Source organism: Heptranchias perlo, chromosome 42 (genome assembly GCF_035084215.1).
Source record: "Heptranchias perlo isolate sHepPer1 chromosome 42, sHepPer1.hap1, whole genome shotgun sequence".
Classification (NCBI taxonomy): domain Eukaryota; kingdom Metazoa; phylum Chordata; class Chondrichthyes; order Hexanchiformes; family Hexanchidae; genus Heptranchias; species Heptranchias perlo.
The window spans coordinates 10,634,437-10,696,539 of record NC_090366.1 but is presented as its reverse complement, the minus strand read 5'-3'; the positions used below and the strand labels follow the sequence as shown (position 1 = coordinate 10,696,539).

At 44.6% G+C, this 62,103-nt stretch overlaps 1 protein-coding gene across 5 annotated transcripts; it reads right to left on the bottom strand.

Annotated features, from left to right (window-relative positions):
• Nucleotides 1-6,836: 6,836 nt before the first annotated feature.
• Nucleotides 6,837-57,232, bottom strand: LOC137306185 (uncharacterized). 5 transcript variants are annotated; one of them, XM_067975268.1, is made up of 17 exons: nt 56,778-57,232; nt 43,999-44,064; nt 40,965-41,276; nt 34,001-34,279; nt 33,385-33,445; nt 33,142-33,213; nt 30,988-31,062; nt 29,566-29,646; nt 28,708-28,788; nt 19,512-19,577; nt 17,806-17,868; nt 16,692-16,772; nt 14,121-14,201; nt 13,585-13,637; nt 11,893-11,952; nt 10,894-10,931; nt 6,837-9,539 (listed from the first exon to the last, which is right to left on the bottom strand). In XM_067975268.1, exons 2-17 carry the CDS (start codon nt 44,006-44,008, stop codon nt 9,426-9,428), a joined length of 1,527 nt encoding a protein of 508 aa, XP_067831369.1. In that variant the 5' UTR covers nt 44,009-44,064; nt 56,778-57,232; the 3' UTR covers nt 6,837-9,425. The 5 variants fall into 5 exon arrangements, with proteins under 5 accessions (XP_067831369.1, XP_067831371.1, XP_067831372.1 ...); XM_067975270.1 differs by having other exon boundaries at nt 57,135-57,232; XM_067975271.1 differs by lacking the exon at nt 56,778-57,232 and adding an exon at nt 45,287-45,519.
• Nucleotides 57,233-62,103: the final 4,871 nt, after the last annotated feature.

The following is a 62,103-nucleotide window of genomic DNA, read 5'->3' as shown; positions in this document are numbered from 1 at the left end:
CCACCTTAAGTCTTCAACTTGACAGTTGTTGACTGCTCGATCTTCCTCTTGTGTGGGTCGGAAATTAACAGAAGTGCCACAAGGTTACTTTGCTTTGAATAATATGTGATCTGCTTTGCATACCAGGAAGTATTTAACATTAACTGAGTGTAGCAGGGACAGACCCAAGAATTGCTGTTCCTTTGCCAGATGTCTCATGCAGGGTGTGCAGTGAAATGCGAACCAATGATTAAAGCACTCCTTTGGGGTGAGTTCCCTTCAAGTCTGGGTGAAAAGTCATCATGTGACGTGGTGCTGAAAGGTACAGATTGCAATGGTTTGTGGTTCTGCCGCGAGTTTGTGCTGGGTTAGTTGTCCTCACTGTGCCCCACAACTGGACAGACCATAATCAATCACCCATACCTGGCTCTGATCCCAACCAGCGATTCTAGCTGCAGAGTGTACCTGTTGTATAAAGACAGGGTCTGGTTGGAATCTATGTCTTGCCCCCAAGTTGACATAGCCTAAAGAATAGCCACATGATCCATGTACCAGAACTGACCTGGGATCCCATGAAAACAAACTCCAGTCTCACTCATGGTTCATAAAACAGCGCATTTAGGAGAGTAGAAAAAAGAACAATTAATTTTTTTTTCAGCGGCAGGCTAAAATAATTTCTTCATTGATTGATTGATTCATTAATCTGCTTATTTATTCTCTCGGGCACCCGGAGTGCTCCTAAGATAAGAATAGTCCATGTATTTTGTCCCAACATACTCATCAGTTGCTTACTAAACCAATGTGAGTTGTCACACTGTTCACATCCTGAGTGTAAATATCTGTTCAGCGGCAGGTAGTGGTGAATTGGTGTCAGCTGTGGCTCAATGTGTGGCATTCTCACCTCTGGGTCAGAAGGTTGTGGGTTTAAGTCCAACTCCAGACACTTAAACACAAAATCTACGCTTACACTCAAGTGCAGCACTGAGGGAGTGCTGCACTGTTGGCGATGCTATCTTTCAGATCAGATGTTAACTAAGCCCTATTAGCCCTCTCAGGTGGATGTAAAAGACCACATGATACTATTTTGAAGAAGAGCAAGGGAGTTCGCTCTGGCGCTCCTGGCCAATAGCTATCCCTCAACCAACAGCACTAAAACAGATTAACTGATCATTATCTCATTGCTGTTTGTGGGATCTTGCTGTGCAAAAATTGGCTCCTACATTACAAGTGACTACACTGTACAAAAGTACTTCACTGTCTGTAAAGCATTTGGGATATCCTGAGGTTGTGAAAGGCACTGTACAAAATGCAAGACTTCCTTTTCTTTTGAATTGCGGACAGTTTTCTGCTGTAAGCATGCACAGCGACTGTTTTGACTGAGGCCCTTTCAGTCAATGGAGATAGGAGGCTTTTGTCCTCCTCAGGCTGGATGTCAACCCAAAGATTGATGTTCCTGTAGCAGGAAGTGTAATCCACTGATTCGGCATTTGGGTGAGGATTATAAGGTTTCACAGGTGATTACGGATAATAATTTAGACAACATGGTGTGTGTGTGGGGGAGGCGTGAAGACATCATTGAAGTCGTCATTGACTGACTGAGGAAGGATAGAGCCCGAAGGGTCCAATTGACATGTTTTTGGTCTTAGCCTCGTGTTAGTAGGTGACATAACGTGAATCACTCAAGGGGAAATGGCAAGGGAACAAAAAATAATCTTTCTTCATAAACATAAATACAAAATTGGCTAAAGGACAGAAAGCAGAGTGGTGGTGAATGATTGTTTTTCAGACTAGAGGGGAGTATACAGTGGTGTCCACCAGGCGTCAATATTAGGACCACTGCTCGTTTTGATATATATTAATGACGTGGACTTGTGTATAGAGGGTATCATTTCAAAGTTTGCAGATGACCACCAAACTTGGAAAGCAATGTGGAGGATACTAACAGACTTCAGGAGGACATAGACAGACTGGAGAAATGGGCAGGCACATGGCAGATGAAATTTAACGCAAGGACGTGTGACGTGATACATTTTGGTAGGAGTGGCAGTGTTAAACCAAATAGTACAATTTTAAAGTCGGTACAGGAACAGAGAGACTTGGGGTGCACATACACAAATCTTTGAAGGTGGCAGAACAAGTTGAGAAGGCTGTTAAAAGAGCATATGGAATCCTGGGCTTTATTAATAGAGGCATAGAGTACAAAAGCAAGGAGGTTATGTTAAATCTTTATAAATCACTGGTTAGGCCTCAGCTGGAGTATTGTGTTCAATCTGGGCACCTTTGGGAAGGATGTCAAGGCTTTGGAGAGGGTGCAGAAGAGACTTTACTTGAATGGTACCAGGGATGAAGGACTTCAGTTATGTGGAGAGACTGGAGAAGCTGGGGTTGTTCTCCTTAGAACAGAGAAGGTAAAGGGGAGTTTTGATAGAGGTGTTCAAAATCATGAACAGTTTTGATAGAGCAAATAAGGAGAAATGGTTTCCAGTGGCAGAAGGGTTGGTAACCAGAGGACACAGATTTAAGGTAATTGGCAAAAGAACCAGTGGGGAGATGAGGAGAAATATTTTTTATGCAGAGAGTTGTAATGATCTGGAATGCACTGCCTGAAAAGGTGGTGGAAGCAGATTCAATAGTAATTTCCAAAAGGGAATTGGATAACTACTTGAAGAGACAGCATTTACAGGGTTTGGGGAAAGAGCAGGGGAATGGGACTAATTGGATAGCTCTTTCAAAGAGCTGGCACAGGCACAATGGGCTGAATGGCCTCCTCCTGTGCTGTCCTAGTATGACACTATGATAACAGTTATATACTCGCAAATCAGGGGGAATTGGAGTATTTTATTCCATTGTAACTTTGAAAAAAAAACATATGTTTAGTTCCAGTTTGTGTGTGCAGCAGTCATTTTTATGGCTTTCTGTTCGATGCGAACCCTGAAATCCATGGGGACACTGATTACTTGTGTCAGTATTTGCAGTAGACGAAAAGGATAGCATGCCAGACACTCCAAGTAAACTAATTTTGAATCAGGGATGAGGACTCACCATAATTAACGTAAGGAAATTAACGGTAATGAAGAAAATAATGGCACTAAAAAGTGACAAATCCCCAGGTCCAGATGGTTTCCACCCCAGGGTTTTAATGGTAGTAGGTGAGAACGTTACAGATGCCCTAACTATAGTCTTCCAAGGTTCTCTCAATTCAGGAACTGCTCCTTTAGATTGGAAAATTGCCTATGCCACTCCGTTATTTTAGGAAGGTGAAAGAGGGAAATCAGGGAATTATAGATCAGTTAACCTAATATCTGTTGTCGGCAAATTACGAGAGTTTATAATTAAGAATAGAATGACTGAACACTGAAAATTTTCAGCTGATTAGAGAGAGCCAGCATGGATTTTTAAAGGGTAGGTTATACCTGACGAACCTGATTGAATTTTTTGAAGAGGTGATTAAAGTAGTGGACAGGGGAATGTCTATGGATGTTATTTATCTGGACTTCCAGAAGGCATTCAATAAAGTCCCTCATAAGAGACTGTTAGCTAAAGTTGAAGCTCATGGAATTGAGCGCCAATCATTGACCTGGTTAGGAAATTGGCTGAGCGGCAGGCGATAGAGAGTAGGGATAATGGGCAGGTACTCAAATTGGCAGGATGTGACTAGTGGAGTCCCACAGGGATCTGTGTTTATTAATGACTTAGATAACGGGATAGAGAGCCATATATCCAAGTTTGCCGACGACACAAAGATATGCACCATTGTAAGCAATGTAGATGGAAGAATAAAATTTCAGAGCCATATTATTAGATTAAGTGAAAAGGCAAAACTGGGGCAAATGGATTTCAATTTAGGCAAGTGTGAGGTCATCCACTTTGGACCTAAAAAGGATAGTACAGAGTACTTTCTAAATGGTGAAAAGCTCGAAAAAATGGAGGTCCAAAGAGACTTAGGGGTCCATGCATATAGATCATTAAAATGTCACAGACAGGTACAGGAAATAATCAAAAAGGCTAATGGAATGCTGGCCTTTAGATCCAGATGACTATACCACAAGGGGGTAGAAGTTATGCTACAGCTATACAAAGCCCTGGTTAGACCACAACTGGAGTACTTGGCAAGGATATATTGGCATTGGAGGGAGTGCAGCGTAGATTTACTAGAATGATACCTGGACTTCAAGGGTTAAATTACGAGAAGATTCCACAAACTAAGGTTGCATTCCATGTAATTTAGATGATTAAGGGGTGATCTGATCGAAGTTTTCAAGATATTAAGGGGAACTGATAGGTGAGATAGACAGAAACTATTTCCGCTGGTTGGGGAGTCTAGGACTAGGGGACATAGCCTAAAACGTTAGGCCAGGACTTTCAGGAATGAAGTTAGGAACACTTCTACACGCAAAGGGTGGCAGAGTTTGGAACTCTCTTCTGCAAACAGCAGTTGATGCTCGTTCAATTGTTAATTTTAAATCTGAGATTGATAGATTTTTGTTAACCAAAGGTATTAAGGGACATGGGGCTAAGGCGGGTATATGGAGTTAGGTCACAGATCAGCCATAATCTCATTGAGTGGCGGAACATGCTCGAGGGGCGAAATGGTCGACTTCTGTTCCTATGGTTAGAAAGTTGCTGTGCAAGGACAGGGGCCCCATGCTTCCACGGAACAAACTTCGTAACGCAGAAGAAACAAAATCATTAAGAAATAAAACAAGAAAACTGCATCCTGACGCTCCCTCTCTTCACCAGACGTTTACCCGTAGATTTCTGCTTCAAAGTCGCAGCAACTGATCACTAAATTCAAATAGGTCGTTGGATCAAAATCCTGGAATTCCCTCCCTAACAGCACTGTGGGAGAACCTTCACCACACGGACTGCAGTGGTTCAAGAAGATGGCTCACCACCACCTCCTCAAGGGCAATTAGGGATGGGCAATATATGCTGGCCTCGCCAGTGACGCCCACATCCCTAGAATGATAAAAAAAATTCCAAAGGATGGTGCTTAAAATGTAACGATATCACTATCTGTAATTTATTTAAAATTTAACTTTCATTGTATGTGTCTGACTTTTTAAAAAGTTGATTTTCCTATTTTTCCTGCTACTTTTTGAGATGAGGTCAAACCAGCTAGGGAGCAATGCACACACACACACACACACATTGTATATGCAGACTACAGTATGTGTGGTGAACAGTTATGAAGAACATTTGAACATTGCCGTGACCCAGTCCGGCTCAGCTGAGCGCACCGGGTGAGATTTGCCGGTGCCAAACTAAAGTTTTTATAACCAGTGCTCACACTTCAGCGCAGCACTGAGGGGGACATGGCCCTGACGGAGCTGCGCTGCTTCGGATTAAAGGTTAAACTGGGGCCCTTTAGAGATTCCACTGCATTATTGGAAGAAATGCACGGGGTTCGCTTGGTGCCCTGGCCAAGGTTCCTTTCTCTTGGGGCCTCAACCATTCATAATATTTATTAACGACTTAGATGGAGGCATAGAAAGTCTCATATCTAAGTTTGCCGATGACACAAAGATTGGTGGCATTGTAAGCAGTGTAGATGAAAACATAAAATTACAAAGCGATATTGATAGATTAGGTGAATGGGCAAAACTGTGGCAAATGGAATTTAATGTAGGCAAGTATGAGGTTATCCACTTTGGATCAAAAAAGGATAGAACAGGGTACTTTCTAAATGGTAAAAAGTTAAAAACAGTGGATGTCCAAAGGGACTTAGGGGTTCAGGTACATAGATCATTGAAGTGTCATGAACAGGTGCAGAAAATAATCAATAAGGCTAATGGAATGCTGGCCTTTATATCTAGAGGACTGGAGTACAAGGGGGCAGAAGTTATGCTGCAGCTATATAAAACCATGGTTAGACTGCACCTGGAGTACTGTGAGCAGTTCTGGGCACCGCACCTTCGGAAGGACATATTGGCCTTGGAGGGAGTGCAGCGTAGGTTTACTAGAATGATACCTGGACTTCAAAGGTTAAGTTACGAGGAGAGATTACACAAATTGGGGTTGTATTCTCTAGAGTTTAGAAAGTTAAGGGGTGATCTGATCGAAGTTTATAAGATATTAAGGGGAACGGATAGGGTGGATAGAGAGAAACTATTTCCGCTGGTTGGGGATTCTAGGAGTAGGGGGCACAGCCTAAAAATTAGAGCCAGACCTTTCAGGAGCGAGATTAGAAAACATTTCTGCAAACAAAGGGTGGTAGAAGTTTGGAACTCTCTTCCGCAAATGGCAATTGATGCTAGCTCAATTGCTAAATTTAAATCTGAGCTAGATAGCTTTTTGGCAACCAAAGGTATTAAGGGATATGGGCCAAAGGCAGGTATATGGAGTTAGATCACAGATCAGCCATGATCTTATCAAATGGCGGAGCAGGCACAAGGGGCTGAATGGCCTACTCTTGTTCCTATGTTCTCACGGCCAACAAAGCAGATCACATTGCAGAGAGACTTGAGGGGCTATGGAGATCCTAGTTTTTCTTTATACATTGTAAAATTCTTTAATAATACAACTTAAACCAGAATTAAGATATTAGCGGATAATACTCTTATTGTGTAACATGATAACACGCATGTGCAGTTTAACTACATCGCAACTTTATAAATTTCCGTAATACTATAATGCATTGATACATTAAGGGGAAGCTAGATAAGTACATGAGGGAGAAAGGAATAGAAGGATATGCTGATGGGGTTAAGTAAAGACGGGTGGGAGGAGACTTGTGTGGAGCACAAACACTGGCACTGACCAGTTGGGCTGAATGGCCTATTCCTGTACTGTAAATACTGCGTAATTCTATGATACATTTTGCCAATCCGTGATGAGCACAATCACACCCACATGAATGATTTTTACACAAGTTTATGCAAAGCTTTATTCTTGGGTGTTAACGTTTCCTACACTTATAAAATACAGATGAGCACCCTGCTGAGGGACACCGGAACATTCAGCTGTAATTGTTTGACTACGCTCCCGTGAAGCGCTTCGGTACGCTTACTACGTTAAAGGCGCTATATAAATGCAAGTTGTTGTTGAGTAATTGTTCACTTGCTCTCCTCGAGCACAAGTGGCACTGACACTGAAGCTCAGTTTGGTCTTTCATTAGTCGATGGTGCCTGACCTTGTATATTATCCGCAGTTCGGCTCACAATGCTCCTAGTGGGAACCATCCAACTGTGCTACAGTGACCAGTGAGTGTTAATATACTAACAGGTTTGTATAGCACAATAAAATTGAGAGATAAAACATGCACGATTCAATATCGAATGAAACGAGGTCCACGACTAATCATGTATGTAATTGCCATGGCCGGTGTTACTAGGGTGATGGTGCAGGACAATACAGGGAGAAACAAGTCAACCCTCCTTTGAACACGACCGCATAAGATTTCCAGTGCGCAAGGTAAAGCAAAATCGTAAATATTACTTGTAAATAAATTTTCTTACATATAGCGCACATGTAGGAAATATTCCGCCATGTAAAGAAGGGATTGGACAGAATATCATCGTCTTCAATGCGTTATTGCTGAACGCATTTTGTACTCATGAAAAAAGTAATTAATTAAAAAAAAAGATTGATTTCCTTAAAATAATTGAATGCAGTTAACAGCAAGCATAAGCATTAATATTAATTGGCTGTTGCTATGAGTTTACTGAAGACAGGTTAATTTTGAACTTTACATGTAACTGACACTGAGATTGTCCACTGTCATTCTTTTTGAAGCCAGGTTAAGGATTTTCATTCCAACACTGTGAACAAAAAGGAAAATATTGCTGATGCTGGAAATATTCAGCAGGTCAGATGGTGCCTGACCCACTGAGTAGTTCCAGCTTTATCTGGTTTTGTTTTCACATCAGCAATCTGGGCTGGGTTTTCAATTCAAGTCCTGAGGCGACTGGAAGGTGTCCTAACCGCCTGCAGCAGCCAGAGCCTTCCTGCTGCTGTTCACATTCCAATAACAACACCAACTCGCATTTATGTAGCAGCTTTAACGTTGGAAAACGATCCAAGGTTCTTCACAGGAGTGTAATTAGATCAAAACTGACACCGAGTCAAAGGAGGTGACATTAGGAGGGGTGACTAAAAGCTTGGTCATAGAGGTAGGTCTTAAGGAGGATTTTCAAGGAAGAGAGAGAGGTGGTGATATGAAGAGGCTTCGGGAGGTAGAGAGGCAGAAGGGGTTTTCAGCAGATTAGCTGAGGAAGGGGCAGAGATGGGCGATATTACGGAGGTGGAACTAGGCGTTTCTTTGTGAGAGAGAAGATCGGAGTTGGAAGCTCAGCTCAGGGTCAAATTGGACGCCGAGGTTGCGAACAGTCTAGTTCAGCCTCAGACAGTGGCCGGGGAGGGGGATGGAGTCGGTGGCGAGGGAACGGAGTTTGTGACGGGGACCGAAGACAATGGCTTCAGTCTTCCCAATGTTTAATTGGAGGAAATTTCTGCTCATCCAGGACTGGATGTCGGACAAGCAGCGTGACAACAGAGACAGTGGAGGGGTTGAATGAGGTGGTGATGAGGTAGAGCTGGGTGTCGTCAACCTGAAGTCATGTCTTTGGATGGTATCACCAAGGGGTAGCATGTAGATGGGGAATAGGAGGGCACCAAGGAGAGATCCTGGGAGGACTTCAGAGGTAACGGTGTGGAGGTGGGAAGAGAAGCCATTGCAGGAGATTCTCTGGGTACTACTGGATAGGTAAGAGTGGAACCAGGCGAGAGCAGTCCTGCTCAGCTGGACCATGGAGGAGAGGCGTTCCAGGAGGATGGTGTGGTTAACCATGTGAAAGATGGCAGATGGGCCAAGAAGGATGAGGGGAAGATAGTGCACCAGTCACAGAGGATGTCATTTGTGACTTTGTTTAGGGCCATTTCAGTGCTATGGCAGGGATGGAAACCTGATTGGAGAGATTCAAACATAAAGTTGCGGGAAAATTGGGCACGGATTTGGAAGGGGAAAACCAAAGGCTAGAGAGGAAAGAGAGGTGAGAGATTGGCCGTTTTTGTTTTGAGTGGGGGGAGGGGGTCAAGGTTGGGTGTTTTAAGGAGTGGGTGATGACAGCAGATTTGAAAAGGAGGGGGACAGCACCCGAGGAGAAGGAATCGTTCACAATTTCAGCTAGTATGGGGGGCAGGAGGGGAAGTTGGATGGTCAGCAGTTTAGTTGGAATAGGGTCTAAAGAGCAGGAGATGGGTCTCATGGACAAAATGAGCTTGGAGTGGGCATGAGGAGAGATAGGAGGGTAACTAGAGATAGGTGCGGGTTCAGGGCTAGGGCAAGGAGGGAAGGATGTGGCAGAGGCAGCTAAACGGATAGTAGTGACATTCACATCTTAAAAATATAAAACATCTCATTCTTTTGCAGCATTGTGCAAATTCGGAAGTGGAAAGTGTTAACAGACAGAATTCGCAAATAATGACTGGCAAACATGTCCAGATGGTTAGAATTTCACAGCAGAATACTTCACTTCACTGTTGGACGAAGTTACATTCCGGGTGTTGGAAGCAGAGTCTTGATTTTGCAGGTCTGCATAATGGCAGTGGAGTTGGATCGGCTGCAATGCAAAGTGATTAACATGTTATATTTGGATATTATAAAAGGCACAACAATCAAATCCAAAATCTGACTGATAATGTTACATGAAACTATGCAGCATATTATAAATTTTTTAAAAAGCCAGGATGGATTAAACTTCTCAGTTCTGTATTGGCAGTCACGGTAGTCCTCTTAACTCCATTCCTGCAGGACACCAAGCTATTCTGCAACTCCCCCCATAATCTGTCCTATTGCTGGTTAAAGGCCATTAAAAATTGCACAGGGCTTTGGCATAACTGGAGTGATGTCAGACACACAGAATGCCTACACAATAACGTGCCCTATGCTGTAGTAAAACACCATCGGAATTGTTCTTAAATTTATTAGCCCTCTCTACAGCATCTCCTATATTATATAACTGCTGATCGAAGCTAGAGGGTTAGAAATGTCTCAAAGAAAATCTCATTAACAAATTGCAGACGTCATGCCCACTTGATTCTAGAGTGAGGTCAGACCTGGACTCCAGGTTTGCACCGCAATTTTAGTACGTGCATTATGTCTAAATTGCTTTTAGTTTAAGTGCAGCCAAAGGCCATAACGGGCTGGAGTAATTTAAACCCTATAATCATAAAATGCGAGTACATTTTTACTCTATGGCACATGGTCTGAGATTCAGAAATAAGAAATCGTTTAAAAAAAAAACTACAAATGTGGTTGGATTTAGTTCATAGCTTCAGTGATAATATATTATTCATAACAACAACAATTTATATTGCATTTATATAGATCCTTTAACGTAGTAAATCATCCCAAAGTGCATCCCAGGAGCATTATCAAACAAAATTTGACACTGAGCTGCACAAGGAGATATTAGGACAGGTGACCAAAAGCTGGGTCAAAGAGGTAGGTTTAAAGGAGCGTCTTAAAGGAGGAGAGAGAGGCGGAGAGGTTCAGGGAGGGAATTCCAGAGCTTAGGGCCGAGGCAGCTGAAGGCACGGCCGCCAATGATGGAGCGATGGAAATCGGGGATGCGCAAGAGGCCAGAATTGGAGGAGCTCAGAAATCTTGGAGGGTTGTAGGGTGGGTTAAAGAGATAGGGAGGCGCGAGGCCATGTGGAAATTTGAAAACAAGGATGAGTGTATTAAAATTGAGGCGTTCCCGGACCGGGAACCAATGTAGGTCAGCAAGCACAGTGGGTGATGGGTGAATGGAACTTGGTGATTCGGAACAGGGAACTCAGATATACAGAGAACTGGTACAAACATGTAATCTTACTGTAATAATATACCTGAAACTTGTCAACTGTTATGTGCACAGCTCTTGCTGTTTAAAATGTATTCAGTAATACATTTCAAAGTTGATAAGACCCTACCTTTGTGATTGGTGGATTTTGTCCATTGTTAACAGCATCTGCAAAATAAAGATCAAACAATAAGGAGGCAGGCTGGGTCCATTAACCTCAGAACATAACTGTCGGTTACATGGCATTTGGGAAAGGTTAATGCCCACATATATGTCTTTTAGTCTCTCCTACATCTGTATGGAGTGCCAGTATTTGCCATATTTCTAGGGGCAACTGAAATTGTACGCTTGATACTAAATTATCAGTGCAGAACTACTGCCTGAGGTTTGGATGAAAACACTCCCAATCCGGACTGATTAAAATCACACTCAGTGGCATTTCTTCAACTAAAATGAGGAATCTATTATTTTTGTCCTGCAATTTTCACCAACATGCTCTTTTCTCCCTCGCTCAAGTTGCCCTGTGATAAAAAGGCACAATTGGCCGTTCTCCATTTGTGAGCCTGGGTAATTAATTTCGTCAGCTATTCTTTTGGGCGCAGCACCACAGCACAAACTGCTCTGATCTCAGCAGACATTCACGCTTTCCAGGGGGTATCACCTGGTAATAAATCAGGAGTATGAACCTGTGCGTGCTCAGGAGTGTGTGCTCAGCTAACGCAGCGCAGAACAATCAAAAGCTGGGACTTTTAAAAAAAGTATTATGACTCTGTGATACACTTTTGCACTAAATGCACCCACTGGGCCATCAGGAGAACTCGCTGCTAAGGCATTAAGATTACCCTGTGTGAGTACACCACACGCTTAATCTTCTGAGGGAGTGTTGTGTGTAAATACGCCCTGATTCCCAAAAATAATGTGGATGTAATTTCTTTGACCTCTGCTAGAATGTAGGGGCTACGCTGTTATATTCAAACAAATTAATGTCTCCATTAAAATAGCCGTCAAAACACACTATGCATGCCTACATTTGTAGTGGCAGGGTGAAATTTCAAGGCCTGTGTACTTGGTCAGGAACAAACAAGGTTGTAGGTTCTGGATGTTGGAAATGTGTTTCCAATGTACGTACCATTTCCCGTCTGTTTCTTCTTATTAGTTACCGCATACAACGGGGCTTCCTTTGCAATCGCTGCATTGAAAGACAAGAGTTTAAACTGGAACTGAAGACATGAAGGTCCAAAGTGTACTATCACAAAACATAATTTCCAAGGAATGTTTCAGCAATTCCAACAATCAGAATTTCTTTACTGATTTGTCGATCTGGCAGTGTTATCGTCATGGATGTGATTCGCCCATAAAAAAGGAGAGAGAGAATTTCTGGGCGACTGTTCAGCCTTTCACAACCCACCTAACTGGCAGTTTTGACAGTGAGTGTCAGCTTGATCCTGTGGTATTTGATACTCATTCCAGTAGCGATCACTGAAGAATGATCAGTAATAAGGTACAGACTTGTCAGGTTAAATGTAGGGCTCCTACCATCATTAGATTAGCACAGAATCTGGGATGAACTGAATCTCTACAGCCAGTTCTTTACTGGACAACTGTTGAACCATGGGTGTGACTGGTGGGAAACCTTAGGACATGGAAGCACAGCTGTGTAAGAAAGACGCCCTAAAGCACTTCACAGCCTGTGAAGTACTTTTTTTTTAAAACACAGTTGTTTTGTGGGCAAACGCGATAGCAAGGTCGAAGATGCAGCAAATGAGATCGATGACCAGCTTATTTGCAAATATTGGCCAGAACATAAGGAGAATTTCCTTGCCCTTCTTCCAATAGTGCCGTGGAAGATTTAACGTCCACCTAAAATGACAGACTCCATAGTTTAACGTCTCGTCCATAAAAGGGTACCTCCATCAATGCAGCACTCCCTCAGTACTGACTGAAGTGGCAGCCTACATAATGGGCTGGAGTCTCTGGAGTGGGGCTTGATCCCGCTGCCTTCTGAATCAATGGTAGAGTGCTACCACTGAGCCAAGGCTGACACACCAGCAGCAGGCAAGTGCTCGGTGTATGTACAACCCTCAAGACAGTAATTTACTAATGAAAGGCGCATCCAACTAGTGCTTTCCATCAGACAAGTTTCAATCATTATTTGTAAAGTGAAATGAGGCTTGGATTTGAAGATAAAATACGTTTGACCAAAATCAGCTCAATATTATTTTCACTGGCTAATTCTTGAGACTAAAGTTACTATAAAACGCTGCTTGGCAGCACTGTAATTCTAGGAACTCATGGGCTGCTTCTGTTAATTTATAATTAGTAAAATTTTATGCATGATTGATGCAAATTCAGTTAAAATTAAACACGACTGTCAAGTTAAAACATTGTAAATATGTTTAAACTGTACTTATATTTAGTTACTGGACGCTCCTTATTAATTTCTCTTTGCGTTGGCTCTCCTGCTGCAGGGGGTGTGTTAAAAAGGAAAGTGGTTTAACTTTCAGCCAAAAATATACAAACATTAACTACCTGCATTATGTTTTCTACTCAAAATGATACCATTCCCAAGCGTATAAGTGGGTGTTTATCTAATCCTGTTCATTAGTTGGTGCCTTCAGCAACGATCAGGGCACCAGCAATGTACAATGTGAGAAATTAGAATTACCTTCTCATTTTTATGTTATGCTCGAGAGGAGAACAGAATGGATATTGAATCTTCTACATGTGTAAACATCATTTAAATAAACCTTCGAGTACATCACAGTTATTCACTGCAGTTGCCTGATTTTCTGTTGTCTGATTATCAATCATTTTTACCTACCGCTGGCTGATGACGTCCAGGTGAAATTACTCAATTGTTGTTGCCCTGTGGAGCTAAATAAAAGTGAAAATATCAAAACGATTCGTAAGTTTTAAGACTGTATTTTCATCCTGTTATTGGACGGGCATGATGCTCGTCTCTACACCTGACGAGGAACGTTGCGGACTCGGTGTTTTTTTGTTTGACAAAGAAACTTAAATAATAATCAATTGATCGTGACTGAGTCACGAGAATCACTCCTTAAATTAGACAAACACACGGAGTGCATCTAAAAGGAAGATGGTCTCAAAAGCGAAACAAGATGAAGTGATTGTATGCATCCAGCCACATCCTGACAGATCTAAGTAGTTATGTATGAAATATAGTGTCACCATCATGCAGATATGCCTCATACCAAATTCTTAATTCAATTTACATGGATTGATAAACTTACAGAATGCAATAAACTGTCTAACTTAAATATGATAATTTTAATCTAACTTCTTTGCTTACTTAGGTAGACTAACTATGATTGATCCGAAGGTTAAGATTTTTACCTGGTTATTGGATTAACGTATATCTCGATGGACTCCTCCGACCCCTTGTTGCAGCATGCTATCCAGAAATCACAAAGCTCCCTGTGACAAAAAAAATAAAATAATTAATTATTAAATAAATCCACATTACTCCCACTCCCCCTGTCGCATTCAAACAGCCTCATTCAATTTAGGACATTGAAAACTTATTTCTGAAGAGACTGAAACATTAAAATGTACAATATAGACAGAGTATGCTTGCAGGCGGATCTGTAAACAAATCTTATCCAATTCCTTCAACCTCATTCTCGAATTACAGAAAACAGGAGAGAGCTGAAAAAAGCGTGAAAACGAGAGAGAGAAGGAGACAGAGAGAGAGAATGAGCATGATAAGAAAGCAATACGATTGCAGGGCAAGTAAAAAAGCAACAGTTAGTGAAGAGACATACCGAATATGTGATGGGGTTTAAATCGTCAAAACTGTCTTCACAAAGGAGGACAGAAATAACCTCCCGGAAATGTTAGGGAACCAAGGGTCTCGTGAGAGGGAGGAACTGAAGGAAACCAGTATTGGTAAAAGAAGTGCTAGGGAAATTAATGGGGCTAAAAGCTGACAAATCCCCAGGGCCTGATAATCTACATCCCAGAGTACTAAAAGAAGTGGCCCTGGAAATAGTGGATGCATTGGTAATCATCTTCCAAAATTCTATAGACTCTGGAACAGTTCCTACAGATTGGAGGGTGGCAAATGTAACCCCACTATTTAAAAAAGGAGGGAGAGAAAAAACAGGGAATTACTGACCAGTTAGCCTAACATCAGTAGTGGGGAAAATGCTAGACTCTATTATAAAAGATGTGATAACAGAACACTTGGAAGGCATGAACGGGATTGGACAAAGTCAGCATGGGTTTGTGAAAGGGAAATCATGCTTAACAAATCTACTGGTGTTTTTTGAGGATGTAACTAGTAGAATAGATACAGGAGAACCAGTGGATGTGGTGTACTTGGATTTTCAGAAGGCTTTTGAAAAGGTCCCACACAAGAGGTTAGTGTGCAAAATTAAAGCACATGGGATTGGGGGGAATATACTGGCATGGATTGAAAATTGGTTGACAGACAGGATCAGAGAGTAGGGTGGCAGGCAGTGACTAGTGGGGTACCGCAGGGATCAGTGCTTGGGCACCAGCTATTCACAATATGTATCAATGATTTGGATGAGGGAACTAAATGTGACATTTCCAAGTTTGCAGATGACACAAAGCTGGGGTGGAATGTGAGCTGTGAGGAGGATGCAAAGAGGCTCCAATGTGATTTAGACAAGTTGGGTGAGTGGGCAAGAACATGGCAGATGCAATATAACGTGGATAAATGTGAGGTTATCCACTTTGGTTGTAAAAACAGAAAGGCAGATTATTATCTGAATGGTGATAGATTGGGAAAAGGGGAGGTGCAACGAGACCTGGGTGTCCTTGTACACCAGTCGCTGAAAGCGAGCATGCAGGTGCAGCAAGCAGTTAGGAAGGCGAATGGTAGGTTGGCCTTCATTGCAAGAGGATTTGAGTACAGGAGCAGGGATGTCTTACTGCAGTTATACAGGGCCTTGGTGAGACCACATCTGAAGTATTGTGTGCAGTTTTGGTCTCCTTATCTGAGGAAGGATGTCCTTGCCATGGAGGGAGTGCAACGAAGGTTTACCAGACTGATTCCTGGGATGGCAGGACTGACGTATGAGGAGAGATTGGGTCGACTAGGCCTATATTCACTAGAGTTTGGAAGAATGAGAGGTGATCTCATCGAAACATATAAAATTCTAACAGGACTAGACAGACTAGATGCAGGGAGGATGTTCCCGATGGCTGGGGAGTCCAGAACCAGTCTCACAATACGGGGTATGCCATTTAGAACCGAGATGAGGAGAAATTTCTTCACTCAGAGGGTGGTGAACCTGTGGAATTCTCCACCACAGAAGGCAGTGGAGGCCAAGTCATTAGATGTATTCAAGAAGGAGATAGATATATTTCTTAATGCTAAAGGGATCAAGGGATATGGGGAAAAAGCGGGAACAGGGTACTGAGTTCGACAATCAGCCATGATCATTTTGAATGGCGGAGCAGGCCCGAATGGCCTACTCTTGCTCCTATTTTCTCTGTTTCTATGTTTCTAAAAGAGAACAGAAACACTGGCCTGGAAATATTGAAACCAACAACGAGATTAGAAAGATAAAGTCCAAATCCAGCAAAAACAAACAAAATAATTGCAGTAAAGCCCAGATGACAAGGATAAGGCTGATGTTGCACAACTGCATGGAAAAGAAAGCAGCAATTCTCTGCAGACCATTCCTGTCACTTAGCTCGCCCTACTTTTCAGGTACTCAGTACCCCGACTGCCCATCTCTAACCTCTCATATCCCTCCACCAAGCCACTATAAGGGTGAGAAAGAACGATGCAGGCACGAGGATCTACAAAGTGCGTACACGTTTGGCGCAGTGTTCGACATAATCGCATTCAGACAGCACCAAATTTTAAGTCCTGCTATTCATGTTCAGCAGATTGCAATGCTCATTCAGGGGACGGGGGGGCGGAGCTCTCACCTGATTTCATTGTGTTTTTGTGACTCTCCGCCCTTCCTTAATCCACGGTCACAACATGACATCCATACCCCGCGATAATTGCTGCGAGCGAAAAAGAAAATAAGCATCAAATCAACGTCGTTCAACGTTCGGGTTGTTTTCGTGCGAATTATTATTGGGGACGTTACCAGCAAAACAAAGCAATACTTCAGTTAAACTGGCCTTTCGTGCCAATGTTCTCCCTCTTTTTATCCTCCCACCTTATCCTGGAAGTGGTGACCTTTGCTGGGGTATGATTTCACAGGGGCCAGCAGCTCTCTGTTTTGGCAGGTCATTTGCCCATGAAGAGCATCACGACCATGCAGATCTTGCCCTCACCCATCATCTATTGGCTGTACTTTTGAGCAGCAATTGCTGAACAGCAATGTGAAGCGGAAACATTGGCTGTTTTTTCCCTTCCTAGTGCAAGCGCACGGACGCTGCATAAATGGGGGTAATTTTATTACCCTCATTTATAGGTGCTTCAAGAGACACGGCTGCTCCTTAGCAGCAGAATACATCATGGTACAACGCTCTCGTCCTTATACACCAGTGTGTCATCTGACTTACTTGCGCATATGAGAGATCGATTTTAAATGTCTAAAAGGAGACAAAGAAATTTCCAAACAGAACCAAAAACTGGATGCAACCAAGTTGAATATTGAAAAATTAGTAGTAGGGAGAATATATTCCTGAAATAAGTAAAATTTATTGTAAGACAACATGAAATACCCCAAAATAAACATAGGTGAACTGTGATTTATATAGGATCAATGTGGAAATGAATCAAATAGTAAAAATTAAAAAACTGAAGGCTGCAAAGGCTAGAAATAGTCCAGTATCATAATTGAATATAATCAGAGGTTGATGTCTAATGGTTCAATTAACTTAAAGCATATGAAAATCCTCCGCAATTTTAATGGAAGTATTATCCTAATTAAAATGAAGAGTCTTTGCTTGGAAGAATTTCATAGGAAACTCATTCACAATATCACACAGTGGGATTTTAACCCTTCAGTGTAGGCCTATTAACATTATTCTCCAGCATTACTTTCCAGGTCTACATTTTATGTCCTCTGCAGTTATATCCACTCACCTGCTTTCAACATTCTCCTTTAATCCAGTTTTGCAGCATGACATCCAGACACAACAGCAATGCCTTCGGGGCAAATACAGGTTTTAGTGCAGAAATAAAAAGTGTAGCTGCTTTTGAAAAGTAGTCACAGATGTTAAAAACACAACTTGAACAAAGTCAGCCATTTGAAATGAGGGTTATACAATCCATATATGAAATGTTTTTACTTGATTCAATTCCTAAGGTAAATGGGATATTATCAAACTGTGCCAGATAGATTTTGTTCAGGGTGCTTAATGAATTAATTCACCTGTCAAGGCTTCTAATGTCGTTGGTGTAATACGTTTAAAATACTTCCATTGCTGGTCCAATAGACAAGTGTATTCATCCTGTGGGAAGTTGAGCCTACAGAACAGGGAAGGTCCCATGTTTCATACCCCTTCTTCGCTGCGTTCGCTGATCTCAGTTAGGGCAGAAGCAGAGGGAAGACAACTGGCCTAAGTGCCTCTGGGTTAGGGATAGGGTTGGAGAAATTGGCCAGAATTTCCACTCCTGATTGCTGTCCAGTCAACCCTGCTGCAAGTGTATCTGTGCGTTGGGAGGTGAGTACAAGGCAGGGTTCGGCTGTGATACCCACCATCACTACTATCACGCTTTAATAGCTCACCCATATTTACCACTGAGGCTCGTCTGTTAATAATGGCGCTTGGAAATGTTATAGTGGGAAAAAGAAATTGGTGCTAATGGTCGTGTATTCCAACACGGAGCCATTGCCTTCAGGAGTTCTGAAAATTGGCCACAAAATATAATCTTTTTTCCTGTTCCCAGCAATTTTTGGACTCAAATTATTATGCATCATCCTTTGACATATGGGTTCAGCAGTAAAATCTGAATTATTTTCAACAGACTACCAAATATTAGCAGAACCCAGTTTGGGCTTCCTGATCGATTCTGTAGACCCTGTGTTTATTATCTATCAATTATCTATCATGTGTAAAATAATGAACCATTAAAATGGGTTCTACAGCGTGCTATATTGTCCCAGTGCCAGACTCCTAGCTGGGCTCCAGTTTAACACAACAGCACAAGGTATCTGCAGCTGGACTCCCACAAAGACTCCAGAAAACATTCAGATGCTTAATTAGGTGACGGAGGCAGCTAAGGGGCTTAATTTTGAAACAACTTGGAAACCATGCCGCCCATTATAGAAACCACCTAATTTTAATTTCCATTAAAAATGGGTGGCTGATTGATAGCATCAGGTTTATGCCTGGGCGGAAGGTTGAAAATCTACACCAACACCACCTACAATATGGTCAAATTCAACACTCCGGCAGGAATGTAAAATAGGCGGTAGCGGATCAGTCGCCCGTTAAACACCCTGCTCGATTCTCCTTTCCATTCGCTCGACTGGAAAGGAAAAAAGTCGGGTGGGTTGTATAACGGATTGCCCATCTGCTACCGTCCTTTTTGCACCCTAAAGTTGAATTTCATCCCCAATGAACAGAGAGAAAATAGTGTGGAATTGCAAAGTGAAAGTCTCTCAGTACCAAGCAATGAATTGTTTCGACACGTGGCGTACCAAGCACATACCCAGTGTGGATTCAGTGGTGCATTTTCGCCAGCTGTCACTCATCAGCCTCTCCATCGTAAGAATAAATGAATTTAAAAGTTGTACAGAAATTAGCCAACAGGCCTCCACTCCAAAATGAAATTTAAACCCTTACCTCAAGCACCCCTGTTCATTCAGTGATCTCCCGCTACAGCAGGATAGCAAGATGCCACAAAGATTTCTGGAAAGTAAAACCACAGCTGGACATTTCAGAAAAAAGGAGGCTTATGATGAATGTCAGGTTCATAATACAGTAATGAATCGAGCAGAATACAGAAAGTGCAGAGAAGAACTGAAAATTAGCCTTAAAATTAGAGCTAGGCCGTTCAGGGGTGATGTCAGAAAGCACATCTTCACACAAAAGGGAGTGGAAATCTGGAACTCTTCCCCCCCCCCCCAAAAAAAGTTGCTGAGGCTGGGGGTCACTTGAAAATTTCAAAACTGAGATTGATAGATTTTTGTTAGGCAAGGGTATTAAGGGTAACAGAACCAAGGCAGGTGGATGCAGTTAAGATACGGATCAGCCATGATCTAATTGAATGGCGGAACAGGCTTGAGTGACTGTATGGCTTACTCCTGTTCCTATCAAAAAGGAAATAAGAGGAATAAAGAGAGTATAGGAGAAAAGATTTGCAGGTAACATAAAAGAGAACACTAAAGTCTTTTTAAATATATAAAGAGTAAAAGGATAGTCAAAGGAAGGTAGAGCCGATTAGGGGCCAAAAAGGAATCTTCTTGTGGAGGAAGAGGACATGGCTGAGGTACTGAATGAATACCTTGCATATGTCTTCATAAAAGAAGAGGATGCTGCCAGTGTCACAGTAAAGGAGGAGAGGATAGAGACATTGGATAAGATGAAAATAGATAAAGAGGAGGTGCTTCAATTGGCAGCGTTCAAAGTAGAAAAGTCACCCGGTCCGGATGGGATGCAACCTAGGTTGCTGAGGGTTGCAACAGTGGAAATAGCAGCGGCTCTGGCACAAATTTCAATCCTCCTTGGATATGGGAGTGGTGCCAGAGGACTGGAGGGTTGCAAATGTTACACTCCTATTCAAAAAGGAGAGGGGGATAAATCTGGTAACTATATATTTTTATCTCAACCAACATCGCAAACAGATCATCTGGTCACTATCTCATTTCTGTTTGTGGGACCTTGCTGTGCGCAAACTGGCTGCCGCGTTTCCTACATTTCAACTGTGACTACACTTCAAAAGTACTTCATCGTCTGTAAAGCACTTTGGGAAGTCCTGAGATTGTGAAAGGTGCAATATAAATGCAAGTCTTTCTCTCTTTTCTTTTATAGGCCAGTCAGCCTAATATTGGTGGTGGGAAACTTCTAGAGACCATAATCCGGGATAAAATGAATTATCACTTGGAAGACTGAGTTAATAAATGACAGCCAACACAGATTTGTTAAAGGCAAATCATGTCTGACAAACTTGATTGAGGTCGTCAATGAAATAACAGACAGGGTTGATGAAGGTAGTGCAGTACTTATGTACATAGGAACATAGGAACAGGAGTAGGCCATTCAGTCCCTCGTGCCTGCTCCGCCATTTGATAAGATCATGGCTGATCTGTGATCTAACTCCATATACCTGCCTTTGGCCCAAATCCCTTAATACCTTTGGTTGACAAAAAGCTAACTATCTCAGATTTAAATTTGAGCTAGTATCAACTGCCGTTTGCGGAAGAGAGTTCCAAACTTCTACAACCCTTTGTGTGTAGAAATGTTTTCTAATCTCGCTCCTGAAAGGTCTGGCTCTAATTTTTAGGCTGTGCCTCCTACTCCTAAAATCCCCAACCAGCGGAAATAGTTTCTCTCTATCCACCCTATCCGTTCCCCTTAATATCTTATAAACTTCGATCAGATCACCCCTTAACCTTCGAAACTCTAGAGAATACAACCCCAATTTGTGTAATCTCTCCTCGTAACTTAACCCTTGAAGTCCGGGTATCATTCTAGTAAAGCTACGCTGCACTCCCTCCAAGGCCAATATGTCCTTTCGAAGGTGCGGTGCCCAGAACTGCTCACATGGACTTCCAAAAGCATTTGATATAGTGCCACATACAGTGGTATCCCGCACGGGTCAGTATTAGGACCACAACTCATTTTGATGTATATTAATGGCGTGGGCTTGGGTATAGGAGACATAATTTCAAAGTTTGCAGACGACACAAAACTTGGAAACATTGTAAACAGTGAGGAGGATAGTAGCAGACCTCAAGAGGACATAGACAGACTGGTGAAATGGGCAGACACATTGCATTAAATTTCACCTGCTCGGAAGTGTGAAGTGATGTATTATGGAAGGAAGAATGAAGAGAGGCAATATAAACTAAATGGCACAATTTTAAAGGGGGTGCAGGAATGGAGAGAACTGGAGGTTCACATGCATAAATCTTTGAAGGTGGCAAGATAAGTTGATACGGCTGTTAAAAAATCATACCAGATCCCTGGCTTTATAAATAGAGGCAGAGTACAAAAGCAAGGAAGTTATGATAACCCTTTATGAATCACTGGTTAGACCTCAGATGGAGTATTGTGTTCAATTCTGGGCATCACACTTTAGGAAGGATGTCAAGGCCTTGGAGAGGGTACAGAGGAAATTTACTAAAATGGTACCACAATTCAGGGACTTCAGTTTCATAGAGGTGTTCTAAATTATGAGGGGTTTTGATAGAGAGAAACTGTCTCCACTAGCAGGAGGGTCGGTAACCAGAGGACACAGCTTTAAGATAATTGGCAAAAGAACGGTGGCGGGGGGGAAGGAATAAGGAGACTTTTTTTTAAACACAGCGAATTGTTATGATCTGGAATGCACTGCTTGAAAGGGTGGTGGAAGCAGATTCAATAGTAACTTTCAAAAGGGAATTGGATATATATTTGAAAACGATGAAATTGCAGGGCTATGGAGAAACAGCACGAGAAAGGGACTAATTGAATAGCTCCTTCAAAGAGCTGGAACAGGCACGGTGGGCCAAATGGCCTCCTCCTGTGCTGTATGATTCTAAGAAACCATTTATATGTTGCTTTGTAGAGCAGGGTGGGAGATCAAATGCACAATTTATTTTTCGATGAAAACCAAATGAGTACAAGAACACAGTATTAGGGAGGCAAGATTTAGAATGTGGAATAAACCCAGTCATGTTCACAGCAAGTCATGCTGATTTCGAACAGAGCCTCTGAAGTTGCACCAGCACTTAATGCTCATCTGACATTCCTCTCTGCCATTTCAGCCTCAAAATAAATGCACTAAAAAGAGAAAGGGCCGGAGAAGCAAAAGCGAAGGAAAATAGAGGCGAATTAGAGAATATCGTCATCATCATCATGACCAACTTGTATTTATATAGTGCTTTTAATGTATACAGGGGTCCCAAGCCACAACAAATGAGATTAATGGATCAGATAAACAACAGCGACCAAGCAGAATTTAAATCCGGCTGAAAATTACTTTCCGCTGGACCAATATGTTGAGTTGTCATTCCTCTCTCTGCTATTTTAATATGGGTGTTAAGTACTTTGTTCTAAATGGGTTAATGTTCACTTTAATGTAATTAACAATGCCCCACCTAAGTGCCCCACCTAAGATACCCAACAGCAATTTGTAGGTTATTGGTTGTGGACTGTGATTACAGTGCCAGGTTGGCTCAGTCAGCAGTACTCTTGCCTCAGACTTGCCAGGTTGCAGGTTCAAACCCCATTGCAGCACTTCAGCCCATAATCTAGGCTGGCACTTCAGCGCAGTACTAGGGGCAATCTGCATTGGTAGAGGTCTTTTGGAGATGCTAAACCTCTCTGTTCAGCTGCACATAAAAAAATCCCATTTCATTATTTAGTAAGACCAGTAAAGAACCCTTCACCACCTCTAATCCCATTTGCTGTTTGCAGAACTTTGCTGTGCTCAAATTGGTTGCTCTGGTAGAAAGTGGGAAGTGGTGTCCCGCAGGGATCCATGCTGGTATCACTGTTATTCACCGTATACATAAATGATTTGGACTCCGAAATGTTGAAATTTGCAGATACCAAATTGGTGGGTGTTGCTAATAATGTGGAAGGCTGCATCAAAATACAAGAAGAAGGAAAAGAAAGACTTTAAAAACTTGCATTTCTATAGCGCCTTTCACGACCTCAGGATGTCCCAAAGTGCTTTACAGCCAATGAAGTACTTTTGAAGTGTGGTCACTGTTGTAATGTAGGAAACACAGCAGCCAAATAAACAGGCTTACAGAGTGGGGGGATAAATGTCAAATAAAATTCAGTATGGTGCAGTGTGAGGTGGATCATTCACGGGTACGGTAGCATAGTGGTTATGTTACTGGACTAGTAATCTGGAGTCATGAGTTCAAATCACGCCACAGCAGCTGGGGAATTTAAATTCAATTAATTAAATAAAAAGTCTGGAATTAAAAAAAAACTAGTATCAGTAATGGTGGCCATGAAACGACCGGATTGACGTAAAAACCCATCTGGTTCACTAATGCCCTTTAGGGAAGGAAACCTGCCGTCCTTACCCGGTCTGGCCTACATGTGACTCCAGACCCACAGCAATGTGGATGATTCTTAACTGCCCTCTAAAATGGCCGAGCAAGCCACTCAGTTGTAAAATCTCGCTAAAAAAAGTCATAATAAGAATAAAACCGGATGGGTCACCAGGCATTGGACCACTAGGCACCGGACACGACAAAGGCAAACCAAGTCCAATCAACCCTGCAAAGTCCTCCTCACGAACATCTGGGGACTTGTGCCAAAATTGGGATAGCTGTCCCACAGACTAGTCAAGCAACAGCCTGACATAACCATACTCACAGAATCATACCTTTCAGCCAACGTCCCAGACTCTTCCATCACCATCCCTGGGTATGTCCTGTCCCACTGGCAGGACAGACCCATCAGAGGTGGCAGTACAGTAATATACAGCCAGGAGGGAGCGGCCCTGGGATTGACTCCGGACCCCATGAAATCTCATGGCATCAGGTCAAACATGCTCAAGGAAACCTCCTGCTGATTACCATTCCCGTCCTCCCTCAGCTGATGAATCAGTCCTCTTCCATCTTGAGCTCCACTTGGAGGAAGCACTGAGGGTAGCAAGGGCACAGAATGTACTCTAGGTGGGGGACGTCAATGTCCATCACCAAGAGTGGCTCGGTAGCACCACTACTGACCGAGCTGGCCGAGTCCTGAAGGACATAGCTGCCAGACTGGGCATGCGGCAGGCGGTGAGCGAACCAACACGAGGGAAAAACCTACTTGATCTCGTCCTCACCAAACTACCTGTCTCAGATGCATCTGTCCATGACAGTATTGGTAGGAGTGACCACCGCACAGTCCTCGTGGAGATGAAGTCCCGTCTTCGCATTGAGGACACCATCCAACGTGTTGTGTGGCACTATCACCGTGCGAAATGGGATAGATTCAGAACAGATCTAGCAGCTCAAAACTGGGCATCCATGAGGTGCTGTGGGCCATCAGCAGCAGCAGAATTGTATTCCAGCAAAATCTGTAACCTCATGGCCCAGCATATTCCTCACTCCACCATTATCAACAAGCCAGGGGATCAACCCTGGTTCAATGAGGAGTGTAGAAGAGCATGCCAGGAGCAGCACCAGGCGTACCTAAAAATGAGGTGGCAACCTGGTGAAGCTACAACTCAGGACTACATGCATGCTAAACAGCGGAAGCAACATGCTATAGAGAGAGCTAAGCGATTCCACAACCAACGGATCAGATCAAAGCTCTGCAGTCGTGAATGGTGGTGTACAATTAAACAACTAACGGGAGGAGGAGGCTCTGTAAACATCCCCATCCTCAATGATGGCGGAGTCCAGCGCGTGAGTGCAAAAGACAAGGCTGAACCATTTGCAACCATCTTCAGCCAGAAGTGCCGAGTGGATGATCCATCTCGGCCTCCTCCCAATTTCCCTACCATCACAGAAGCCAGTCTTCAGCCAATTCGATTCACTCCACGTGATATCAAGAAACCGCTCAGTGCACTGGATACAGCAAATGCTATGGGTCAATACAGCATCCCGGCTGTAGTGCTGAAGGCTTATGCTCCAGAACCAGCCGCGCCTCTAACCAAACTGTTCCATTAAAGCTACAACAGTGGCATCTACCAGACAATGTGGAAAATTGTCCAGGAATGTCCTGTCCACCAAAAGCAGGACAAATCCAATCCGGCCAATTACCGCCCCATCAGTCTACTCTCAATCATCAGCAAAGTGATGGATGGTGTCGTCAACGGTGCTATCAAGCGGCACTTACTCACCGATGCTCAGTTTGGGTTCCGCCAGGACCACTCGGCTCCAGACCTCATTACAGCCTTGGTTCAAACATGGACAAAAGAGCTGAATTCCAGAGGTGAGGTGAGAGTAACTGCCCTTGACATCAAGGCAGCATTTGACCGAGTGTAGCACCAAGGAGCCCTAGTAAAATTGAAGTCAATGGGAATCAGGGGGAAACTCTCCAGTGGCTGGAGTCATACCTGGCACAAAGGAAGATGGTAGTGGTTGTTGCAGGCCAATCATCTCAGCCCCAGGACATTGCTGCAGGAGTTCCTCAGGTCAGTGTCCTAGGCCCAACCACCTTCAGCTGCTTCATCAATGACCTTCCCTCCATCATAAGGTCAGAAATGGGGATGTTCGCTGATGATTGCGCAGTATTCAGTTCCATTCGCAACCCCTCAGATAAAGAAGCAGTCCGTGCCCGCATGCAGCAAGACCTGGACAACATCCAGGCTTGGGCTGATAAGAAACAAGTAACATTCGCGCCAGACAAGTGCCAGGCAATGACCATCTCCAACAAGAGAGAGTCTAACCACCTCCCCTTGACATTCAACGGCATTACCATCGCCAAATCCCCCACTATCAACATCCTGAGGGTCACCATTGACCAGAAACTTAACTGGACGAGCCACATAAATACTGTGGCTACAAGAGCAGGTCAGAGGCTGGGTATTCTGCAGCGAGTGACTCACCTCCTGACTCCCCAAAGCCTTTCCACCATCTACAAGGCATAAGTCAGGAGTGTGATGGAACACTCTCCACTTGCCTGGATGAGTGCAGCTCTGACAACACTCAAGAAGCTCGACACCATACAGGACAAAGCAGCCCGATTGATTGGTACCCCATCCACCACCCTAAACATTCACTCCCTTCACCACCGGCGCACTGTGACGGCAGTGTGTACCATCCACAGGATGCACTGCAGCAACTCGCCAAGGCTTCTTCGACAGCACCTCCCAAACACGCGAACTCTACCACCGAGAAGGACAAGGGCAGCAGGCACATGGGAACAACACCACCTGCTCGTTCCCCTCCAAGTCACACACCATCCCGACTTGGAAATATATCGCCGTTCCTTCATCGTCGCTGGGTCAAAAACCTGGAACGCCCTATATAACAGCACTGTGGGAGAACCTTCACCACACGGACTGCAGCAGTTCAAGAAGGCGGCTCACTACCACCTTCTCAAGGGCAATTAGGGATGGGCAATAAATGCTGGCCAGGCCAGCGACGCCCACATCCCATGAATGTATAAAACATCATTTTGGTAGGATGCATAAGGAGATCACTTCTTCCTTGGAGGGTGAGAAATTAAATGGGGTAGACTAGTAAAGAAATCTGGGAATACAGATGCATAAATCACGAAAAGCAGCAACACAAGTTGATAAGGGCATACAGAGTGCAAACAAAGGACTGGATTCATTTCTAAAAGATTTGAATACAAAAGCAAGGAGGTAATGTTAAATTTATATGGAACTTGATTAGTCCACACTTGGAATACTGCATGCAGTTCTGGTCTCCATATTATAAAAAGGGTAATGAAGTACTGGAGAAAGTGCAGAAAAAATTTACAAGGATGTCACCAGAAATGAGAGGATGCAACTATCAGGAAAGACTGAGTAGGCTGGGGCTTTTTTCTCTGGGAAAGAGAAGACCTGACAGAGGTCTTTAAAATCATGAAAGGGTTTGATCGGATGGATGAGGAGAAATTATTTCCACTTGTGGGTGAGTGTAGAATTAGCGGGCATCAAAATAAGACAGCCACTAACAGGACAAAGCAGTCCGCTTGATTGGCACCCCATCCACCACCCTAAACATTCACTCCCTTCACCACCGGCGCACAGTGTACACCATCCACAGGATGCACTGCAGCAACTCGCCAAGGCTTCCTCGACAGCACCTCACAAACCTGTGACCTCTACCACCTAGAAGGACAAGAGCAGCAGGCACATGGGAACAACACCACCTGCACGTTGCCCTCCAAGTCACACACCATCCTGACTTGGAAATATATCGCCGTTCCTTCATCGTCGCTGGGTCAAAATCCTGAAACTCCCTCCCTAACAGCACTGTGGGAGAACCGTCACCACACGGACTGCAGCGGTTCAAGAAGGCGGCTCACCACCGCCTTCTCACGGGCAATTAGGGATGGGCAATAAATGCCGGCCTTGCCAGCGACACAGTGAACGAATAAATAAAAATCAAATAAAAATTTTAGAAGGAATCCCTTTACACAGTGTTGAGATTGCGCAATTCGCTGTCACATGCAGTGTTTGAAGCAGATAGCAATAACACATTTAAAGGGAGGCTTGATGCATTTGCGAGGGTGAAAGAAATAAAGGGATACGGGACAGAGTTGGAAGAGGCAATTAGAGTGGGAGGAAGTTTCTATGGAATATAAACAGCGGCATAGACCATTTGGGCCAAATGGCCTGTTTCTGTGCTGTAAATTTTACGTAATTCTATGTGTGCCTGCATAAAATAGCAAATACGCTTCAAATGTAACTAATTGAATAAGGAGTCTCCCTTTTCACATTCGTTCCTGAGATGTGGGCCACACCAGCAAGGCAGCATTACCCATCCCTAATTGTACTTTTATGACAATCTGGCAGACTTCATATTTTTTCTTTCCATGTACCATCCTACAAATTACCAGATTTATTGAATTTATATTTCACAATTTGTGATGGTGGGATTTGAAGTCATGACCTCTACGGTTGCTAGCCCACTACCATAACCACTAGGCTACCATACCCCCAGAAAAACAAACGTGTCACTGCCGTGACCCACAAATGATCCAAGGACTTATATAAATTCAGTTTTCTTCTATGGACAGAGGCTTAAAAGTCCTGTCAGCAGGTGAAAGGAAATTAGTGAAAGACGAAGGAAATTATTGAAAGATGGGGTTTGGACAGGAAAGTAACTTTCTGCAGGCAAATCTACTTGCAAGCAGTTTGATTGAGTTGTTCTTCTTGGGATTCATACCAAATCAAATTATACATTTCTACTCCAAAGTTAAGACTTACCCAGTTTTAGTTTCACCCTGCGATTCACTCTTGTTTCGCAACACATTGCTGCAGCATGATATTGAAAGGCCACTCAGGCTCCTGTGAGGGAAAGGATGGTCAGTGCACAGTGGTAGTTCCCTAAACGTTGCCATACAGCATTCGAAGGAGAATACTTGTAATGTTCTAACATTAGCTCCACCATGTGGCCAGAGGACAAATGTGAGGGAGATAATCAGCATTCGCAAATATCCAGACCAAAAACACAAATTTGTATACAAGGACAGATTTGAATGTGGGAAATGTAAAAGCTACATTTTGGAACAAGAAATAGTAAATGCAAATGTCTGGTAACAAACGTGGGAGAGGATGTGGATGTGATTGCTGATTATACAGTCTATGTAAAGCCATTAACAATGCGAATGAAATGCTAAGATCCATCCCCAAGACATTGATCTAGAAGTTGAAAAAAAACAAACATTCTAATTCCCGAAGGACATATTTGCCTTGTAGAATATTGGGTGTGTGAAAAAGACTCCAAGCAAAATCAAAGTACCAATTAAATTCTTCAAACAGTAGTTGGATAAATGTCTGGTGTCGATATAAACTCTGATGATCAAATACTCCACTAGGCACAATTTTTATTTTGTGCATGACGAGTGTCATCTGTGGAGGGCAATGGTTGTACGTGAAATATAGACAGACATTATATAAATTGAGTTACATGAATGGATAAAAACATTGTAGAGGGGCAAAATATATTAAAGGGTAGGAAAGTTAATAACACTAAATGAATTCTGAAGTAATCTCTGTTTCCACACAGGGAGGTTCAATTCTCCCTTCCCATCATAATAATTATTCCTGTTAATAGGCTGTTACCTTGGTTCTTCCACGTAAGGCGAGTTAGAATTGGTCTTGGATCCATTGGAGCAACACGCTACCCAGGTGCCTGAAAGATTTCTGTAAAATAGAGAAACAAACATCTTGATATTCCACATACTGGAGCTCTGATAAATTGAATAAAAAGGTGAAAGCAATTAACAAAGTATGTTCATATTGCATGGTGTGACAACCAAAAATGAACCTTACATTCCATGCTAGCTGTTATGTCCTCTTGTATCCAAGACAACTTAATTATTTTAAAGTAATACGTACATGAGGTAGGAGCGAACAAGGAAACTCAAGACTTTATTTAATTAACTGTTTGGATGCAGATTGAAACATAAGAAGTGCTATACTGCAGAAAAGAGAGCAGCATAAAAAGAACTGAATGAGAACTTGAAGAAAAAATTCAAGGAGTGGGAAGGAGCGACTGGGATGGATAGAGACAGATTCATAAGTTTACACTTGAGGCCAAAATATAATTGCAGAAATAATGGTGATGGGACAATGGGAGCAAATGCACAGGGAAGCTGGATTAAAGGGAAACATAAGGGGTGGAGGGATCAAACAAACAGAGGCAGTCTATATTATAGGAAATGAGAAATGTAGTAACTTAAAGAACTAGAAATAAAACACCAGCAGGGACTCTAGAGAAGCGTAGTGCTCCAATTATGAGACAGCTTCACTCGAAATCATGGGGCTTGGACCAAAAAGACATAGATTATGCACAATCTTCACATTTAGGATGCACTTACATTGCAGCTGTGAATCCGATTATCAGTTTCTGTTCCAGCCAGCCAGAATACAGTTTACGTTACCGGTTTGCTGCGTGGCTGGGATTTTAACTGTCTTGTAAAGGAGACAGTTGTGCTGCCTGACTGGGAACATGCATCCACAATGCTTTTTCCTCAAGGGTTAAGATCAGGACATGAGAGGAGCTCTGCTCTCTAAACATATATTTCAAGGTCACGTCGTTTTACAAAATGTCCATGGGTCCAACAACAACCCCCCCCCCGCCAACCCTCGGAGCACTTTTTAATAAAACAGTTTGACGCTCTACTAGATTTACACTACATGCGCTGGTAGATTTTTAACTTGCTGCCTGGGCACAAAACTCGTGTTGCAGATCAGTCACCAGTTACATATCACCATGTGCCACCCCCCCGATTTATAATCAGAATAAAAATCCAGCAGTTTCTGAGACGGGCGATCAACCTGCAGCCGCAGTTATGCCCCGAATGTCAAGTTGAAAATCCAACTTATGGTGTCAAACCCAAGTAGTTCAAGGTTATTCACTCCCGAAAGTCTCATTCTGATTGCTCTGGCAGTCATATCATGCCGTAACTCAAGATTTACAGTGTAAACTAACCCTAGTCGCCCAGTCAGAATGCCCTTGTTTCACACAGGGAGAGCCCTTACCCAGTTTCCTCATCGTCACAGATGTTCTCCGAAACTCTGTTGTTGCAGCAGGACACCCAGCAATAAAAGATGTATCTGTTAGAGAAATAATATAAATTATGCCATACTTGTTTTGATAAATCAGATCATCTGCATCAAATGTGAATGGAAAATAGTCTAATTTTAAAATTCAATGGCAAAGTTTCATAGTACAGGAATTACTGTTCTATTTCGAAGGGACTGACTATAACAATAGCTATTTCTATAAGTGTGTATACAGATGTAGATACAATTGACTGTCAATCATCCAATGAGGGAGGGAGGGAGGCAAACCGAGGAGGGAGGAGAAATGTGTTGTGATATCAACCCAGGAAGCAGCTGGGCAGTAATACGACATCAAGAATAGCTTCCCCCAACCATTAAAAAAGACAGTGTAGTTGTAGAACATCTTGGCAGAGAAAAAAGCTAATTCTAGGTCATAGGAACAGGAGTAGGCCATTCTCGAGCCTGCTCTGTCATTCTATTAGATCACTGGCTGATCTGTAGCTCAACTCCATTTACCTGCCTTAGCTCCATATCCCTTGATACCCTTACCTGACAAAAATCTATCGACTTCGGTCTTAAAAGCTCCAATTGTCCCAGCATCCACAACGTTTTGGGGGAACAGTGTTCCAGATTTCTACTACTGTGCGTGAAAAAGTGCTTCCTGATTCTGCTCCTGAATGGCCTGGCTCTAATTTTAAGATAATGTCCCCTTGTTCTCGATTCCTCCACTTGAGGAAATAGTTTCTCCATGTCGAACCTATTAAATCCTTTTAACATTTTAAACACCTCGATCAGATCACCCCTCAATCTTCTATACTCAAGGGAGTACAAGTCAATTTTATGCAACCTGTTTTGATAATTTAACCCTTTTAGCCCCGGTATCATTCTGGTGAATCTGCGTTGCACCCTCTCCAAGGCCAGTATATCCTTCCTGAGCTACAGTGCCCAAAACTAAATGCAGTTCTCCAGATGGAGTTTGACCAAGGCTCTATACCACTGAAGCATGACTTCTTCCCCTTTGTATTCCAGCCCCATTGAGATAAAGGCCAACATTCCATTAGCTGTTTTGATTGCTTTTTGTACCAGTCTACTAGGTTTTAATGATGTGTACTGCAACTCCAAGATCTCTGTTCCTCCACAGTTTCTAGTCTCTCGTCATTAAGAAAATACTCTGATTCATCTTTCTTGGGTCCAAAGTGGCTGACCTCACACTTGATATCAATCGATGACTTCAAGGAGGAACTGAATAATAGGATATTGACACGGGGAATTGAGGGGTAAAGAGTTATTAATGATTTTACATTTACATGAAGATTAGGGAGAGCCTTGGAAAAAAAATTGGGCAATTTGTAAAAAAATATATACTTTCACAGCAATTCTATGATCAAAAACAATGATAGAATAGAGAGGAAGAAATGATAGTCTACAAATTACTTTTGGAGCAACATTTAACACTTGTTTGGACATCCTCGGCTGCTATTTTATGGAAAGCTGCAATCAACATCAAATACGGGCAAACTATAATCCTCCATCTTTTGAAACAGTGAAAGCCTCTGTGTGCTGGATGCAGCGAAATTGTCAATTTATATATAAAGAACAGGGGGTAATTTTAACTTTTGGCGATGGTATAAAATGGGCGATATCGGATCAGCCACACATTATATACCCCACCTGGTTTTCCTTTACATTGACTTCAGTGGTGATGATTGCATTCAATAGAAAGGAAAATTGGCCAAAGTGTATAATGAGCAGCCGTTCCGATATTGCCTACTTCACGCCATCTGTGAAAGTTAAAATGACCCCCCCAGGTATTTTGTTGCACCTAACGCATGGAGGAAATCTTAGGGTACATTTTCAAGTTAAAGTCAATGGACGGGAAAAATCGGGCGGGGCGAATGATGGACGGTTAATTCGGTAGCGCCTATTTTATACTCTCGGCCAAAGTTAAAATTGCCCGTCTCCCCATTGTGGGTCGGTTGCTCCAAAAGTAATTCCTAGGCTATCATTGAAATCAATGGAAATGAAAAATCAGGCTGTTTCTGTGATAGGCGGGCGAACCACAATGCCAGTTTTATGCCCAGGTGGCAAGTTGAAAATCTACCCCAAGTTCTGAACTAGCTTGACACTCACCTGGTGAGGAAGCAGCACGGGCATTGACAGTCACAGCAGTTTATTCTGATCCTGGTAAAGATTATGCAGAATCTGCAAAATCAGAATGATGCATCTTAACTACATTTTCTACTGTAAAAAAAAATTAAACATAATTTGTACACAAGCATTATGTATATATTTGAAATTGCTGCAAGTCTTTCTTTAAGAGGATAATACAGTTAAATCAGACTGGGTAAAATAATTCAGCCTGTGGCCACTTACAAGATTACGGGTACAACCAGAAACAGAAGACACTTGAGCAGGCTATCAATAAATGGAGGATCTGTAAAAAGAAAATGGTTCACTGCATTTCAGATGGAGGTATTATATATCTCCAAGTTGCCTTACAAGAGAAGGAACTCATCCTGCTCTTTGTAGTAACATCATAAATGTGTTCAAGATTTGCTCTCTGATGGAATCATAAATAGGTTCATTTTAAATGGTCTTACATGGCCAAATGATTCCTTCTCTCACTGATGAGACTTTCGACTTCACGGTAATCTGGCCGAGCGGATCGCACACCCTTTAAGGAAGCCACCTGATTTTCTTGGCTCTTGCGTCCGAGTCAGAAGGTTGTGGGTTCAAGTCCCACTCCAGTGACTTGAGTACGTAATCTAGACTGACACTTCAGTGCGTACTGAGGGAGTGCTGCACTGTCAGAGATGTCATCTTCCACGTAAATGGGTGCAAAATATCCCATACATGGGTGCAAAAATGCATACACATAACACATCAACTGACTAAGGGTATTGTCATGGGTAATTTAGCATTATTGCAAAATGATAAATTATAGTATGTAATTGTTCAATACTAATAGATGTAATCACTTTGTACTCACCATAAATGGACAAGTTGTAGGGTTCGCTGTTTCTTTCACTAACAGGGCTGCTTGCAGTGCATTGGTATCCACCGGAATCGGTCTTGTTGAAACCAATTATCGTCAACGTGAGATTTCCAAAGGATAATATTATCCTCTCATTACTATGGAGAATTGTCCTATTGACAGACCAAACTATTCGGGTGAAATCGCCAAGTACATGACAGGTCAGACAAACCGAGTCATTCTGTTGCACTGGGTTTGAAACATTGGATGAAACATATACAAAGGAGATCGGTTCTGTGAATAGAGATGGGAACCAAGAATTAATCACCATTCTTGGATAGAAATATTGCAACAATTTCATTCAAAGAAGAAAAGGAATAAAATAGTTGCAACTGCAGGCAGCCTTTCATGACATCTTTCAGATACAACATTGAATAAAGCATTTTACCGCTTAATGTGCTTTTAAACTTTCCCTTTTATTCAGAGGCATATGTCATTGGGTAGATTTTCAACTTGCCAACAGGTAGAAAACTGGTGTTGTGGATTGACTGCCAGTTGAAAGAAATGGAAACGAAAATGGGGGTGATTGCTATAATGGGGGCTGACGAAACAGTTTTACGCCCAGGTGGTAAGTTGAGATTCTACCCCCCATGTGTTTTTCCAAACTAACTGTGTTCAGAAGTCCCAGTGTCATTGGCAGTATATTTTATTACTTGGTTCTATTAAATCAGTGATGACGGTAGTTTGCTCTTAATCGTGAGGGTGTTGATATCCTTGGGCTGCAGTTCTGTTTTACTTTTGGGAACTCTGAGCTCTTCAAGCCCAGATGTGTGAATTACAACACATTTCATTTTAACTTCTTTCAGCTCATCTGGAAGCTAGTTGAAGTCTATTGAGCATGCTCTCCCCCATTTTGCTTTCAATGGGTAAGGCCTTATCTGTATTGAATTATATCTGCCATAATTCTGCCCATTTGAAAATAGCAGCCCTGATCTTCCTCTTCTGCAAAATTGAGGTGTATCTTCGTAATAACAGAAACTCAGCCCACCAGAGAGATGGACCCTTGACCCCGTCTGATCTTCCAACCTCTCAGTCGTTTTTAGTGAGATCACTGGCTTTTGCTGAAGCAGGGGTGCCAAAATCATTTTCTACGATGGGCCTGATCCGACATCCTGGTATGGGGTGCAGGCCACATTCAGCAAGTTATTTGGTCACAGTGGGGTAGAAATAGGTATTTTTTTTGGGTGTAAACTGGGAACAGTATATACCAATTTCTGAGCGCGAGGTCCTGCACTGCATACGCACCACCATATTGGTCCTCACTGTTTTTGGCATTCTTGGCAGCTGACTGAAATCAGCATTGGATCAATTCAAACATGCAAAGTAGGGTCCTACACCTGTTTCAGGAACCTTCTGCAAATTGCTCGAAAAACTAGGAGCATGTTCTGTCCAAGCTCCAACTAGTTTTTTCAGTTCTACTGTCGCCTAAAAAGCAGTCTAAATCGGTAGGGAAAGATCACCTCCCCTGGCTCCCAGCAATACTGTGGGCTGATGTCAACCCGACATTGGCCCTCCTCCATTTTCCATCACCCAACTCCCAGGGCATACTGGCGATGCAGCAGGCCCAAATTTGATCCTCGACGTTGAGCGAGTTCCCTCTGGAGGTGCGACAGGTGTTGCAGCTCGCCTCTATTATTAAAATGAGGCGTGAGGCCCCATTTTGGAAAAGCTTCTGGCGCACACTTGAATTTCCACCCTACTATTTCTGCAGGTTTTAGCATGCAGTTCTTCAACAATTATCCCTCAGAAAATAGTTTCGATGACACAGCTATTTCATGGGCAATCACGAAGCATCATCAACAGCAGCATCACTTATACTAGCATTAGCAAACACTGATTACTGCTTTTTAAACGATGGTGCTAATTCAGTAAATTTATCTTTACGTAACTTTCCTGTGTGCTCATCATATTTGTCATCATGACTTTGAATGTTGCATTCTTTTACAAAACCTAGCTCTTGCTCACAAATCAAACATTTGGGCTTCACGTCCACAAAGAAGTTGGAAATTCATTTCGTAATTCATGTGGATGTTCTGGTTTAGCTAATTGGTGCCGAATGTGTTCTGGGATACAAACTGCACAGTTTAAGAGGGAGAGTACAGGAGTTACAGTAAGGATTATTGTCGGAGCTTCAAAAGCAATTAATTTTGCTTTTGTAAAAAGTTTGATTTTCTTTTGTAACAAAGGCACAGATGCTGGTAGTAATTGTTTTTCTCAAGTGAAGCATGGGTTTGGCTGAGCCAAAATAACTACTTTAAAAAAAATTAAATCATTGATTTGTTAGATTTATCATCACCATCAGTAAAGTAAATGTTGGGAATAAAAGCATATTAATGGATTTAGGCATGAACAGATCTGCCTCTCCAAGATTTATGGATTTGTATCATTAACATCTCCCCCTCCAACCCCATTTTTCAACTGTTCCCCTTTATCAGACCCTACATGAGGTCATAATAATTGTGTAGTTGTAACAAAATCACCAATAAATTGGCATTTTTCTTAAAACTACATAGTGCAACTCCAGCATTGTGAATATTAATTATTTGTTGAGGTTTCTGTTTCCATCTCTCTCTCTTTGGGTTCTGTTTCAAAGAGTGGGCTTATTGGGCTACTAGGCCCAAGTTATTTTAGCTCAGCCTATTCTGGATATAGAGTTACTTTACAAACTCAACTTTTCCTTTTCTTATTCCTCCTTTAAGAAAGGAAAGTGCCTTGGAATGTAGTGTGCTGCTACTCAGATACTGTACAATACCTTGCTACTTTACTGAATTGTGGGATTCAGAGTTTTATCACCTACTTGAAAAACAATTTACACCTGGACCCAATAAGACAACAATCCAGAACAGTCTAGAGAGAGGAGTTCACTGATGAGACCTGGGTGTCAGGCCCGGGGTTGTTTGTGGGGTTTGTTGCTCCGGGAGAGGAGCCAAGGGAGAGGTTCTGAAACTCATGGGTATGCCATGCGCTGCTCCCCTCCTCTCCAAGCCCAGCGTTTACAGCAGCAGCTGGAGCTTGCGATGTGAAATCAGGGCTTGCAATTCCTGGAGGGCAGTGGGACTCCTCAGTCTCTGTACCCTGGTTCCCCATTCGCCCACCAGTGGAAACAATCGTTCACTATTTACCCACAGTAAAGTCCCCAGATTTCACTCGCCCCTTTACTGGCTGCTCCTCTCTCACTGCCACTCCCACTCACATTGCTGGTGCTACAGCTCCCAGCTCTGCAGGAAATTCTGGGCACTATGCCTACAACTCCACTACATTCTCCAGTCCTCTTTCCCTCCCCTGCTCAAGCCCCAAACTCCTGATCCCCATTCCCTAGTCCCCCTCTCTTCCCCGAGCCCCCATCTCCAACCCCTATTCCCCTGTCTCCCTTTCGCACCCCTCCCCCAAACCCAATCCTCAAGTTCCAATCTCCTGCCCCCCAATCCACAAGCCTGTTCCATTTCCAGTCAGTTCTGAGCAAGGGGAGAGGATGATGAATCTCTATGCCCACAGGAAGGGGCGCTGATGTCACAGAGTGGGGAAGGAGCAGGTCTCCCAGGCTGTAAGAAGCATTGCCTGGGAGAATCCACACAGCACACCGCGGCCATGGGCCCAATCCTTGACACCCCTGTGCTAAAGAGCTACTAGTAGTGCAGGTGGAAATTTACTGTGGCAGGCTTGCCGCGATGTAGTGTTGCTAGTAGCCTCAAAGATGCCCGTAAAAGCAACAAAAAAAAAATCACAATTTTTATATCTGGTGCACAGACTGCAATCAATCACAATGTGTCCTGTGTTGATATGGGCCAAATCATGGAAAATACATCATATAACATATATCTGTCATTATGACATTATTTGAATGTCATTTTAATATGGTTGCCGTGTACAGTAAGAGGGATTCAACATTATCCTTCACCTCTGGTGGGAATTCAGATGAATGTGAAACTGGACAGGGATTTGTGGGAATGTATATTTCCCCTCACGCCCTCGCCGAGCTCATCTTGTCCATGAGACACACCTACTGCTCTCTCAACCCTATTCCCACTAAACTGCTGGCCATCCTACTTCTCTTCCAGGCCCCCGCGTTAGCTGATATTGTAAATGGTTCCCTTTCCTCTGGTATTGCCCCCTCCCTTTCAAATCTGCCGTTAGTACCTCCCTCCTCAAAAAACCCACCCCTGACTCCTCTGTCCTTACAAACTACCAACCCATCTCCAACCTCACTTTCCCCTCCAAAATCCTTGAACATGTTGTCACCTATCAAATACGTGTCCATCTTTCCCGCACCTCCACGTTTGAACCTGCACAATTAATTTCCACTCCTGCTACAGCATTGAAACGGCCCCGTATCAAAATCACAAATTAAATCCATTGTGAATGTGACCGTGGTAAACTATCCCTCCTCATTCTTCTTGACCTGCCTGCAGCCTTTGACATGGTTGACCACACCATCCTCCTCCAACGCCTCTCCTCCGTTGTCCAATTGAGGGGGACTGCCCTTGCCTAGTTCCTTTCTTATCTATCCAGTCGCAGCCAGAGAATATCCTGCAATGGCTTCTCTTCCCGCTCCCACACCGTTACCTCTGGAGGCCCTCAAGGATCATCCTCTGCCCTCTCCTATTTCTCATCTACATGCTGCCCCTTGTCGACATCATCCGTAAACACGTCAGGTTCCACATGTACACCGACCACACCCAGCTGTAACCTCACTACCACTTCTATCAGCCCCTCCACCACCTATGATTTGTCATGTTGCTGGTCCGACATCCAGTAAAGCAGAAATTTCCTCCAATATTGGGAAGACCGAAGCCATTGTCTTCGGCCCCTCCACAAACTACGTTTGCTAGCCACCGATTCCATCCCTCCCTAGCCACTGTCTGAGGCTGAATCAGTTCGCAAGTTGGCGCCCTGAGCTGAGCTTCCGATCCCAGAACCTCTCCATCACCAAGACCACCTACTTCCACCTCTAATATTGCCCATCTCCACTCCTGCCACAGCCATCTCTCTTCCAGTCTGACAACCCTCCAAAAACTCGTGTTCCACCAATTCTGCCCTCTTGCGCATCCCTGATTTTCATCACTCCACCACTGGCGGCCGTGCCTTCAGCTGCCTAAGCACCAAGCTCTGGGATTCCCTTCCTAAACCTCTCCACTTCTCTCTCCCCTCCTTTAATTCGCTCCTTAAAACCTACCTCTTTGACCAAGCTTTTTCAGCTGTCCTAATATGTCCTTATTTGGCTTGGTGTCAAATAACATCTGATAACGCTTCTGTGAAGTGCCTTGGAATGTTTTACTATGTTAAAGGCGCTATATAAATGCAAGTTTTTAATGTCCCATTTCCACCCTCACTCATCTAGAAGTCAGCAGAGGATGGGCAGGGACTCCCAGCCATTGTCTGCAAGTCCTTGGCTGCTTCATCACACTTTACTGTTCAAGTTTTGCTATCTGAATCTAGGTCATTTATGTCGACGAGTAACAGTTGGAGCCTCAGCAAAATTTCTTGAGGCACTCCATTACATTCTTCATGTCCAACATCGCTCCTTAATTAGTATCTACTGCTTCCTCCTTCAGACAAATGCTGTATCACCTTACAAGTTTTACCCTGGATACCGTTGACTTAAGCTTGTGTAGCAGCCTTTCATGTGGAACTTTATCAAAATCTTTCTGGGGGTCCAGATGTGTTTTATCATTGGGTTTTCAAATGTCTGCTTAGCATTTCACTTTCTCAAAAAAAGTCAAGGAGACTGGTGTAGCAGGATTGCCATCTTCGAAAGTTATCACTTTCTAGGTTGCTTGCATGTAGATAATTCTCAAAGTTGTTCCTATTGATCAATTACATTAGCTTTCCATTACTCATGCAAGACTATAATGTTGGTTGTTACCCTGGTTTGTTGGTCGCCTTTCTTGGAAATAGAGATCACATTGAACTCAATCTAATGTGGCCTCACTGATTCGCTCTGAATGACTGGCGGTTTTCATCCCTTTCTGGGATATATTGTTGTGAGCCCTTTAAGCCCATCAAGGAACTCCACGCAAGTGATATGAAAATCATGAGGCATTTGCACCACATGTTTAGTATTTTTAAGAGGTAGTTTCCACTTTCCATCATTGTCAAGTTTGTGCAGTATTAACATGGTGTTAAGGTTTGAATTGACCAGAGTACAGATGAGTGAGGCAGCCGCATCCTCTCACTCTACTTGGCTTTGGTGCCAGACAGGGGGGGGGACCTTAATTGGATTTAGGCTACATTCGTAATAGAATTGTAGTGTGGCTGCCAAGGTTTAGGAAGCAGAAACCGGCTGGTGGGCACTTAAACAAGAGCAAGTTGCTTACCTGTTCCAAAATTCTACCCTTTTGCACCATTTCCCATTTTAACCTGCAGTGTTCCGCAAGGGAATCAGGCACCTGCCTAAAGCAGGTGGTTATCTCATGAATTTATGCTATTATGTCAATGGGACACAGATTGCATCTTACCCATGGCTTGAGTAGGAAGCCAGTGTTTTCCCACTGGGCTGAAGCAAGTCTGAAGCCAGCTAAGTATAAAACGTTCTTTTGTAGGGTTCAACAAGCAAAGTCTGGGTGTCCCCTGCCCCAGCCTCCACTCCGTTGTTCCCTCGTGAGACACTCTCAAAACCCTCTCTCTCACATACTGGCCAGCCGGGCAGGCAGCTGAGGGCGGAACATAGGAGATGCCAGGCAGTTAAATTCCCGCAGGCCTCAAATTTAGGCCAGCAAGTGCGTTTTGCATTCGCCACTCCCGAAATCCATTCGGGATTAAAATTGACCGCTACTGTCTAGGCTTAAAATGTAACTGTCTATCGACTTCTGTCCGTTATAGACCCACCAAGTATTGAATTGTTCCATGTAGCGAATGATCGTGAAGTTTATGGTTCATTACTTCCTAAACATTTGACGAACAAAATATTGCTGCTACTTACCGAACACACGCAGAACGATCTTCGCTGTTGCTGAATTGCCTGTGTAAGAGGTCATGGTAACAGTGTACCCTCCACTGTCTGAAACACTCACTGACTGGAGCAGGAGAGATGAATTAGGGAACAACTCCACCCTTCCTGTGTAATCATTATGTAGAATAAGACTTGTCTCAATCCACACTGCGATTTGCACCCCGTTGTTCCAGTTCCCATCCCTCACCAACTCGGATGGCGCCACGGACAGGAGAACAGTGTCTCCAACTGACGCATTAACAATACTCTGCTCCACCGTGATGGTAAAAGCCCGTGATTCAACTACAGGGGAAGAAAGATAAGAAACTTGCATTAATATCCAACCAATGGATTTAAATTAAAGTTAAATGGAGACTGGACGGTGCAGATTTCACAATCAATTTCACTATTATTAATTGAAGTTGCATTTAACTTTTCCTTGCTTCCTGTTTAATCCCCAATAACGACATGAGAAAGTCACCCTCACCAGCAGACAGAAATAAGCAAACAGCAACGGCAGCGAGTCGGGGTCTCTCCATCCTGACAGAGCAGTGTCCGCTCCCGTTAGACAGCGACCAGCCAGGAATTCCTATTCAATGAGCCAGATTAGGTATTAACTAAAGCAAACGTGGTCATTAGTCCGGGTCAGAGTTACCTCACCGAAAGAAGCCAACAATGTTGAATAAAAATCAGCCACAATATAAATACAGCAAGACCCCTATGCAACTATTTGAGCTGTTGACAAGAGCAGCAAAGTAATAATTAGAAACTATCAAAAGCAGATAGACGGTGGAGTGGGAGCTGTCCAGCTCAGTGAGTGTAGGGAACAAACCTGACAAAAAGTTTGATTCCTTTCTGTAGCTTGTTTTGCAGAAAATTTGCATATTGTTGAAAATTAGATTAATAGGCCACACTCACTGCTGGACAATTATAGGTTTTCAATTATCATTTATTCAAGTCGAGGCCCCAGAATGCATATTGAAGGGGTGGTCAGGGATAGTATAATTTTCTCTCCTCATCCAGTTTTATCCCTTCATTGCTTCAGTACTGGAGACAGTGACTCATGTTTTGGTGCCACAGAAAGGGCAGCCTGCAGCACCACTTCACCCATGTGGCCATTTTGCATGTCGATCTGATACATGGTCAAGGGACACTGCAACAAGTCTGGCCGTGTCCACTCGCACTGTCCACACATGCACACTTCTAGCTGAGGATGGTGAATAATGATCAGGAACAACATCTTGGCCAGTCCCACCCCTCGCTGAAATATGGAATGCGGGAGTTAAAGCTAGTGCTTCGATTGCTATCCTGGTTGAAGTTGGCTAGTTCAGCACAGACTGGGGCAATTTTCCTGATCTGCAACACCCAGCGCCATCAAAGGAACCACAACTGAAGCTGTTCTCTGCTTCCAAGTGTCTCAGGTCAGGAACCATGCTACAGAGCCGGATTTCAACTGAGATCAATCACCCAGTTCCAACGCAGCACTTGAGTATTCCATGTGAGGAGAAGAGAGTTTGGGGATATAAGCCTGATCATTGGGGACAAATATGGGGAACTAATAGACAAGGCACGAAGTTGTAAATATTTTAGTTCATCTCCTGGTGAACTGAGTCAAAGTAAAAGTGCTGTTGAGAGCATCCATAGTGATCCCAAGTGAGGCTAATCACCTGGATGGATCCAGAAATAAGAGGGGGGGTGGCAGGTGGAGAATAAATGGAAGTGCATGTGCTCCTTCTTGATGTTTCAAAAACAAGACATAAAAAGTTGATTTGGATATGTAAGAGGAACAGGCAATAAAGGATCATGTCACTCGAAGCTGGTTCAATAGGGGATTTCACTTTTATTTCCTTTGTTTTCTAAAAAGTTAATCATTTATTTGGCTTAAACATGTTTGATACAAGTATTGATCCATACCAAAGTAGAATCCTTGCTCCACTATATTTTTAGCTCTGTATGGGTCCTCCTTTGCTCCTGAAGTTCCTCTTTCAGCTCCGAGAAAGAGGTGAAGCTCGCCCACGTACTGGAATTACTCGTGGGTGTTCTTGATTTAGCTCCAATGACTCATTAACGAGGCCACAGGTGAAAGTGAAGAGTAGACGTTTAGTCACCCGTCCGAAATGGAACAATATGGTACTGTCAGTTGTGTATCCGGAACCTAGTCATGGACTACCTCAACAACAACTGATAAATTAACAACCAATCTAGGGTCAAAGTCCACATTCCAGGTTCAAACTAATAAGTGCAATGGTCCCATACTGGAGTTGCTGAACAAAACTGAATTTTGATATTGTGCAAAATATAAAAAGGTATAAATATTAGAATAAGCTGGTAATATTATACTGTAGTGACCCAATGAGAAATAAATGGCTCCCAAATGTTGGTCAAGGAAAGGCTGGTAACTCCTACACTCGGGGGCGATTTTAACCACCAAGAACAGGTGGGTTGGGGGCCGGTGGGAATTGAAAATAGTTGTTTTTTTGGGTCGCAACTGCAAAATTTTCGGACTTTGCATTCCCAGTGGGAAGCCTGTATTTTCCGTGTCGACATTAAACCCGGAAATAAAGCCGAGTTGCGGTCACGACCCAAGAAACAACTATTTTCAACCCCCACCCGCCCCCAACCCACCCGTTCTTGGGGGTTAAGATCATCCCCTAAACGTCAGCGTGGCCGTACTCTCACCCGAGTCAGAAGGCAGTGAGTCTAAGTCCCACTTTAGGGCTGAAATTTTAACCCCACGAGCGGGTGGGAAGGTAAAAATCATGAAGAAAACCTAAAACCCGACCCCAACCCGCCCACTTCTGGTTTTTACGGAGGTGGGTGATGAACCCGCTCTCAGGAGGCAGGTCGCTCAGTGAAAGCTTTTAAGGAGGCTGCAGGCCTTTATTTTGACAGGTTTTTTTATTTTTAACTCCTGGGGGCTGGGATTCTCAGGCCTTCTACTTCACGCCATGTAAGAGGCCGCGAGAAGGCCCGGCTCACCCGATACCCAACCATGAGCCCCCGATCCCCTCCATTTAAGACTTACGTGCTGGCATCTGCCTCCTGGCTCTTCTCCCGTCCGAATGACAGCCAGCCTGTCAATCTGGCTGGCCTGTTGGGTGGGAAACAGACAAAAAAAATATTTAAAAAGATGCTCTTACGTCTAAAGCGTAAGGATGTCCGGGAAACCCGTACTTCCGGGTTTCCTGTCCCTTCCCACCCTCCTCTCGACTCCGGGTTAAAATTTACCCCCAGGATTTGAACACACGATCCAGGCTGACATTCCAACACTGAGATTGTGCTGTATTGTTGGAGGAGAGGCCTTTTAGATGAAAAGTTAAACGGAGGTTCCATCTGCCTGTTGAGGTGGATGTAAAAGATCAAATGAAGTGGGGGGGGTGGGGGGGGGTGCAGAGAAGAAAAGAAAAAATTCTCCTGGTGTCCTGCCCAACATTTCTTCCTCAACTAATACCACCAAAACAGATTAGCCAATTATTCCTTTCACTGCTCTTTGTGGGATCCTGCATTATATAAATGTAAGTTCATTTTTTTTCTTTCTTTGGTCATTTTTATAGGTTGTGAATTAATTTTATTTTTGGGGGAGGAAACAAAATAAAAAGAAAAATGGTAATTTACTGTTGCCAGCCCACAAATGACCAAATTTACGGAACAAAATTTCACAACTTGCCATGGTTGGCTTTGAATCTCTGGATTGCCAATCCAGTACCATAATTACTAGGCTACTGTATCCACATTTCCCAGCCCTCCTCCACCACCCCCGCCCCCCCGCAATGGGCAGGTACGATGTCAGCTCAGAATTTAGAGCTGGAGATCAAAATTTTGTTTGATAATCGCTGCTGTCAATTGCCTTGGGACGTTTTTGCTAGGTTAAAGGCGCTATATAAATACAAGTTGTTGTTGGTCTGGAGCAGAGATCAAACCCTGCACCTTCTGACTCAAAGATAGGGCTTCAGCAGGTGACATCAGCGACATCTTGCGGTTCGTTGTTCACTGCTGTATCAGGGAGGTGACCGAGGTTCTCTACTCGAGCAGGAACATCTATAGCTCCCTCCCGATAGACCAACAAAGCAGGGCGACTGAGCACGATACTTTGCATGCATTGCAGGCTTCCCCAGGGTCCAAGGGATCAGACTGCATCAACACCGCCCTCTGTGCTCCTCATTACTAGCCTGGCATCTTCCTCAACAGACTGGAACATCGCTCCCTCAACTTGCAGGTTGTTTGCGACCACAAGCAGCACACAATGCAGGTCTGTGCCCGGTTTCCTAGCAGCAGCCATGATTAATTTATCCTGCACCAGTCCTCTGTCTCACCTTCATTCTAACCAGGCCATCAGGTCGCAGGCTGGCCATTTGGCGACAAGGGATATCCCGTCCAGACATGGCTCATGACTCCTGTTTGCAGAACAGGAATATGATGAGAGACATGTTGCCACAAGAAACCTTATTGAGCAGACCACCTAGACAACAAGTGGAGGAGGAGAAAGAGCAACAGGAAGAGGACGATGAGTAGGAGCAGCATCGCTCACCAGTCCCTCTAGCTGCCAGAGTTCTCAGAGAACAACTAACACAGGAGCTGAACCATCCCTCCCCTCTGCAATAACCTAAAAGCCCCACCACTGTTATAACCACTGTCTTCACAACCAGCATCTGATTGTCCTCCTGCAATGCATTCTCATGGGTGTTGCCCTTACTTAACTACAATTATGAACACTAACGCTAAATCCAGAAAAAAATAAAGTTTACCACAAGAACTCACTTCATTATTGAATAACAATTAACTTACAGAATTAGAAACACCTCGTGCAACCTTTGAGTGCTCAACTTGTTCACAGAATCTTACAGCACAGATGGCAGCCATTCGGCCCATCATGTCTGTGCCGACTCTTTGAAAAAACTATCCAATGAGTCCCACTCCTCTGATCATCCCCCCCAGCTCTGCAATTTTTTTCCTTTACAAATATATAGCCAATTCCCTTTTGAAAGTTAACACTGAATCTGTTTCCACCATCCTTTCAGGCAGTGATTCCAGATCATAACAACTCGCTGCTTAAAAAAAAATGTCTCCTCAGCTCCCCCTAGGCCTTTTGCCAATTATCTTAAATCAGTGTCCTCTGGTTATCAACTGACCTACCACTGGAAACAGTTTCTCTTATTTACCCTATCAAAACCCTTCAGAATTTTGAACACCTCTATTAAATCTCCCCTTTACCTGCTCTGCTCTGATCTAAGGAGAATGATCCCAGCTTCTTTAGTCTCGCCGCATAACTGAAGACCCTCATCACAGGTACCATTCTAGTAAATATCTGCACCCTTTCCAAGGCCTTGGCATCCTTCCTAAAGTACGGTGCTCAGAATTGGGACACAATACTCCAGCTGAGGCCGAACCAGTGATTTACAGAGGTTCAGCACAACTTCCTTGCTTTTGTATTCTATGCTTCTATTTTTATCGCCCAGAATTCCATATGCTTTTTTTAAACAGCCTTATCAACTTGTCCTGTCAAGTTCAAACATTTGTGTGCGCGAACCCCCAGGTCTCTCTGTTCCTGCACCCCCTTTAAAATTGTACCATTTAGTTTATATTGTTTCTCCTCAGTTTTCCTTTAATAAACATCACCTCACACTTCTCTGCATTAAATTTAATCTGCCATGTGTTGCCCATTTCATCAGTCTGTCTATGTCCTCTGGAAGTCTGCTACTACCTTCCTCACCTGTTTACTTTATTTCCAAGTTTTGTGTCATCTGCAAACTTTGAAATTATGCCTCTATACCCAAGTCCAGGTCATTAATATATATCAAAAAGAGCTGTGGGGACCCCTGGGGAACACCACTGTATACTTCCCTCTAGTGTGATAAACCGCTATTCTGCTTTCTGTCCCTTAGCCAATTTCATATCCACGCTGCCGGTGCCTCTTTAATCCCATAGGCCTTGATTTTGCCAGCATTTATTGCCCATCCCCAATTGCCCTTGAGAAGGTGGTGGTGAGCTGTCTTCTTGAACCACTGCAGTCCGTGTGGTGAAGGTTCTCCCACAGTGCTGTTAGGAAGGCAGTTCCAGGATTTTGACCCAGCGGCGAATAAGTGGTGGCAAGACAAACGTATAAATGCAAGTTCTTTCTTTCAAGAGAGAATCTCATTTTGTTTAAATTGTACAAAGGCCAAGCAGCCCAAAGGTCACATTTGCGAGAGTTTCAGTCCGCAGCTGGGGGAAGTTTTGATTTGGAATGGGTTATTGACCTTCTCGCTGCTCAGCCTCAGCCAGTCAGTCACTGCTTCTACACTCAAGCTCAAAAAATCATTAGCTTAGTCAAAAAAAATTCAAAATAAAAATGTCAAATTTGAGCCAATATCTTCTGCTCCACAGTTCTGATCACACAAGAAATAGGAGTAGGCCGTATGGCCCCTCGAGTCTGCTCCGCCATTCAATTAGATCATGGGTGATCTTCGACCTCAACTCCACTTACCTGCCCGATCCCCATATTCCTTGATTTTATCAGAGTCCAAAATCCCATCGATCTCAGCCTTGAATATACTCAATGACCGGGGTAAAGAATTCCAAAGATTCACAACCCTCTGAGTGAAGAAATTCCTCCTCCTCGCTGTCCTAAATGGCTGCCCCTTATCCTGAGACTATGCCTCCTAGTTCTAGACTCTCCAGCCAGGGGAAACAGCCTCTCTGCATCCACCCCGTCAAGCCCCTTCAGAATCTTATATGTTTCAATGAGATCACCTCTCATTCTTCTAAACTCCAGAGAGTATAGGCCCATTCTACTCAACCTCTCCTCACAGGACAACCCTCTCATCCCAGGAATTAATCTAGTGAACCTTCATTGCACCGCCTCTAAGGCAAGTATATCCTTCCTTAAGTAAGGAGGCCAAAACTGTACACAATACTCCAGGTGTGGTTTCACCAAAGCCCTTTACAATTGTATTAAGACTTCCTTGTTCTTTTACTCCAACCCTCCTTGCAATAAAGGCCAACATACCATTTGCCTTCCTAATTGCTTGCTGTACCTGCATGTTAACTTGCTGTGTTTCGTGTACAAGGACACCCAAATCTCTCCGAACACCAACAATTAATAATTTTGCACCATTTAAAAAACATTCTGTTTTTCTATTCTTCCTACCAAAGTCAATAATCTCACATTTCCTCACATTACCTCACATTATACTCCATCTGCCTCCATTTTGCCCACTCACTTAACCTGTCTATATCCCTTTGCAGAATCTTTGGGCTCGATTTTCGGGTCAAGTAACGGGTGCATTGGGGGCTCCGAAAATCGCGGAAATCCCGAGCGGGTTTGGAGCCTCCGGGTTCCCCATTGACGCGTCTGGGTGCACGCGTGCCTCCCGAATGCGGCAATTAAAGCCAGCGGGATGATACTTTGCATAGTTGTTGAGTTAGTTGAAGTACTTAATTATCTCCACATTTTGGCAGGGGTGCGATTTTAAAGCATCCTCAGTGTGATTCCCGTGCTGTGGGAAACACTCCCTGTTGCAACAGACGTGTTTCAGTCAGCAGCCAGTGGGAGATGCAAACGCTTATTTGACAGATGTGGAGAGGACGTCATTTATTGCAGCAGGGCATTCTATCACCTCAGACAAAGTTTTGGCTGCAAGATTTTTGTGTCTTCACTCAAAATTCTTACTTTCTACCCAAAACTCTGCCGTTCAAACATATTTAGCTACTTTGCGGACCCCCTCAAACTCACACCGTCAGGATGGGGGGGCATCATGACTGCATTCACCACTACATCAGAGGACGAGCAACATCACCAGCCTCGCCAGGGACGGCATTCCACCTCCGCCACGTGGAGCTCCACAACACAGTGCTGCGTCACAGGCACCTGCACAAGAGCAACAACAGAGAGAGCGACGTCGCAGGAGGCATCACCCTCGCAACAGGGTCTACAGACCAAGGCTCAGCTTCCTGGACCTCTCTGAGGAGCAGGGCAAATGAAGGCTCAGAGTCAGTCACCGGGTAGTTGCAGACATCTGCAGCCTCCTTTATGCCAAGCTGCTCCCGGCTGGCCAGAGCAGCATCTCCTTATCTGTTGCTGTCAAAGTCACCACTGCCCTCAACCTCTTCGCCTCCGGATCATTCCAGGGTGCCATCGGGGACATCGCTGGGGTCTCTTATAAGGCACAAGGCAGGTCACTGATGGCTTGTTTTGCAGGGTCTCGCACTACGTCAACTTCCCCGTGGACGACCTCAGCCAGACGGAGAGGGCAGTGGGATTCCACTCTGTGGCTGGCTTCCCACGGGTGCAGGGTGTAATCAATTGCACCCATATAGCAATACGAGCACCTCCACATGAGCCAGGACTGTTCATCAACAGGAAGGGGTATCACTCCATCAATACTCAGCTCGTTTATGACCACCGCAAAAGATTCCTTCATGTGTGCGCCAGAGTCCCTGGCAGCTGCCACGATTCCTTCATCCTCCGGGAATCCAACATCCCGTCCCTCTTCCACGCACTGAACACCCTTATGGGTTGGCTCCTCGGGGAAAAGGGATACCCACCCCCTGCACAGGTAGCTCATGACACCTCTGAGGAACCCCATCACCGAGCAACAGCGTCGACATAATGACAGTCATATCGCTACTAGGTCTATAAGTGAGCATGCTATAGGGCAGCTCAAGATGCGCTTTAAGTGCCTTGATTGTTCTGGAGGAGCGCTTCAATACGACAGAGTGGGACGCATTATAGTCGTGTATTCAGGGCACAACAGAGAGGGGTGCCGCTTGAGGAGGCCCCATCCACATCTGCCACCCACATTGAGGAGGGGGCGGTGGAGGAGGAGCAGGAGCAAACCATGGGCACAGCAGTGGCTCATCTGGCTGCTCGTGAGGCCAGGGAGTCACTGATATGTGAACGGTTCTCCTAACATCAGACAGTGTGAACAGTCCAGTCCTCACACCACCAGGATAGAGCAGCGCCCACACCAGCACCACCCCCCACCCCTCCCTGCACAAAACAGGACTGCAACTACACATACATCCACTGTAGTGACCCAATGGGTGGCATCAAGTGTCGACGTTCATGGTGAACCTCATGAAAGGGCCCTATTACAGAAGACAGTCAAGAATAGCCAAGACGTGGCAGTAGTGGTGACAATAATATTATTTAATGTGAGTTTAACAAAGAGCAAATATAAATAAAAAACATGACCAACCGTCAAACACCCTTGTGCATACCCTTCATGCTTATAAAACCTTCGCCTTTCGTTTCCGACTACTTCCATGTGGTGCATCCCCTGTGGCTGTAGCATAGGTAGTGGCAGGTTGCTCTTGCTCATGCCCTGACCGATTAGATGCTTTGGGCCTACGTCCTCTAGGTTTTGGTGCCCATGAGGGCCCCTCCAAAGACTGCTCCACCTGCACCTGTGCAGGGGCAGACTCGGCCACCTGGAGAGAAGGCAGCACTGCGGGTACTGGTTGAGAGGGGGGCAATGGCTGAGACGTGGGAGCACTTTGAGTGGCATCCCCACTTCCATGTTCCCTTTCGCCATCATCCCTCCCCTAGGCCAGGCTCACACCACTCCTACCACTCTACTGGACAACAGTTTGGAGGACATATGTGAAGCCTTGTAAGGCCAGTGCTAGTATATCTGCCTGCCTGTTTCAGGCAGCAGAATGTTGTTCACTGAGAGTCCGAACGGCCGTTGTCAGGGCCTGAATGGACCCATTTATGAGCTGTGCTTGAAGCATCAGAGGGTGAGTACGAGACAGAGCCATGACACTGTATGAGGACTGGGTTAAGTGGTAGTGGTGGGTTGAGTAATGGGGAGGTGAGGAAGTCCAGTTAAGTTGAGGATGAGCCTTAAGCGGGTGTGGGGTGTGATGTGATAGAGTAGTGTTGGCAGTGCAGAATGAGTTGGGGGGTGGAGGCAGTGACGTGGAGACAGAACGTAGGAGAATCAATAAGTGTACTCATTTTGGCTGACCTAGTTAGGTCACTGAAGCGCTTCCTGCACTGGAACCAGGTGCGGGAGATGTTGCTGCCGCTGGTGACCTCCTCTGCCACCTCGAGCCAGGCCTTCTTAGTGGCAGAGGCAGGCCACTTCCTCCTGTCCGCCGGGTAGGTGACATCCCTCCTCCTCCTCACCCATCCAGTAGCACCTGGAGTGAGGCATCGCTAAATCTTGGAGCAGCCTTTCCCCTGTGCTGCTCCATTGTGGTGTGTGGGTGTTTGCTCCAGGAGCAGCCATTGGAGGACTGCCCCTTTAAATAGAGATCGTCCAGCTGACAGCCTGTGATGCGGGTGCGCAGTCCACCCGCTGCGCAGTTTTCGGACATTTAGTGGTTCCAATTGACTTGTGATCGCGTGGAAAACGGACAATTTTTTATTGGGCGGGTTACCCACGTGCTCAATTACCACCCCCCCCCCCCCCCCCACCACTGCTATCCCGCCTCCACAGTAATATCGGAGCCCTTATGTCCTCATCACAGCTTACTTTCCCACCTAGCTTTGTATCGTCAGCAAACTAGGATACATTACACTCGGTCCCTTCATACAGTTCTTCCCATTGCTGTGTACTTGGGCTGCTTTTAGATCACAACTGTAGCATCAATGCAGTGTGAATCTGAAGTCAGGGCTCATTTACACTACAAATGTAGGGTTGGTGTGAAATGGCACTTCACACTAATCCTACAACAGTACATAGAATTGCAAAGAAACAGAGGCCATTCGGCCCAACTGGCCCACGCCGGTGTTTATGCTCCTCCCACCCTACTTCATCCAACCCTATTAACATAACCTTCTGTTCCTTTGTCCCTCCTGTACTTGTCGAGCTTCCTCTTAAATGCCTCCATGATGTTCGCCTCAACTACTCCTTGTGGTAGCCAGTTCCACATTCTCACCACTCTCTGGGTAAAACAGTTTCTCCTGAATTCCCTATTGGATTTATTAGTGACTATCTTATATTTATGGCCCCTAGGTAGTGCAAAAGCAGCCAGAAACTCGGCAGTACAAACCTTTCGACCTATAGGAACATACTCAGAGCAAAGATTCAGCCAAGCATCGAAGGCATGAGACACAAGGAAATTAAGTGTGACATTTTTATCCTGTATGCATGTGTTCTCTTGTTTTTCCCCTCTTTTTTTAAAAAAAGACTTTAATGACCAAAAGTGTTTGACAAATACTAAACTGCATCAATAGTATTCTGCATTTAAAGCAAAATAGTGAGGATGCTGGAAATCTGAAATAAAAACAGAAAATGCTGGAAATGTTAACTCTGTTTCTCTCTCCACAGATGCTGCCTGACCTGCTGAGTGTTTCCAGCATTTTCTGTTTTTATTTCTGTATTTAAAGTCCTGGTTCCAAATCAAAGCAGTTGCATTAGTTTCTGCAACCACCTTAGTATTTAACGTGTGTGTGTGTGTGTGTGTGTGTGTGAGTGTGAGAGTGAGTAGAACCTGCTAGTAACAAGCTGTTAGTAGTTACAGGGAAAGGTTTGATGAATGACTGGGTTAAAAGTGAACTGAAACGTCCCATGTTCTCGGGTGCTATAGTTCTGTTGGTAAACAGGAAATATTATTCAAGGTTCTGGCTAGTTCAATGAACTTGTAGCCAGATAGCAGCAAGTGATGACAGTGCGAGAAGGATGGAAGAAAGATTACAAAGGAAATCAAGCCTTCTCAGGAAGCTGATTTTAAAAAAGCAGCAGTTCCACAATGTTACTTTTAATTATGTGTCTTTCTTCCCCTCCCCATCCCCCAGTTTAAATGGTGTAGCCACTTAAGCTATCGGTTTTTATCAGATCACTCTGCTCAGATAACAACTACTTGCATCTATATAGTAGATTTAATGTAGGAAAAGATCCCACAGTCCTTCACAGAAGCACAATCATAAAATAACGGATGCCAAGCCAAAAGGAGGAGAGGGAAGTGGAGGGGCGGAGGGGGTATAGGGAGGGAATTCCAGAGCGTGGGGCCGATACGGCTGAAGGCACAACTGCCAGTCATGGGGTGAAGCAAGGGAGAGATGCACGAAAGGCCAGAATCAGAGGGACAGAGAGTTCGGGGGTGCGGTGGGGTTGCAGGAAGCTACCGAGATAGGGAGGGGGGCAAGGTCATGAAAGGATTTGAACATGAAGATGAGAATTTTAATTTAGAGATGTTGGGCCACCAGGAGCCAACGTAGGTCAGCAAGTACAATGGCGCGGGATAGGATACACGCAGCCGGCTTTTAAGCTGAAGTTTATACAGCATGGAGGATGGGAGGCCAGCCAGGAAAGCATTGGAATAATAGAGTCTAGAGGTGACAATGAAATGGATGAGGGTTTCAGCAGCAGGTGGGCTGAGGCACAGGTGGAGTCGGGCGATGTCACGGAGGTCTTTGTGATGGTGAGGATGTGCGGTTGGAAGCTCAGCTCAGGGTTGAATAGAAGGCTGAGGTTATGAACAGTCTGAGACCGGGGGTGGGGGGGGGGGCTGGGATCGATGACAACGGTATGGAATTTGTAGCGGAGGCCGAAGACAATGGCTTTGGTCTCCCCTATGTTTAACTGGAGGAAATTACGGCCCATGCAGCAATGGATATCGGACTAGCAGTCTGATAACAGGGGCAGTGGACGGATCAAGACAGGTGATGGAGAAGTAGGGCTGGGTGTAGTCAGAATACATGTGGAAGCTGAACCCAGGTCACCAAAGGGGCAGCATGCAGATGCGCAAGATGAGAGCGGCAAGGATAAATCCTTGAGGAAATCTAAAGAGTTTGCGGGATCAGATACGAACTGCAAAATTTTAAGCTAAAGTTTAAAGAGGAAGGAGGAAGAGAAGCCATTTCTGGAGATGCTCTGGCCACGATTGCATTGGTAACAGTGGAATTAAGCGAGGGCAGTCCCACTGAGCCAGACATCGGAGGCGAGGCATTGGAGGAGGATAGTGGGGTCAGCCATGTCAAAGGCTGCAGAGTAGTCAAGAAGGAATAATGCACCACAGTCACAGAGAACATAATTTGTGAGTTTGATTAGGGCAGTTTCAATGCTGTGTCAAGGCCAGAAACCTGATCGGAGAGATTCAAGATGGAGCTGCAGGAAAGATGGGCACAGATCTGGGAGTCAATGTGTTTAAGGACTTTGGAGAGGAAAGGGAACTTGGGCTTGGGGCAATAGTTTGAAAGACCGAGGGGTCAAGGTTGAGTTCCTTTTGAGGATGGGGCAATGATGGCAATTTTAAAAGGGATGGGGAGGAACTGGAGCAGAGGGAACCATTTACAATGTCAACTAACATTGTGGTCAGGAAGGGAGGTTGAGTGGTCAGCACTTTAGTGGGAATAGGGACAAGAGCAGACTCATAACAAGGTGTGCATGAGGGAAGAAACCATTGAAAGACAAAGGTTCAGGGCTAGGGCAGAAGGGAACCTCGGGGTGGTATGGCAAGGGGAAGTGAGGGAAGCATCAGTGATGAAGAAGTCCATGAGCTGTTCGAGCGGAGGGTGGAGAGAGCAGGAAGAAGAATTTAAAGAGATGGTTTGTCGTGGAGAAAAGAAGCCATGGGTATCAGAGCAGGACATTCCCCAAGGAAAGTAACTTTGCACAGGCTAAAGATAGAACTTGTGAATTTCCTTGTCAGTGTCATAGATTTATGTCGTGGGTCACTGGGGAGCTCTTAACATTTTATTAATGGTTGCCTTCAGCACCTCCAGACTCGACTAATCTAATGCTCTCCTCAGCCCCCATCCTCCACGTCCTGTAAACTTCAGCTCATCCAAAATCCTACCGTCCGTATTCTATCCCATACCAAGTTCCGCTCACCCATTGCCCTTTGCTAACCTACGTTGTCTCTAAGTCCCCCAAAGCTTACAATTTAACATTTGCATCCTTATGTTTAAATCCCTTCCCCTCCCTATTCTGATTCTGACAGGACTAACAGACTGGATGCAGGGAGGATGTTCCCCCTAGCTGGGGGGTCTCAGGATACGTGGTAGGACATTTAGGACTGAGATGAGGAGAACTTTCTTGACTCAGAGGGTGGTTAACCTGTGGAATTCTCTACCACAGAAGGCTGTGGAGGCCAAGTCACTGAATATATTTGAGAATGAGCTAGATAGATTTCTAGACACAAAAGGCATCAAGGGGTATGGGGAGAGAGCGGGAATATGGTATTGACATAGAGGATCAGCCAAGCTCATATTGAATGGTGGAGCAGGCTCGAAGGGCCAAATGGCCTACTTCTGCTCCTATTTTCTATGTCCATGTCTAGCTCTGTGATCTGCTCCAGCCCTACAATCGCCAGAACTCTCTACTCCTCTGACTATGGCCTCTTGTGTATACCCCCTTGCCCCACCATTGATGGCCATGACTTCAGCTGCCCAGATACCACTCTTTGGAAATCACTCCTTAAACCCCACAACCTGTTCTCCTTTAAGACCCTCCTTAAAACCTACTTCACTGTCCAAGTTTTGATCACCCTCCAAATCTTTTTCTTTGGCTATCTGTTCTTCGCACACCTCTTAAGCCCCTTGGGATATTTTCTACATTAAAAGGTGCTGTATAAGTGCAAGTTACTATTTTGCTGTTGCATCGACCTGCATTATGAGAACTCCCCCCCCTCCCCACAACACACACACAAACTTGCATCTATTGGCCTTGGAGGGAGTGCCGCGCAGATTCACCAGATACTGGGGCGAAAAGGGCTAAATTATGAGGGCAGGTTGCATAGAATCAGCTTATATTCCCTTGAACATAGAAGATTAAGGGGTGATCTAAATGATTAAGGGATGATTTAAGATGATTAAAGGATATGATAGGGTAGATAGAAAAAAACCAATTTCCTCTGGTGAGGGGGGGGCATAAGCTTAAAATTGGAATTCGGCAGTTTAGGGCTGATGACAGAAAGCACTTCTTCACACAAAAGGTAGTGGAAATCTGGAACTCTCTCCCCCCAAAAAACTGTTGAGGCTGGGTGTCAATTGAAAATTTCATAAGTGAGATCGATTGATTTTTCTTAGATAAGGATATTAAGGGTTAGGGAACGAAGAGTTGAGGTACAGATCAACCACACGGACTGCAGCGGTTCAAGGCGGCGGCTCACCACCACCTTCTCAAGGGCAATTAGGGATGGGCAATAAATGCCGGCCTCGCCAGCAACGCCCACGTCCCATGGATGAATAATAACGAAAAACCAAGATCTAATTGAATGACGGGCTGAATAGCCTAATTCATGTTTCCAGAATCCTAGTTTTTTTTTATTCGTTCATGGGATGTGGGCGTCGCTGGCGAGGCCGGCATTTATTGCCCATCCCTAATTGCCCTTGAGAAGGTGGTGGTGAGCCGCCTTCTTGAACCGCTGCAGTCCGTGTGGTGAAGGTTCCCCCACAGTGCTGTTAGGAAGGGAGTTCCAGGATTTTGACCCAGCGACGATGAAGGAATGGCGATATATTTTCAAGTCAGGATGGTGTGTGACTTGGAGGGGAACGTGCAGGTGGTGTTGTTCCCATGTGCCTGCTGTCCTTGTCCTAGGTGGTAGAGGTCAAGTCGCGGGTTTGGGAGTTGCTGCAGTGCATCCTGTGGATGGTACACACTGCAGCCACTGTGCGCCGGTGGTGAAGGGAGTGAATGTTTAGGGTGGTGGATGGGGTGCCAATCAAGCGGGCTGCTTTCTCCTGGATGGCGTCGAGCTTCTTGAGTGGTGTCGGAGCTGCACTCATCCAGGCAAGTGGAGAGTATTCCATCACACTCCTGACTTGTGCCTTGTAGATGGTGGAAAGGCTTTGGGGAGTCAGGAGGTGAGCATAGTTGCATTAATTTTTCTGCTCCTATAATAATTTGCCACATGCCAAAAAAAAAAATCACTTACCTTAATCGTGCACCCTCCCTTTAAGAGGTCAAATCTCTCAAGCGGTCAGCAGCAGCTGTCAATCATTCCCCTACTCTGCATCTATCCTCCCGGAGCAGCGGACAAGCTGGAGTCGGAGCCTCTGGGCAAGAGGCGAGTGCTGGACGGGACAGGGGAGGTAACGGCATCGAATAATTACAAGGCCGTCCTGAGGGACTGAGGAGGCTCCGCCAGGCTTGGATGAAGCTGGGCCGGTCGGCCGCCATTTTGGCAATGGCCGGGGGCGGAGGTGGGGGACAATTTGCCGAAGCGAAGTACTATCACCCTGATCACCGAGCCGTAAGCAAACGCCTAGTTCGAAAGTGGGTCTTTTATTACAAGTCAGACTTATTTTGAGGCTGGAATGGCGTTTGCTTCCTCTCTCTCTCTCCTCGATTTTCTCCTGTACAAAGATGGCCGCCCTCACTTCAGCGAAAAATAACGGTCTCAACTGCGTCATGACGTCCGCGTTCTGACGTTGCGCGATGACGCCATCATTTTTTGGCGCGAATTCAATGGTCATGGCCCATTCACATATTGGAAAAAGTACACTGGATACTTCCTCCTCTCCTTTTCCCCCATTCAAACACCGAGCTCTTACTCATAAAATTATAAAGGGGGAAGGAGAAAGAATTCATAGTTGCCAGCTGCTCACGTTTTTGCACAGAAAAGTGGAGACTATTCCATCACACTCCTGACTTGTGCCTTGTCGATGGTGGAAAGGCTTTGGGGAGTCAGGAGGTGAGTTACTTACCGCAGAATACCCAGCCTCTGAACTGCTCTTTTAGCCACAGTATTTATGTGGCTGGGCCAATTAAGTTTCCGGTCAATGGTTACCCCCCAGGATGTTGATGGTGGGGGATTTGGCGATGGTAATACTGTTGAATGTCAAGGGGAGGTGGTTAGACTCTCTCTTGTTGGAGAAGTGTAAGGAATGTTACAAGACCAGGTTATAGTCCAACTGTTTTATTTGAAAATCACAAGCTTTCGGAGGCTTTCTCCTTCGTCAGGTGAGCGAGTGTGACGAAGGAGAAAGCCTCCGAAAGCGTGTGATTTTCAAATAAAACAGTTGGACTATAACCTGGTCTTGTAACATTCCTTACATTTGTTAACCTCAGTCCATCACCGGCATCTCCACATCATTGTTGGAGAAGGTCCTTGCCTGCCACTTGTCTGGTGCGAATGTTATTGCAACTTATCAGCCCAATCCTGGATGTTGTCCAGGGCTTGCTGCATGCGGGCAAGGACTGCTTCATTATCTGAGGGGTTGCAAATGGAACTGAACACTGTGCAATCATCAGCGAACATCCACATTTCTGACCTTATGGTGGAGGGGAGGTTATTGATGAAGCAGCTGAAGGTGGTTGGGCCGAGGACACTGCCCTGAGGAACTCCTGCAGCAATGTCCTGGGGCTTAGATGATTGGCTTCCAACAACCACTACCGTCTTCCTTTGTGCAAGGCACGACTCCAGCCATTGGAGAGTTTTCCCCCTGATTCCCATTGACTTCAATTTTACTTGGACTCCTTGGTGCCACACTCAGTCAAATGCTGCCTTGATGTCAAGGACATTCATTCTCACCTCACCTCTGGAATTTAGCTCTTTTGTCCATGTTTGGACCAAGGCTGTAATGAGGTCTGGAGCCGAGTGGCCCTGGCGGAACCCAAACTGAGCATCGGTGAGCAGGTTATTGGTGAGTAAGTGCCGCTTGATAGCACTGTCGACGACAGCTTCGATCATTTTGTTGATGATGGAGAATAGACTGATGGGGCGGTAATTAGCCGGATTGGATTTGTCCTGCTTTTTGTGGACAGGACATACCTGGGAAATTTTCCACATTGTCGGGTAGATGCCAGTGTTGTAGCTGTAATGGAACAGTTTGTCTAGAGGTGCGGCTTGTTCTGGAGCACAAGTCTTCAGCACTACATCCGGGATGTTGTCGGGGCCCATAGCCTTTGTTGTATCCAGTGCACTCAGCTGTTTCTTGCTATCAAGTGGACTGAATTGAATTGGCTGAAGACTGGCTTCTGTGATGGTGGGGATATCGTGAGGAGGCCGAGATGGATCATCCGCTCGGCACTTCTGGCTGAAGATGGTTGCAAACGCTTCAGTCTTGTCTTTTGCACTCACGTGCTGGACTCTGCCATCATTGACGATGGGGATGTTCACAGAGCCTCCTCCTCCCGTTAGTTGTTTAATTGTCCACCACCATTCACGACTGGATGTGGCAGGACTGCAGAGCTTTGATCTGATCCATTGGTTGTGGAATCGCTTAGCTCTGTCTATGGCATGTTGCTTCCACTGTTTAGCATGCATGTAGTCCTGAGTTGTAGCTTCACCAGGTTGGCACCTCATTTTTAGGTACGCCTGGTGCTGCTCCTGGCATGCTCTTCTACACTCCTCATTGAACCAGGGTTGATCCCCTGGCTTGTTGGTAATGGTAGAGTGAGGAATATGCCAGGCCATGAAGTTACAGATTGTGCTGGAATGCAATTCTGCTGCTGCTGATGGTCCACAGCGCCTCATGGATGCCCAGTTTTGAGCTACTAGATCTGTTCTGAATCTATCCCATTTAGCACAGTGGTAGTGTCACACAACACGTTGGATGGTGTCCTCAGTGTGAAGACGGGACTTCGTCTCCATGAGGACTGTGCGATGGTCACTCTTACCAATACTGTCATGGACAGATGCATTTGCGACAGGTAGATTGGTGAGGACGAGGTCAAGTAGGTTTTTCCCTCGTGTTGGTTCGCTCACCGCCTGCCGCAGGGCCAGTCTGGCAGCTATGTCCTTCAGGAATCGGCCAGCTCGGTCAGCAGTGCTGCTACCGAGCCACTCTTGGTGATGGACATTGAAGTCCCCCACCCAGAGTATATTCTGTGCCCTTGCTACCCTCAGTGCTTCCTCCAAGTGGTGCTCAACATGGAGGAGGACTGATTCATCAGCTGAGGGAGGACGGTAGGTGGTAATCAGCAGGCGGTTTCCTTGCCCATGTTTGACCTGATGCCATGAGATTTCATGGGGTCCGGAGTCAATGTTGAGGACTCCCAGGGCCACTCCCTCCTGACTGTATATCACTGTACTGCCACTCTGGTGGGTCTGTCCTCCCAGTGGGACAGGACATACCCAGGGATGGTGATGGAAGAGTCTGGGACGTTGGCTGAAAGGTGTGATTCTATGAGTATGTCTCTGCCAGGCTGTTGCTTGACTAGTCTGTGGGACAGCTCACCTAATTTTGGCACAAGTCCCCAGATGTTAGTGAGGAGGACTTTGCAGGGTCGACTGGGCTTGGTTTGCCTTTGTCGTGTCTGGTGCCTAGTGGTCCGATGGCGGGTGGTCTGTCAGGTTTTATATAGATTTTTGAGAGGGTGGATGTAGAGAAACTTGTGGCATAAGTCCAGAACAAGGAGGCATAAATATAAGATAGCTGTTAACAGATCAGATAAAGAATATAGGATGAATTTCTTTACACAGAGTGTGGTAAGAATGTAGAACTAGCTGCTGAAAGGAGTGATTGAAGCAGATAGAATTGGTGCATTAAAGATGAGTGTTGGTGCATACATGAGGGAGAAGGGAATATGGGAGGCAGGGTGGAAAGAGGTAATTAGAGTGGGAGGAGGCTTGTGTAGAACATAAACATCAGCATAAAACAATTGAGATGAAAGAAAGAAAAACAAGCTTGCATTTATATAGCACCTTTCATGACCTCAGGACGTCCCAAAGCGCTTTACAGCCAATGAAGTACTTTTGAAGTGTCGTCACTGTTGGAACATAGGAAATGCAGCAGCCAAATAAAAAAGTTTAGAGTGGGGAGATAAATGTCAAATAAAATTCAATATGGTGGATATAGCCAATTCACGCACAGCAAGCTCCCACAAACAGCACTGTGTTGATGACCAGATATTCTGTTTTAATGGTATTGGTTAAGGGATAAATATTGGCCAGGACACTGGAGAGAACTGCCTGCTCTTCTCCAAATAATGGCCATGGGATCTTTTACGTCCACGCAAGAGAGTAGACATGGTCTCAGTTTAACATCTCATCTGAAAGACACCACTTCCAACATTCCCTCAGTACTGTATTGACGTGTCAGCCTAGATTAGGTGCTCAGGTCTCTGGAGTGAGACTTAACCCACAACCTTCTGATTCAGAGGCAAGAGTGTTACACAGCTGCCTTTTGTTTTGGTTTCTGAATGGCCTACTTCTGTGCTGTAAATTCTGTGTCAGACTGCGGTGAAAGGGTTAATCACGTTGAATGTGGACTAGTGCCTGGCTGGGGTGCAGTGAAAGGACTAGATGCTTTCAAAGTGCCTGCTGCAGGAAACGTGTGGGGGAGGGAGGGGAAGTGGTGATTGCGAATGTCGGGAGAAAAACACTGAATGTACCTAATCATCATTACAGTAAGTGAGCAGAATATGTCCTGTTGATGAAAAGCACACACTGAGATCTTGCAGAGTAGCAACACTGGATACGGGAGTTCCTGCAGAACAACAGGCTCCCTGCTGAAAGTGTCAAAAGGTCCTGGTCATGGTCAGCAGTTTGTACTCTGCAGTCAAGGTCTGTATTCCCGGCTGTCCTGAAGGCGGGCACTCTGCTGAGGCGATGGGTGCTGCCCAGTGCCTTTCCCAAGTGCCCATTCACCATGTGAGCCTTGGTTGGGTTTAGTAAATTGGCATTGAGTGTCAATAGGTCGGAGAACCTTGGCAGTAAGTTTCAATGGAAACTGCCAGCGTCTGAGTGCTGCTGCAGGATTTCTCGAATGATGGGGTCAGGGCATGGAGTGGTAGGTTAAGGCCAGGACTGACCAGTGGAGATGCGCACATAGGTGAAGCATACAGGGCTTTAATTGATTCCTATTCAGCCCAGGGAACATGCAGAATTTGCCCTCAAGTAATTAAATGAGAGGTATAGAACCCATAAGAGGAAAGACAGTGCATCCATCGCCTGCAGTTCAAATCCAACAATTCTGAAGAACTGGTCCAGGAGCTTTTGCTTGCTGATGACTCTACCCTTGTTGCCCACACAGAAGAGGACCTCCAAGTCGTCATGGACCATTTCTCTGATGCTTGTCAGAAATTTGGCCTCGCTATCTGTCCAAAGAAGACGGAAGTTATATACCAGCCTGCCCCCGGAAAACCTTATTTGCCACCCAATATTACCCAATGAAGGACTCCTAGATGATGAAGTCAACCATAGATTGCCTAAGTCCTGTCGTGATTTTGGAAGGCTCTGTTATGGGATGAAAGGGACATTAAGCTGGCAGCAAAACATAAGGTCTACAAGGCAATAGTTATAACATCCTTACTGT

Bases quoted from the DNA above. Each gene is read 5' to 3' on its own strand.
- LOC137306185 (XM_067975267.1), bottom strand. From the start codon at position 41,512: ATGGAGAGACCCCGACTCGCTGCCGTTGCTGTTTGCTTATTTCTGTCT. The intron at 29,647-30,987 runs GTAAGGGCTCTC...TCTATTTTACAG, and splicing joins TGTGACGATGAGGAAACTGG to AAATCTTTCAGGCACCTGGG. The intron at 10,932-11,892 runs GTACGTACATTG...TTTATTTTGCAG, and splicing joins GAAGAAACAGACGGGAAATG to ATGCTGTTAACAATGGACAA.